Source organism: Corylus avellana, chromosome ca11 (genome assembly GCF_901000735.1).
Source record: "Corylus avellana chromosome ca11, CavTom2PMs-1.0".
In the NCBI taxonomy this organism is placed as follows: domain Eukaryota; kingdom Viridiplantae; phylum Streptophyta; class Magnoliopsida; order Fagales; family Betulaceae; genus Corylus; species Corylus avellana.
This window is the reverse complement of record NC_081551.1, coordinates 19,792,937-19,843,980: the sequence shown is the minus strand read 5'-3', so window position 1 is coordinate 19,843,980 and position 51,044 is coordinate 19,792,937. Positions and strand designations below refer to the sequence as shown.

At 33.8% G+C, this 51,044-nt stretch overlaps 3 protein-coding genes across 5 annotated transcripts; all 3 read right to left on the bottom strand.

The window, feature by feature from the left end:
- Positions 1-3,427: 3,427 nt before the first annotated feature.
- On the bottom strand, positions 3,428-18,260 carry LOC132165284 (probable RNA-dependent RNA polymerase 5). 2 transcript variants are annotated; one of them, XM_059575779.1, is made up of 19 exons: positions 17,909-18,260; positions 16,660-16,765; positions 16,440-16,575; positions 15,432-15,509; positions 14,517-14,700; positions 13,376-13,571; positions 13,204-13,291; positions 12,918-13,061; positions 12,577-12,654; positions 12,385-12,456; positions 11,139-11,245; positions 8,797-8,945; positions 8,216-8,438; positions 7,532-7,757; positions 6,162-6,322; positions 5,633-5,798; positions 4,343-4,481; positions 3,923-4,089; positions 3,428-3,800 (listed from the first exon to the last, which is right to left on the bottom strand). In XM_059575779.1, exons 1-19 carry the CDS (start codon positions 18,207-18,209, stop codon positions 3,534-3,536), a joined length of 2,988 nt encoding a protein of 995 aa, XP_059431762.1. In that variant the 5' UTR covers positions 18,210-18,260; the 3' UTR covers positions 3,428-3,533. The 2 variants fall into 2 exon arrangements, with proteins under 2 accessions (XP_059431762.1, XP_059431763.1); XM_059575780.1 differs by having other exon boundaries at positions 12,385-12,441.
- A 7,395-nt stretch (positions 18,261-25,655) lies between these two features.
- On the bottom strand, positions 25,656-36,881 carry LOC132165965 (golgin candidate 1). Of its 2 annotated transcripts, none has more exons than XM_059576682.1 (21): positions 36,610-36,881; positions 34,867-34,947; positions 34,320-34,366; positions 33,586-34,233; positions 33,405-33,467; positions 32,442-32,519; positions 32,122-32,325; positions 31,094-31,150; positions 30,881-30,955; positions 30,730-30,801; positions 30,407-30,469; positions 30,177-30,275; positions 29,474-29,551; positions 29,196-29,264; positions 28,138-28,185; positions 27,907-28,002; positions 27,701-27,777; positions 26,715-26,760; positions 26,537-26,635; positions 26,407-26,451; positions 25,656-26,116 (listed from the first exon to the last, which is right to left on the bottom strand). In XM_059576682.1, the coding sequence occupies exons 1-21, from the start codon at positions 36,635-36,637 to the stop codon at positions 26,045-26,047; spliced, it is 2,145 nt and encodes a 714-aa protein (XP_059432665.1). In that variant the 5' UTR covers positions 36,638-36,881; the 3' UTR covers positions 25,656-26,044. The 2 variants fall into 2 exon arrangements, with proteins under 2 accessions (XP_059432665.1, XP_059432666.1); XM_059576683.1 differs by having other exon boundaries at positions 29,474-29,545.
- A 6,305-nt stretch (positions 36,882-43,186) lies between these two features.
- On the bottom strand, positions 43,187-44,310 carry LOC132166157 (uncharacterized). Its single transcript, XM_059576931.1, has one exon. The coding sequence runs from the start codon at positions 44,210-44,212 to the stop codon at positions 43,595-43,597; it is 618 nt and encodes a 205-aa protein (XP_059432914.1). The 5' UTR covers positions 44,213-44,310; the 3' UTR covers positions 43,187-43,594.
- Positions 44,311-51,044: the final 6,734 nt, after the last annotated feature.

The window sequence follows — 51,044 nt, the reverse complement described above, 5'->3', positions numbered from 1 at the left end:
ATATGAACTAACAAAAATACCCATATCAATTTCAACAAATGGCAACCATACCCATCTCTTTCCAACCTCTTCGATTTGTCCTTCTCGTTGCCGCAGTTGGAGGCTACTCCAGAGCGAGGAAGATCCGGCAGAAATTGTTGATGCCGTTGCAGGTGAGAAAAACAAATCAAAATGAAAATAAGAAAATATAGATGAAGATCACAGTCCACACAGAGAGACGTGCAGAAAAGAGACTTAGAAAAAATAGAGAGAAAAATATGGACGAAGATCGCAGAGAAGAGACGAAAATATTAGAAAGAATACAGCGTGGGTGAAACCTTGGCCGAGTTTCCCCCACTTTGAGGGGGAAACCTTCCCCTAGTACGCGTACTGGGGAAAGGATCACTTTTGAACCCACTACAGAGCCGCTATAGGGAGAGAGACCCAAGCAGAAGTTGTTGATCCCGTCGCCGGTGAGTTTAGAGCTTCGTTTGATTTTGCTTCTTTCCATCTCTTTTTTTCCAATAAAACAAAAATATTGACATATCTTACTGAACACAAAAGTAAAGAAAAAATATAAGAGAGAGACCTACAAAGAAGAGAAGTAGAAGAAATAGAGAGAATAGAATGGAAGAAGATAAATAACAAAATAGAGAGAACTTGTGCGTGTGATAGCTGGTCTTGGGCAAAGAGATGGTCTTTGGGCAGAGAGAACGAGTGATAGCTGGTCTGCTGCTAGTCTTGTGTGTCTTGGGCAAAGAGAAAAAAAGAGTGATAGCTTGGGCGTCTTGGGCAGAGAGAATGAGTGTGCTGTAAATAACTGGTTTTTCTCGAGCATAACAAACTTCTCTGTATATCTTAAATGACTAGTGTTTTTTTTCACCTTATAAATTCTTCTTCTTTTATTTATTATTTGTTTTTGGTAAATTAAATTATCCTTCTTCAATCTCGTTGGAATTGGATTTTTTTTTCACCGTATAATTAGAAGTTAGGAACGATTTCCTCCAGGCTTCAATAGGGTGATGTGCCTCAGCTTTTGAAGTGTAGAGGAAAGATTTAAATTGTTATATATATATATATATATATATATAATAGATTAAAATTTATGGTTATTGGAATAAAATATTTAAAATTTGATTCTTTTAATGCTCTTCTTGTAACTTGTTGCAGCATCTCAAAGATTTCTTCCTTTTTGTACAAAATTTACAATCAAACGGCCACCAAGACAATGATGAATGGGAAAAATTTGCAAAGCTAAGCAAATTTTTTAGCTTAGCTTTCTTTTCTTGGTATTGGTATCATTTTTTTTTACAAAATAATTTTTTTTAAAAGTTAACATTAATCATTTTTATATAAAAAGGTTGCTATAAAATAGAAAAAAAAAAATTATATGTCCTTTATTGTCATTTTTACAACTAAAAGCACTTTTTTAGTTTTGTTACCAAACATCATTAAAAAATAAAAAAGCACTTAAAACATGCAGTTACCAAACATGTAACAACTTTCCAGTAGAAGTACTTTTGACAAAAGCTCATAGACAAAAGCTCTATATTGAAAAGCTCTATTTTTCACCGCAATCCCAAACAGGCTCTTAATAATTTATCAAATCACTTTCTAAGTTTAAAATGGATAAATGTTCCTTTTAAAAGTCGCATTATTTACACTTTTCCTGAAAATAAAAAAGAGCTCTAAAATGTTTTATATGGTTGGAACAATTCAGAGATATTCAATTAAAATGGGTATGCTTGATAAATTCAATGTTGATCCATTAATTAATTATTAAGGCCCATTATATTTTAGGTATTAATTCTTAATCAATGTTAAATATTTCAACCCCAATATATTTGATGAATTATTATTTTATTATTTTGAAGAAAGACGGAAGTTTTCTGAATAATGAAGGAAAGAAAAGCAAGAAGAAATATCACATGCTGCAAGGGCATTTTTGGAACAGTGAAAGAAGGCTGGAAAAGGCGCCGGTTTTGAAGTAAGCCTCTTGTTCACTAGACCATGCTCCTGCAGCCTTTTGGCAGATAATTTCAAAGTGACTGAACAGTATATGCCCAACGCCGCTGCCCAAAAACGTTTGTCAAAAAGAGCCTAATAAACGGAATACCAAGAATGCATTTCGAAAAAACCAGCCTCATGCACTGCCCCCACAGAGGAGAGGCAAGGAGAGAGTACAGAGCATCTTTAGTTGTCTCATGAAGGAATATATCACAAGGTGAAAAAAACTTAAATACATAGGAAATCTACTAATAAAAATGTGAAAAAGTAAGATCTTGGCAATATTTTAGAAATGGTCGAAGTGTGAGAGTCTTCTGCTGAAAAACTAGAGTATGCTCTACTTTAAGCTAGAATTACGGATACTTTTGACTGTAAAATTTTTGTTAGCATTATATAGCATAAAGGAAGCTTTAAAAAATGGAGTATCCGTACGTATGAAAATAAGAAAAATTATGGTCAAGAGATACCAAACACGATATTTTGCCCCCCACATTCATGCCATCCATAATCCATAAAAAGAGAGAAAGGTGATGGAAGAGGAAAAAATTCACTGAAATATAGTGCCATTAATTGAGCAGTACCCCTAGAGGGCCTAATCTTTTTAAACTGTTGAAGTTAAAAGTGAAGATTTTCCAATACAACAATAGATCATGTTCTATGTTGGCCTTTTCTTAAACAACATGTTCACAAGTTACAGAGTAATTGCCAAGAGAGCATTGATTATGAAGAAGAGTAATTAACACATAACATAAGAAAGAAAGTGGGGAAGAGAGATTGAAAGAAAGAAATGGAGAGATAGACAATAATAAAAAATAGTAAATAGACAGCAGAGTGCATATTCACTATTACACTATAAGAAAAAAAAATGTTAAAGTAGCTACTGGACATAAAAAAATAGCTCATAATAGAGCATTTCCAACAAAATAGACAAATGACTTATAATAACTTTATTTTTTGTAATTTATAATAACTAAAAATGTTAAAGTAGCTACAAAAAAAAAAAAAAACATGCATTCTTAGACAGTGAATAACGACCACAACCAAATTACCCTGCTATGACACTTTGTTAACTTCGTACAATATCTCCATCCCCGCTATACTACACATGCAGGCAACAGGATATTCATATCATACTTCTTCACTCCATACAATCCTCATGAAGCATCGATCCAGAACAAACAACAGGACAATCCTCATGAAGCATCGATCCAGAACAAACAACAGGATCTCCATATGAAAGATTTTATGAAATATTATTTCCTCGATCCGTACTAATATTCAGGGGCCTCACATGTATTTACTTATCTTTATACTAGCTTTATTGGACAGACACCGACTAGGGTATGAACACGATTCTTAATTTTATATATATAGATTAACCCTGAAATCATGAATTAATGCTTTCACAAAGAAAATGGCGACAGATCGATATACTTGACAAGCTAAATATATATACCATATTTTATACGATAATAATACATATTTACACTACAATACTTCATGTCCTTTATTTATAATTATGATACAATATACCAATATCCCGTTAATTAAGGATCTCCCGTAAAACATCTACAAAAAAAACAAAGGGTATCCCGTAAAACAGATGGGAGAAAGAGAATGGATCTTTCGCCTGGTTTCATGGCATGGTACTTGAGTAGGGCTGGACCTGCAACTCTCCATGCAAAGCCACACCATGTGGCGGATCTTCTGCTCTTAGCAAAATCATAAGTGATGTTATATATTGCAAGAGCCTCACTAAAGATTTCTTTCATCCCCCTTTTACTCTCTTCAAATTCCGCAGCGCCATACAATATCTGCCAAGAAAATAGTTAGCAAAGCAAGAAAAGGGAAAAAGGGGTTTCAACTTTCAAGGCACGATTTACTTTCCATAGGAGTGCAAATTTGAGAATTTAAGAAGAATAAACTAAAGCCTCACCTTCTTATACTTCTGTATGACTTCCTCAGCAACCTCATTTTTGCCCTCATGATCACCATTACGCAAGGCATTAGCCATCTCCTGCCTATATTGCTCGTAGTGTTCCTTCCATTTGTTCAAGCATGCTTTAGGGACTTTAACATCAAAACAGGGGAGTTTCCTAATTTCTGAAGAGCACGACGTATATATATTAGCATCATATGATGTTCAAGCCTTTTAATGAAATGATTTTATCATTTTCATCACCAAACAATAAAGAAATGAAGAATGCAGCAGAATATAATTTGCCTCTCCTCTATCCTTTAAACATTGGATTCGTGCTATTTTGGCTCGCTTATAGCATAGACAATCTTCGTTAAGCATACCACGGGGGGAAGAATAATTCAAAATAATTGCCTTCTTAATTTAGAAAACCCTCACCTTTCATTGACGGATCTTCGAATTGATATGACTCAACCTTATCATATATTAAACCCAAAATAGATGTTGAAGTGTAAGATTTCTCCCTCTCCATGTAGTGTGGAAACAATTCTGCCTTCAATTCTTTTGGAACTTCAATCTATTTAGAAAAGAAAAAAGAAAAAAGGAGTATTAGTAAATTCAAGGTAGAACCAGTCACTGCAAAGCAACTTGGGAGATCAAGGATCATGACAATAAAATAACTAATAAAGCAGCAAAGCCCTTCAGATTTTATTAATTATTGATTGCTCAAGCATACTTCATCGCATTAACCACCAAAACACCTACTGATAAGATTGTTGCCTTAGAATTTGCTTATAACAAATTCATTGATAACTGGAGGGCAACAACTTTTTCTTTCCATCCATTAGTGAACCCTCAAAATTAGAGACAACATATAGATCGGACAAGCAGGAGGCTGAACAAGAGGGCTTACACTCCAGACAGCGGGCATACTATAAGCATTAATCGATTCCTTGAATGCAACCAAGGAATTAGCTCCATCACCCAAAATATAGAAACAATTGCTGGGAGGTTATAATCAGAAACATCTTCTGTGAGGTATAATCACCATATTGAGTACAAGCAACCAGGGGTTAATACGCTAAATAGATATGAGCAGAATGGTCTCCCAGAAATTATTGAGTGCAAATAAGGGATTTTGAACAAATGCTGTAAGAAGTATCTTAAGTATTTCAGACCACCAAATGGAAGGGGTTTACCGTCTTTCTCTTTTGCCCCAAGCTCATTCCCCTGTCCTCCATCAATCCCTCTTGTCCAGAAATTATTATATTTTTTGATAAGTCCCTCGTGTCCAGAAAATGAATCCTATTCACATTTAATTTTATGTAAACACTTAAGCCTAATCCGACTTATGCAGCACTCAACTACTAAAAACCTAATACAACCCCCACCAAAACAACTTGTATGTGCAGAGCATGCTGGTTCACTGGTTCAAAGCCCTTTCTAGTCCTCTCTATTATCTAAATACTTCTCTCATTTTTGCAGGTTGCTGCATGACCCCCATGCAATCTACTGTTGGACCATGCTTTGAAGTTAAAAAAGCTCAAAAGTCAAGTGCCATGTGGTGGTGAGCCTTGAAACATTTCAGCCTGAGAAGGTACTTGATATAAATAGTTCACAAGTTAATCAGCCTAATTTCATACCTAACCATATTGGAACTGGTAGAAAGTCACAGTACAAAAGATCCTGATGATTCCTGAGTATCTAGAAAAAAGATACAGAACTAACCTTTTGTCCACCCTTTTTCGGTGCATCTAAAGCATCATAGTAAATATCAATCAACTGAAGTATCTTTGCCTTCACGTGATCTTTCTCTTCAATACAATTCTCTCCCAGACTCAGAAGCTGATCCATTAATGCCAACCAGCTATCAGCTGCCTCACTCATAGCATAGCTGTAAACAGCAGAAAACATCATGGTTTCATGATAGTAAAGGTTGATCTTCATACCAGCTTCCTGATGTAAACAATACCTAGGAAACCCTATGACTTGATTGTGGAATGAAAAACCATATTTATATGAATTCCGTCTGATTTAAGTTTGGCCTTACAAACTCACACTCCAGAGAATAAGGTTTTCGAGATCCAACAATTAGTTGAAACTTCAAAAAGGGGAGAAATTTTAAAGCTAAAATGATTTTCAGAGAAAATCTATTTTCCCTGGACCATTACCCTTAATTGTTCATTACACATCTGGTCAAAATCTATTTGCATTAATTTTATAATCCATAATTAACAGATATATGTTAAGTGCATACCTTGGCTGAAACCTAGTTGTCAGGAACAGTTTAAAAAGCTCTTCCTCAAGTTTCTCAGCTGAAAAATCACTTGGCTTTTTATTGAGTACATTATGATTGGGTACATTTTGCATTGAAGAAGTCGGTGTCCAAGGCTCGCTCCCTTTGTAATATTTCAATAGCTGAAGTAATTTCAATAATAAGTGCTCAATGTATAAAGAAATTAAATAGTACCCACACATGCACACAAGGGCGACATTTGAAATGCCAATTTAGTACATCATAATACTCAGGGAAACAAATGATCTTCAGTTAAGAAGGCTTCATAAGTTTACTTATCAAAAAAGAAGGCTTCATAAGTTTAAAGATCATGTTCTTACTGTATTTCTTGAATAAAGACTTGATAACTTCGACTTTAGTTTCCTCAAAAAACCTAGGTCGTGTTGACACCAATAGCCATCGCGATACAATAAATCATACCTCTAAACTAGCTAAAGAGCAATAGTGGAAGATGTTAACCAGGTCCATTTTTGGTGATATACAAGGGCCTGACTTTGGCCAATGGTAGGAAATACATTACTGATGGCCTACTTTGGAAATATTTTAGAAATGGTCGAAGTGTGCAAGTCTTCTGCTGAAAAACTAGAGTGCTCTACTTTAAGCTAGAATTATGGATACTTTGACTGTAAAATTTTCGTTAGCATTATATAGCATACAGGAAGCTTTAAAAAATGGAGTATCTGTAGGAAAATAAGAAAAATTATGGTCAAGAGATACCAAACATGATATTTTTTCCCCCACATTCATGCCATCCATAATCAATAAAGGGAGAAAGGAGATGGAAGAGAAAAAAATTCACTGAAATAGTGCCATTAATTGAGTAGCACTCCTAGAGGACCTAATCTTTTTAAACTGTTGAAGTTAGAAGTGAAGATTTTCCAATACAACAATAGACGTTGTTCTATGTTGGCCTTTTCGTAAACAACATGTTCACAAGTTACAGAGTAATTGCCAAGAGAGCAATGATTATGAAGAAGAGTAATTAACACATAACATAAGAAAGAATGCCTTATGAAAGCTAGAGTAGAACTATATTAAGGGAACCACTATTCCTAGAATGAGATCAATTGAGCTAAGACTTGTGTATTCAACCTTAAGTAGTTTAAATACTTTTTAGAGTATTATTTGAATTTGTTAGACCAAAATTTTGACTTGAATTAAGAGGTTCACAAAAAAGAGAAACCCTACGAACACATCGAAAGCAAAATACCAAAAGATAGGAAAAGCATTAAGATTGCAAGACACTCAGAAAATAAGATTATACCCACAAAAATGAAAAAATCGGAGAAATGAAGAAATCATCTGAAACTAAAATAAATGAAAACGCTTACCTGGGGGTCTCTTGAGACCCAATACATGTCACCATCATAATCACCACCTGCTATTTCGTCCGCCAAGGACCGTGGACCTTTACAAGAGAAGAATATAGCATACTTGGCGTTTCCAACAAAAGATTCTAAGGCTTTCACATAGGTGGCCTTCAAAACATGAATGTCGCCAAAGTGTAAACCAGGATTCCGGTAGACTAATACCTTTCCCGAAATTTGTCCATTGTCACTACATATAATGTGTAAAGCTAAGAAACAAAGATAAGAACACACACAGAGACACATGAAATAAGTTAAAAAAAAAAAAAAAACCTTATTAATTGCCACTGAAGTCGTTACAAATTTGACAAAAAAAAAATAATAATTAAGAAAATATAAACTGTATCTACTCGTGCAGTCTTTGCAAAAGAAGCTCGATTCGGACAACAAATTGTAATTCAATGCCACCATAATGGTAGAGCATGAACTAGACAGACAAATTCTCTTTGTATTAGTGCGGTTCAAAGATCAAAGTGAAGTATAACAGGGGAATCTCTCAAAATTTTCAATAAAACATACCTGTTGGAATATAAATTTCAAAATATTTGTTGTCCAATACTTGTATGGTTGCTTTCTCCCTTTTTTCTTAAAATGCTCCAATGGTTTCAACCATAAAGAAATGAAAAACATGTTAAACAGCATACATACAGAATAACACAAACTTCATCACTCTCAAGGATTCCAGTGGGATCAGCAGTCCCCATTAAATAGTAAGATTCCGGTACTGGAAGCTTTCCTTGTCCAAGACTTCTTTTTTCCATCTTTATCAGTATAGACAGCCAATGTTGCAAAAATGATTCATCAAGAGGTATCCCTGATAAAATCATTCTTGCTGCACTAAAATCATCCGTGTCATCATGGTGGATGGAAACTGCATAAAGCAAAAGAATTGAAGGAAATTCATCAAGGATTTGTACATTGAAAGAGAAGTAAATGAAACAGACAAGTATTATCACTCTTTTGGTGAGATTGCCGAAAGCCAATAAGAAGCAAATAAAAACATTCAACACGGAAAAAAAAAAAAAAGAAGCCTTAACGCCAAAATGGCCAATGAATGCATAGAAAGATAGCAAAACATAAGATTTTGCTCCCAATAATGCCATAAATAATAATGGTAACAGTAAAAGTAAACATAACAGTAATAGTAATCATAATAACAATAGTAACAAAGATAAGAGAAACATTATGGAAACCCATATCCTACAAACAAGCTTTATCAGAAAGACTACCTTTTAGTGCTGCACGCTTATCGGAGAAAACGCCATGACCATCCCTTAAAGCATTCTTAACTATTTCAATGAAATATTCCTTTGGGACCCCTCCATAGCTTAAAAGTGCAATCAAATACCTTGACAAAAATGCTCTCTTGGGCTTACGACTATCAGATTAGAACTTAAAAATTAGAATATCGCCTTAAACAATAGAAATAAACAGAAGTAGCACTTCAATATATCTGAATGTTCTTTTCATGATAAATAATATAATCAAAACTGACATCAATACAAGCAAACCATAGAATTGTAATATCATATGACTGCTATTGTTATGTCTCAAATCACGAACAAGCATCTGCGGAAAATGATTTCCTATGTAAACTATAATAGCACACTTTGTACTAATATAGTTGGTCAGTGGGTGAAATCTTTTAGAGTCAACCACATCAACCAAGAACTATTTTTTATCAATTAATTCAATAGTGAGTAAAATTTAAATTTCCATGTGTTAATTTTCCATAATTAGCATAGCAAACTCAATCTCAATTATCACTACTAGTTTCTTTGCACACCAACATACACCACATTTGCTAAATGAATGTGTTTCACATTTCATGAACCAGCTCCAGACCACTTTGGCAACAATGGGTATTAGCCCGTGATTTGTAGACGTAAAGAAGAGTCTCAAGTTTCAATGCACACTAGGTGTCAGCTCTGCAACTAGCAAATCAAGACATAAGGACATGTCCAGAAGGTGAACTTACTTAGCAGTCTCAAAGCAAGTGTCAGACATAGGAGATTCAGGTCTCATGTCCTCAAGTGTCCAACATGCCAATTTTCAAATATAAGTGCCTACAAATCATAGCAATTAATGGTGTCTCTGCCTTATGAACCCTATTTAATGGAAGTCTTCCATTGAAGACTAGACTTGAAATGTGGTAGGGAGGTGCGGGAGTTGTAAGGTTGCTGTCGCTAGTTAAAAGGTTCTCAGCAGGGTATTGCAGTTTTCAACAGAGTTTTGAAGTCATTGAGCATTTTCTTTCCTTGACAATGGACAGTATTATTAATCTGTCCGGCGTGGTTCCTTCTTTCACTGCCTCATGGTACAAGGCCAACAGAGTTTATTGTTAAAACGTTTCTCGACATGCAAAGATTTGTTGGATTTCAAGGGCAGTTCCATCTCACTACTACTGTGAAAATCGACACATGTTCGGTAGGATTTTGCTTATGGTCAAAATATGAGGGGTTTAAAACCTTTCTATGAACAAGAATCTCAAAAACTTTTAAATAATTAAAGATTATATGTGACATCTTATAAATAGAGTTGGTACTTCTTTCTAAAAGCTTAACGGTCCACTACATCAAACCTATCAACATCTGCCACATGTCCCATATGTCACACTAGTATTACTTAAAAAGAAATTTTAAAAAAAAAAATAGGGGATGGTCTATGACCAGCCTGGGGTAGCTGAAACCACCCACGGCCACCCCCTAAATTTTTCCTCCCATGTGCCACATTAGTATAATTTAAAAATAAACATGAATAAAAAAATTAAAAAAATAAAAATTAGGGGGTGGTCAATGGCCATCCAAGTAGTAGTCAAACCAACCACCCCTGGCCATTCGGGCCACCCCCATTTGGCCAAAGGGAGTGGTGGAGCCAGCCCCTAAATTTTTATTTTATTACTATTATTTTTTTTTAAATAGTACTAATATGGCATATCGGACATGTGACAATCACTGATAGGTTTGACGTGACAATCGTGAAGCTTTTGGATGAAAAATGCAGGAAAGTACCAACTGTGTTTATAAGATGTGTACATGTACCATTTATGATACTTTTGCAAATTGAGGTAGCTATTTGATAATGAGGCAAAGCATAGGTACTAAAAAAGGTATTTACCCCGTAAAACTTTAACGGTAGGGTAGATACTACAAATTAGCCTCATAGCTTAGGTGAGGAAATGCAATTTACCCTACTTTACATATTGATTCAATTGTTGTCAGGCAATGGTTGACTCTTCATCAACCCCAAGCTTTACCTACAATGCAAATAATTACATATTTCTAAGACACTATCCTAGGTAAACTTCCTGCACCAAAGCCATTCACATACAAATATCAGCATGAAGAACAAAAATTTAAATATCCTTTTTTTCTGAATAATTATAATTTTCCTTTTCTCCATTTTGAACCTTGAGTACATTTGATTGTTCCAAAAATAGGCCATTTTCAAAGTAAATTCAGATTAAATGATACTTTAGTAACAAGATTATAATGGAAATAACTACCATGTCAACTGAAGAGGACATATAAATTGCAAAATCAAGTAAAAGTAAGGGTGAAATGATGAATACCTTGTTCCTACTATCTCAAATGAATTCTCCGTTCTAATATTTGTAAGTTTTGGATCTGTCCAAACTTTAATCATTGAAGGTCGAACTTGAATTGTTCTAGGAGGAAGCTACAAAATTTGAATACAAAACACCAAAAAAGGTATGCAATATAAGAAGAAAAAGGAAACTAGAACAAGACAAAAAATAAAGAAGAACAGAGCTAAGAGCCTCAACAGCCAATTAGGAACCTTCAACAAACACAACATATTAGAAATCAAAACTAAAATTAGTACCATTAACCCTGAAGTGATGTGCATAATGTATTACACTAACTTCAGAGTGTAAGTGTCACGACCTACGAAAAATGCTAGCTACATACATAGTAAAGAACCAATGTGGAACTTGCCACTCATGTAGTAATATTTTCACAATCCACCCACCCAAGGTGAGACTAATTTTATGGGGCGTCACAATCTTTCCCACTCAAATCCCCAACGCATGCTTTAAGATCCACATACTATAATGCCCCAGCACCACATGGTGTTACTACTTTGCTCTGATACCATTTTTCAGAACTCAGAAAAAACGCTAACCACATCTATGCTATTATTCCAAAAGAACTAATTATAATACAATTGGAATTCCTAAATTCACTTCTAAAGACAAATTTCACTTGGTATATAACCAATGTGGGATTTGACACTCATGCAACACCGTCGTAGCCCACCCACTTAATGTGAAACTAATTTCCTAGAGTGTTACAATAAGTTTCTAAATTTACATAATTATTAGAAATAAACCTGTGACTAAGGTTGAATGATATTCAATTATGAGAAAAAAAAAAATTACGTTATTATTTAATAGAAATTGGAGGTGATTTCCAATTAATATTGGCCAAAAATGATATTTGATCCATGTTATTCAACATCATAATATATTGCAGTGAAAGAGGCATACAGTCAGGTGATATATGATTAAAAAATAGCATCAAGGTCATGTTGGCAGTGTTGTCTAATCTGTTCCACTAATGCCTCAATTTGATATGTTCCATACAAATTAAAACATTCTATTCCAATAAAATTCCAACTATAAGGCCATCCACCGGCACTAAATTGAATAAAAATTGCATTCTAGACTCATCATTACTTTGTTTGTGGTCATAGCAAGTATATTCATTTTCAGTTAAAGCTGGATCCTTTGGAAGTAACTTTTAGAGATGACAAACCAATACATTCTTTTCTCCAATAGAAACTGACAATAAAACTACCTTTTTATTGACCAAAACAGTTCCCTTGATAGCACAACCGTTGTTAAAGAGACGGAACTGGATCAGCAAAGGCTAGAAAACAGCCAAAAAGATGTGAGAAAGAATGAAAAGAATTCCAAGCCCAAAATAAATGAAACACATCAACAGAGACTCAAAAAGAGAAAATCATGCCCCAGTACTAGATCAACATACCAGTTCTCGGGTTTGAGATTTTGGTTGTTTCATCATTGCCAAAATTTTCCCCGCAAGTTCATCAAGTTCGGAACTTCTCTGCTAATATTAAAACAGACCATTAGTCGAAAGATTAGTTACGTAACAGAAGATTAGAGGACATACTAGTCTTAAAAAAAATACAGAAGACAAAAAGACAACATGGTATATAAAACATCCAGCCATGTGTACATAATTCAGATCAGTTAACATAAACTGGAATATGTTCCAAGAAATTAAAAAAATTTATATTCATCACTTCAAACTGCAACATATAGGCTGTCAAAGTGCATCTTATAAGGAAACAATCCAGTATCACAAACCTCAATATTTTCATCTCTGATTTGCTCTCCTTTGTAAATATCATGAGAGCAAAGCAATGCTAAATCCTCAGATATGAAACCAGTTCCATCTGTAAGTATACGAGGTTTATCATCTTTATCATAGACAATATTGCCATCTCTATCCTGCAATTCACCCAAAGAGGAAAAGGAAAAAAAGAAGAAGAAGAGTACAATGCATGTTGATGGAATTAGTAAAAAGAATTGAATATAACTACATTCACAGAATGCAGGAAATCTCACTGGAAAAATAATTCAAAGATCGTACCCTGCAAAGTACATCTTCAATTACTTCAATATTAACAGATGCTACATCAACTTCTAGCTTTACGGTCTTGGACAAGATAAGAGAAAACCTGAATAAGGATAATACACACAAAGACTTGAGAAAGTGCTCAGATATGGCTCTGAAAAAGGGATGCTTTGAATTGTTTACGTACCTAGCCATAAAGCTGGTCACACTAGACAATCCATGTGCATGCATAAATACCGCTCTTGCTTCATTAACTGTTTTCCTAGATAATATATATTCGCTCTGATCAATAGTAGCATTAGACTCCATCCGAATGAAAAAACATTTGACAGGTGAAGTAGTTGAGTTTTTCTTCCTTTCTTCTCTTCCGCCATCTTTAAACACTGACCAATAACCAAATCAAGAAAGTATCAATTATGCTAGGTCTTTTAACAAGCCAAATTGATAAGAAATCTTTTAGGTTTATCTATTTGCATGTTACTGGAACCTAAATTATGACTCGAATAAGATAACAAGCAAGGGAAAAATATAGGATCTGACCAGGTGCAAAACCACCCTTTGGCTAAAATTTTAAAAAGTCCTTTAAATTTTATGATACTTATGAGATGGACCCCAAAAAAAAAATTTTTACCCCCCAAAAGATCTTTTTGTTTTTAGTTTTGCCCCTCCACCCCCAAACTAAAATTCGGCTCTTGGATCTGACAAAGAACCATGCACCATTACTTGAACTCATACTTGGTCCTATTCAAAAGGAAATGACAAACTCAGATTTGTTATCTGTAATAAGAATAACAAAATACCCAAAAAAAAAAAAAAAAACAAAACAAAAAACGGATCCTTTAAAACCTTGGGACCATATACCCAAACAAGTTAGGTAGGGATGAACTTGCGTGGCCCGTGTGCAGTGTGCATGTGTGAAGGTGAATCGGTACATCCACAGTAAAAAATTCCAGATACCTACTTCTTGTTTTAATCATATATGAGAGAGAGCACAAGGCAAAACAATTATCAAGATTTTGCAACTCTCTCTTACTCGCTTTATACAAAGTTGGTCCTTTCAAAAAGGAAATCACACTCCAAACACAAGAAAGGGCAAAAATTTCAGTGATAAGAAAAATAAAGGAACAGTACTTCAGAAATGGGAAAAAGATCCAAAACTTGTTTTTGTATGTATAACATTAAAATCGAAAAGTATCAAGTGCACATCCTGAATTGAATTGCTTCTAAACAATAGTACAGTTCAAAGAACAAAGAGAAGTAAAAATAAGAAAACAAGAACTAACCAAAAATGTAAAGTTCATTAAAAAATACAATAAAGAATAGCTTACCAAAAAAACAATAACGACGGGAACCAACACGAATCCCTTCTCTTGCAATCTTCTGGTAAATAGAATAATAATCCCGGGAAAAGATTCTCCTGCCTGCCACCTCTTCAGCAAACTTCACTGCTAGAACGTTCTCATCACCTAAAACTCTTTGTAGGTGAGTTTTTGTTTCGTGTAAATACGGGCCCTGAATATGGTCAAATGAAACAACAATATATTTAGCACAAAATATCTTGAAGTGATAAATTAATAGTAGAACTCTCTTCATAATGAAGAACTGAAACATGAAGATGTCAATTTATAAGAACATAATACTTTGTAAAGAAGTTAAGAGCATAAATGCTTGAGATCCACAAAATATTGCTTATCGGTGACAATGTATTGATTAAAGTACTGTGTTTGAGCACTCTAAACGTGTGTTATTAAGGAAAAACATATACAGCTATTTTATGAAGCTACTTTCTTCATAAAAAAAATTAGGTGACAACAAGACAACACACATTACCGGTGCAACCTCAAGCCCTGAAGCAAACAGAACTGAGATGCAAACCTTTCATAATAGAAAGTGTCAAGTACCAATTCTTGATGTGCACTGGCATGAATTACTATAAATCACTGCCACCCAAGAAATCGAACCCAGAAGGCACAACCTTCCTCTATGATAATTGACAATAGTAGTGTGTCTCATGCATGTACTTGTATTACATTTCTATGAGGGAAGTTAAGTTTTGATGACCTAGAATACAGCTTCCCACAGAACCTTAATCAATTTTACACCAGCAATTGAGGTAAACTTCCATGAGTTAAGTAGATTTGAAAAAATCATCCTCAAAATAGAAGTCGGTTTATGTGATCACATACATGTATCTGCTTGTGTTTGGGCATGCTCTATGTATACAATGGAGGATACATACAAACCTTGAACCTGTATTTCCCATCCAGAGAAACATGACAATGATACAGATGTGTCGTCTTTTTCGCATCCCAATCAAGAGTCTGCAAGACCCCAAAAACAGAAAAGGGTTAAGCAAATATTGCAGTTGATACAAGGGAGGCTGATGACTAAAAAAGAGAAGTTAACACTGCTGGCCGGAGAGCATTTACCTCTCAAATACTCAATAATAAAATTGAACCCTTATTTGAAATTTATCCACCATCAGACAGAAGATAACATTCACATTTTCTAATTGAATTCCATTTATCCAATAACTAGATTAGCTCAATAAAGTTTAGAAAGCGGAGTCAATTTTGCACATAAAATGCTAATAGAAACAGGTAGGATGGTTCTAATTATAGTAATTGGAGAATAACTAATCAGATTTTGAATCGAAGCAACTTGTTACCACCAGCATTCAAGTAATGCCCTTTGATTTCACCGATTTCAGCACATTTCCCAGATTAAATCTTCTCTCTCTCTCTCTCTCTCTCTCTCTCTCTCCTTTTTTTTTCTTTTTTTTCTTTTTACTGTTTGCTGGGAACTCATGGATTCGCTCATCTAAAACATATCAACCACACAACAAAAGATTCCTAGCTCAAACAAATTTACGGATGTGAGGATATATTAAGAGGCCATTTATTCATCTCTTTAATGAATCACCTGGAATAAAAAAGAGCAAAGAGAACATAGAAGACATGGCTGTCTATTTTATGTACTCAGAAACCCTACTAATTGTTAAGATATCACTTCATAAAAATAGCATTTGTAGGTTCCTTCCGATTATTTGAATCAAGTCACAAGTATATACATTACTGTTTCAGATAAACAGTTCTTTTTTTAGAGGAAAAAAAAAAACTACTTTTTCATAATATGAAGAGGAAAGCAACTTCAATCTTTTATATATATTCAGTGGACTTCTCAGGCATTAAGAAATTAGTCAAGAAACGGTAAGCATCATAGGTCAACAACAATTAGAACATAATATTCACCATTAGCCGGTCTTCTTCGTCAATATATTTTTTTCCCAAGGTTTCCCAAACTCTTTCTTCAAAATCTAGCATCCCTAAATGTTTCAGACTCCTAATTTCATCGGCAGAAATATCATCAATATCCTCCAGCAGGTTTCTGTAGAAAAAATCAAAAAAGCAGCTTAGCATGAGCATAGTATGCAGTAACCGCAACTACCAGTCGAAAGCAAGGAAAACTTACTCCCCAATATAACTCAGTATTAGAAATGCCTTTCGAAACTCAAGTTCTCCCCAGGCCGCTAACTTCTCTGAACTCAAACTTGAAGAGGGTGAGCCTCTCAGATTCCCTTGAATTATTATTATTGGAGTGTGAGTAACAGCACCACTTACGGGCACAAAATGTACCCCAAAAAAAAAAATCATATAACACTATTTGGTTTATTGCATATGGAATAAAATCAAGCAAGGGCATAGTATAACACTGTCATACAAATTAAACTAACTTCCCCCAACAAAATGTAAACAAATTAAAGTTAGAAATTAGGAAGAAGCATATAAAGCCTGATACAATATGTTTTGGTGAACTCAAAGTGGGGTGCCTCTCAAATTCCCTGGAATTAGAGATCAAGTAAGGGCACCACCCATCTCATTTTTGGAAAATACATTCTAGGAACTATTATCTACCCGATAAAAAATTACAGAGGTTCTAAAGCAAATGCTGCATGAAGCTCAAGATTAAGCCCTCCTACAAAGAAAATACAAATCGTGACCAACAAAATTTTAAAAATCTAACACCATGTTGACTTCATAGGACCCCGAATTTGAAATTTCAATGATGAAGAAGAGTAATGCAGCTACTACTAATCCTATACTTCACACTACAATCACATTATGCTAACGTGACATGGACAAGTAGTCCTTGATTTTTTATTTTTAACAAAGACTATTAGCTCATGCCATATCAGCATAGCATGATTATGATGTGAAGAATAGCATTTCTTGTTGAAGAATAACCAACAAAGCCACTGGCGGAGTCAGCAATTTTCTATTGGGCGCCGGATTAATAAAACAATACTACTAGAATAAAGTTCAAACAGTATATGAAAGGAAAAGTTCTAAACCAAATATTAGAAAACCAGAGGACTAAATCCAGTAATCCACTAAATATTAGAAAACCAGAGGACTAGTATTTACAACATTCGGCCGCTTAAACTCCAACAGTGAAAAAGCAAGTATAAATAATAAACCCTCAATTTTTCACAGTAAAAAACGAGGGGAAGATAAAAATTAAAATAAATAACATTTCCTTGTAGCCAAACAGAGCCTGAAGAAAAAGAACGCTCTGAGAGTTAGAACAATGAGAATGCGAATTAGACCAAACGATTCGTTTAAAAGTAGCATCTCAACAAGTTATATCCAGTGATCATTGAAAAATTCCCGTAGAAATAAGCGTTGTCAACAAAATGAGATAGCAAAATTTGGGTGGGTACCTTGTGGCGGGCTGAACATGAGGCGGGAAGCAAAGGAGGGAGTGCAAAGAGGAAAGACGGGGGCAAGTCTCTGAGGGGAGGCTTTGTCGATCATGTAGAGGATGAATCCGCCGAGGCCTTTCCTGTTGAAAGAGGCCGATATTTTACGGAGGATCTCGAGAGCCGCTTCCTCACCTAGCGAGGCTAGCTTCTGCCGCACTTCGGCGCCTGGGGGCTCCTGCTTCTGCTCCCTGCAGATATTCTGGAGCAGTTGCTCCACCGCGTCAGGGAGCGCAACTTGTGCAGACCAAGGGTCCGCCATTAGAGTAAGAGGAACAGAGAGAGAGAGAGAGAGAGAGAGAGAGAGAGAGAGTGTGTGTGAGTTCTTCAACGGGAGCAAATGTGAGACATTTCCCGCTTCTTTAAGAAGAGAATATATAATAGGAAGGTGTACGTGGATTTAGACACAACAGTTATTATTTTAATAAATAATTTAAATTTTTAAATAAGAAATCAATCGTAAAATTGAATATAATTTATGAGTAAGAGTAATGCTATTTATACTGGTGTGGAACAATTGAAAATTAAGTTAAATTAATAAATATTTGTAAAAAAAATTAAGATTAATATTTACTTCATTTCAGTTGTGTAAAAATACTATAACAATTTATTAAATAGTATTTATCATAATTTATTAAATTCAATTGGCATATTTAAAATATATATTATTTTTATATACATTTTTTTTAATAAAATATGTACCTTAATATATATATATATATATATAAAATTCATTATTTAATTCATTATTTTTCAACCATCTTTAAATCATATAAATATATAATGTATATTGATTTAATAAATTAGTGAAGGTCCAAAATATGATATCAATTTATTTTTTTCTAAGCATAAATATGATATCATTGATATGATGGTGCATGTAGTGGATTTTTTTTTGTTTTTTTCCCAATTTGATGTGTACAGTAAGAAAGGCTCTTGGGTTAATTATCTTTTTAGTACTTAGATTTTCACGTTTATTTTTTTCCACCTAGATTTCAATCCGTATCACAAATAATACCTAACTTATGAGTAAATACCAATTTAATACATCCATCACCATTTCATCGGCCAAACTAACAGATTGCCATGGGGTTGGTTTCGGCCACTCCCTAAGACCAATCTGGGGGTGGCCAAACCACCCCCAATGGCCTTAGGAGTGGTACGGCCACCGTCATTGTAGTTGATTCGTTTGGCTCACAGAATTGTGATGGATGTACTAATCTAGTATTTACTCATAAGTCAGGTACCGTATATCATACGAATTGAAACCTAGGTGAGAAAGAATAAAAACGTGAAACCCTAAGTACTAAAAAGATAATTAACCTAAAGCTCTTCCCAAATAGGTTATTCACTATCCAAAAGCAATCTTCAGTGTCGCTTTCTAAAATTTCAAGGCTACGCAATGGTCATTCTCCTCAAAAGGAATTAAAACATGAAAGTGAAGGGAAAAAAAAAAAAGAAAAAAAAAAGTAAAATTAATCTATGATTTGCCTAAATTACAAATTGTACGTTCTATGTCATATAAAAATGAATTTAGAGGTCCTTTAAATAAGCCAAAAAACAATTTAGTCCCTAAAGTCAAATTCCGTTAAAACATTTGAGAATTCTGTTAGCTGCCACGTCAGGATTAATAAAATGGCAACATGTGTCACTCTTAATAAAAATACATAAATATATAAAACTAAAATATTAATTTTTAAAAAGAAAAAGAAAAAAACAAATAAATGGGTGGATACCCTTGAGAGGTGGCCAAGGTGGCCTGCGAGCCACCACCATTTAGTTTTTTTAGTTTGATATGTTTATATTTTTTATTAAGAGAGACACATGTCGTTATTTTATTGGTACTAACGTGATACCCAACAAAAAACATCAATTGTTTTAACATAATTTGAGTCTATGGACTAAATTGTTTTTTTGACATAATCCAAGGACCTCTGAATTCATTTTAATATGACAATGAGTGATTTGTAATTTAGGTCAACCATATATATTCATTTTGCATTTATAATTTTTTTTTTTTTTTTTTAAAAAAAAAAACAAAACAAAAACAAAGGGAATGATATACTTTTCGGCCCCTATGGGGGGTAGTTATGGATTAAAAAGGTTTTGCATTGAGCTCTTCCAAATTTTTCTATATTTAACTCTTAAAAATTTAAAAAAGTAGCGATTTTAAAAATATTATTTTTAAAATCGCACTTATTGAAACCGCAATTCCAAACGGACCATTACAAATTAACCATTAGATTTACAAAGCCAACTACCATGAAACTAACTTTAACGCGTAGCTAGTATGACATGTACACAAATAAGATTAAAAAAATATAACTTTTACCTATTGGGCTCTTTGCATTTGGAGATGATGTATGACAAGAGTTATATCTAGAACTGGCTAAAGAGTTTGTTAAATTGTTTATTTTATTCAAATTTTTTTAAAAAAGCTAAATATAGAGAGTTCAATGTGAATGCTCTAAGTTTTGTTAAGAAAGAAGGTGCGTGTACTGCTATAAAGTGAATCCAAACGAAGAAAAGCAAAGGTTTTTTTTGCAATTCATCGGTAAAGGGATTAGTACCATTTTCACAAGAAAAAAATGCTAAATAGTGTTATTCTATTTAATAATTATTCAGGAAGGTTGACATAGTACTTTCAACTAATTTTTGTATTAATAATTGTTAAATAATAATAGAAAAAATATTTAATGGTTGATTTTGAGCTACGTCAATATTGTTGAATATTGTAGAATGAAAATATATTACATATTATTACTCTCCCTACTAATAGATGCAACTTCCTTGATAAGTTTAGCATCTAAGACTTTTCAAGAAGAAAGGTGCATGTACTGAGATTCCCAACTTAAGTGAATCCAAAGCAAAAGGTTCATTTGCGATTCATCATTCATCATCGGTGGAGGACCATAAGCAGCAATGAGTCTTCAAAGCCCGACAACCTAAAAAGATGTAAATTGACTAAGTCCACATCAATGGGGAGTAGGATTCTTGTCATTTCAAAAGAAATTGAGAGTATTTATTTAGTGTAAAACAAAAGATAATATTGTATTAACATTAAAGTTGATGAACGATAAAATTTACAATATTACTCATCATTTTACGCTAAATAAATACTCTTTATTTCAAATAGAAGATCCTATTGATGGGAATGCATTACCACTCTCACGGGATCCATCTCACTCTAGCCTATGGTTTTAAGCATTCCCTATATATTTCTCACATACTCTTTCTCCCTTTTTACTAATTTACTTTCCTTCTCAATTGGGCTTTATTATTTTGAGTGTTGGAGTGCCTCTTGGTCTCCAAATCGGTGGCCTTTTGACCACCTCCTCCCTTATTTTGCAAGTTCAGGCAGAACTCTTCCATGAAAGACAACCTAAAGTCATTATGGATGTTCTTTGCATGAATAATTGGTATAGAAAACATTTAAGTAGGAATCAATACCTTTCTTGCAAAAAATAAAAAAAAAGCTAACATTTATCTAATAAGATTGATGTATTAACTCTCAAATAACTTTTGAAATCAGTGCTTCTCCTTCAACAACATCCTCTCGGTGGTTGTTGTAGATTTCAAGCGGGTTAGCTTCTTAACCTGCTTCAAACACCAATTTGTGGTGCATTGCTTAGTCTTTCGACTAAGATCCAGCGGACCAGATCATTTTTTGGTCAATTTCCTAAGATTTATTTATTTATTTTTATTATTATTATTGTATTTTCATTTTGAGTTTGTTGTTGGAGAGCTCACACTTTCTTCTTTTTTTTTGATTTTTTAATTATTTATAGCTCTTTCCCTATTTGCTCAAAAAAAAAAAAACCTAACCCTTGAATTAATTATTGTTAAGTACTAATAATAATAAAATGATCTACCGATTGATTTGGAGTGACACATAAACATTATTGGATAATTATAGGATAAAAATAGGAATGAATGTAAAATCAGTTATTGTGGTTGACCTAAATTATAAAAATAGATAAATGAATAAATAATTGACTGATGTGATATAAATATGAAAGAAGTTATGATTTTTTTGTAAGGAAATTATCTGTTTACCTAAAGGAACGAGTTTGACTATTTTTTTTTTTTTTGGAAGAAAAAGAAAAGAAATGGTTGGCGAGCATTATGTAGCATTGATCTTTACTAATAGATGCTTGGTATTTTTTTATTTTTAATTTTTCCTGAGCAACTTCCTTGGTAAGTTTTAGCATCTGTCAAGAAGAAAGGTATGCACTGAGATTTCGAGCTAAAGTGAATCCAAACAAAGCGCCAAAAAGTTCTTCTGCGATTCATCAATCATCGGTACCTTTTGACTAAATAGATGCTTTGGTGTTTCACTTTTCTTTTAGAAACTTGCTTGATAAGTTCAGTAAACTTGAAAAAGTGTCTACATTGATATTTCTACGCCTGAATATACGTTTTTTTTTTTTTTTAAATGGAAATATGCCCCCTTTCTCCCTCCTTTTTCCCGCCTTCACTGTAGATCAATTAGGGCGCGTGTGTCAATGGTCCTCAAGGTGTATTCTAGTGGTGCGTGGAACACTAGAATGCGTGAAGGTGTGTTGGGTTTTTGTTGTTGTATTTTCATTGTTTTTAAATAAAAATGTATTCTCATTAAATTTGCTTTTAATAGCGATCTATGAGGTGAAATTTTATTCATTTTCTTAAGTTTTATTTTTACGAATCCTTAAGAATAACAGAATTTGTTTATGGTCGGTCTTTTTGTTTTCTTATGGTTCCTTTTCTGGGAGCAAACTATACACCAATGACGGAAGAGTTATCAAGCATATAGAAAAATTGTCACTATAGTAGAGGCAGGGAAGGAGATTGCAATTGGTGAAACACTAATAGTAGAGATAAAAAAGCTAGGGAATCAATACCCGGTAGCAAATAGAGACGTGATTCGTCAAAATTTGCTGTAGATCTTAAATTGATTAGGACGGTGACTTTTCGTAAATATTGTTTTACAATAGCCCGAGAGACTATTATATATGTCATAGATGATGTTTGAATTGTAAAGATTCTAAATTGTATCTTTGACATTGTACAAAACATTTTGCCTCATTTGATTGTTATATCAATAAAGAGATAATTCGTTCAACAAAAAAAAAAAGATTAAGAGCATAAAGCTCTGAAAAATATAGTCAAATGCTATAAGATTACAAAGTTATAGATATAATCAAAAAATTCTTAAAATCAAGTGCATATTTATAACTTCAAGCTTTCGCTAACTATGTACAACTACAGTTATGGAACATATCTGCTCCTAACAAACTAGATCTAGGACATAGGTAGCCCATATATAAGAAAACAAAAGTAAAAAAAAAAAAAAGTAACTTCACTTTAGACCCCTGAATTACCATGCGATTTGAGAAAGTCCCTTAAACTTCAAAATCTCTCAATTTGGACCCCTAAACTTTTAATTGATGTCCATTTGAACCCCTTCGTCAGATTTAACTGTTAATTTCCTTGATTTATCCCTAAAATGACCAAAACATCCTTGATTTTTTTTTAAAAAAAAATTTAATTAATTTTTTTTAATTTGGAATTAAGGATAAATTTGAAATTTTATAAAAAAGTCAAGGGTGTAAACATCATTGTCTCACTTTTAATGTTTAAAATTTGACAGAGGGGTTCAAATTGATTGTAATTGAAAGTTTAGAGGTCCAAATTGAGAGGTTTTGAAGTTTCCAAATTGAAAGGTTTTAAAGTTTGGGAGGGGTTTCTCAAATCGCGTGATAATTCTAGGGTCTAAAATGAAGTCACAAAAAAAAAAAAAAAAAAAAAAAAAAACTAAAAATTCGGCCGTGAGAGATAAAATCCCCACACTGTTCTACTCCTCCTCAGCCCAAAGGTGAGGAGACAATTCATGTCCTCAACCCAAATGCCAGAACAAAAAGAATAAAAAAAAAAATCAAAGTAAAAAGACTAAAAAACAAAAAGAAAATTTTTTTATAAGCAGCAACGAAGGAGCACGACATCATAGACATTCCCAAGAAGACATGTCTTGGCTGATGAAGACAATTAGATCTATATCAATAAACTAGATCTAAAACAAACCCGCCAAAAATGGAAACCCGAAGACACTGAGCACTGCTACCAGAGAAGGGAGGAGGTTAGAAATCGTTATTCACTCGTATGTGATTTCTTCTTCTTTGGTTTTGCCTAGAGGAAGGGAGAAAGAAAACTTATAAAGAGAAGGTAGAGCCCCTCTCTCTCTCTAGAAGTCGAACGCTTTATACGCTTTTTTTTTTTATTAGGATTTGACGTAACTCATTTCTTTTTCTTTTTTTTGTTAAAGTTTTTCTCAAAAAAAAAAAAAAAGTTGATTGTAGTAATATAATTTTTAGTACAATTTTTTTACAAATTGATATCATTTCGTGTAGCATTTACCATATTAGCTACTAAAATATGGATTGTCACGTAGCAATTCACATAATATACTCATATCTATAAAATGTGGCCTGCCATGTAAATTTGTAAGTGAATTATAGTAAAAGTTATTGTAGCTCCAATCTTTTTTTCTCTTTTTTTTTTTGTTAATTTGTTGTTTTTTTTTTTTTTTATAATTTGAAATTTGAAATTTGAAATTTTATTTATTTATTTATTTTTTTATGAAAAATGGTGGAACAGGTAAGCAAGAAATAACAAAGAAACAAAGAACCATGGGGTTCTTATCATTATTGTCGATGAAGATGGAAAGGCGGAGTTGGGCCTAGGGGAGATGGGAATGTATCCAAAGAAAATATCTAGAGGCAGCCCATTTTGCCATAAGGTAGGTACAAAAGTTTGTATTTCCGTCAACTTTCCTTAGTTTTCAAATTGAAGAAAGCCAAAAGGGCTACGAGTAAATCGGTAGTGATGGGGAGATCCGCTGACCCATGAATAGTTTAGAGTAAGGATTCTGCCGGCTTAAGGAGGCTACCATTTGAGGTACCAGAAGAGTAGCCAAAGCTTCTCTTGTGTTTGGATCACATGGTGTTTTGAGCCAGGATTTCGCCTGGATAATGTGTTCTTGGGAGTCCCGGCAGACGGCTGCTTGCATGGAAATTCGCTTCTTGACTTGGTTGGCCAGTGAGAGAGCTTGGTCCTAGACTCCCAGTTGAGGGAGAACTCTCTTCTTGAGCGGTTCCCATCAAACTAAACTACCCGTCACTTGCCCATCCGCCATTTTCAGTTCTAGTGCGGTAAAACTTGTATTTGCTTTAAAGCCTATATCTTCTTTCTATTAGTTTAAGCTGGAGTTAGGCATGTTTGAAGGTCTCCTTTTCCATTGCATGAGGAACAATAGATCCCATCCCAACCTTGCCCCACCCAATCTTATATTATTTTATAATTGTGGTTAATTTCTTATATTGAACGAAATAAGTATATAACAAAAAAAAAAAAAATTGTACACAACCCATGTAAGAGAAAAATGAAAGAAACCATAAGGTTGTATTTATATACAAGTGTTATTTTTGGGCACTTCAAAGATATATTAATCATATTTAATAATAAAATTAAGGGTTGGACTTCAACAATAACTGCATTTTTCTTAAAAATACAACTCGCTTAAGTGCACGGATGAAAGGCTGTGGCAAAGTTAATTTAAAACAAAAAATCCAATATGAGAACTACGACTAGCAATCACATTAAAAATTAAGGAAATAAAAAATAATAAAATAAAAAAACAGAAGGAAAAATTCATATTCAAGGAGCAAAAATCTGGATCTAAATGGTGACGACTTCACTTCGAATATAATTTGAGTGTTTGTGAGGCTTACAAATCAATCATAGAAACATATAAATTGTGACATATCAACATTTGCATGCCAATTGAAGACGATGGAGAGAGATGCAGCCTACTGTCTAGTGTCTACCTTCACCTGAATGCAGTCTCCTAATCCCAACTGGCAGCAGTTTCTCCAGGATCAACTAATTCCTCGAATTGTTGTATAAAAGAAAGAATAGACTGACAATTTCAACTTCTTTTTATATTTCATATCCTGTTGCATCATTCTCAAGCAATTCCATGCTTTTCCAGAATTGGAAGATGTACCCTTTTAAAAAATAAAACGGGTTATGCTACCTTTCTACCTGCTGCAGCTAAAACAATCACGGCAAGGTAGGGGTCGTAAGTCCCATAGATTCTGCAACTTCTCTTGCGGTAAAATTGTCTGCTTGTGCCTAAACATTGTAAAGAACATGCATATCCACAGTTAGATCTAGTACATTTCATTTCTAAACCATTATCCTATAATACAAAGTAGATTCCTGGTATAATCACTATTATTAGGGAGAAAGTATCCCAACTATCATAAAATGCAACAAATGAGATTCATTAGTCATGCTTAAGAAAACAAATAATTTATTAACATGATATATATATAATGTACACATTGCAAAGATTTCAAATATCTATCATGGCTGAAAGCATACTTCCAATAACACTAGTGCAAATGGCCAAATATCTGTACCTGAAGACGATGCATCAGATACATCAAGAAGAAATGTACAAATACCTGAAGAAAAATTTCTCATAGTTAATATACAACTCAAATCGTTCCATATAATCTTTGTAATTAACACAACATGAACTCTTCTTACCAGATAAAAAAGCAAGATAACACGAGCTGTTGGGTAGCGCCAAAGAAATCTTGTGGCCCTGACAGCCCCTGAATCTAATAGTTTTGCCGCCTTTTGCAACTGTACAAGGTAAGTTGAACAAACAGTAAAATAAAGAAAGGGAGGGCAAGAATGGTGTGAGATATGAGAGCAGGGATACCTGTAGTCTTGCCCCAACCATATGGCGGTGATACAAGGGGAGAGGCCTGCAATTATTATTTCATAAGAAAAATTTGCGAGTTTGATCGATAAAAACTGTAAATTGAGACAAAATTGCTGCACGCACGTTCACATAGAGATACCCAATCAAGACAACACAAGAAAATTAAAGGAAAAACACATTCACCAAAAGTTAGATGTAGCATAAGAGGAGTCGGAACAAACTGAAAGTAAACGCTGTGCAAACACACTTTTTAATGAAACTTTAGCCTTAGCTGGTCACATAGTCAACCAGTAAGGAGGAGTAAATTTAACTACAGGAATGATGAAAAAAAAAAAAAAAGAGGAGAGAGAGAGGAAGAAGAAGAAACAGGGGTCGGGCAGTTATAGAAATAAGAAGGCTGTATGATTTAATAGATAATACGAGTACTGATAGAATTGATAGGAGAAAAGTACATGTGAAGTGGTAGGAATTCAAGCTTTGGAAAGCTGAATCACATTGCAGCCCAGTGCATGCATGCTTCCTAGAAAGATCTTCATTTTCCTTTGTTCATTCATGGAATAATAATAAATTCTATAAATAAGGGATTTGAAACCACCATGACTTTCAACCTAACAAGTGAAAACCAACTATGCATCCACAGATATCTGCCTAACCAATAACTCATCGGGGTATACAATGAATCACTAACACCAACTCACACCCTTAAAATGCTTCCAAGAGACTCCTATGAAAAGAAATCACAACATTCAGATTTCTGCAAATTTTCATCTCCTCAATATGTCTACAATAATCAATAGCTACAACACTTAAGAGCTCCGTGTAACTCTTAGATAATCATATATCAATCACAATCAGAGAACGTTTTAAGAAAGCTAATGTGACAACTTTAACAGTCAACAATCTATGCGCTCGGCTCATAACAAGCCAAAATCATCAGCGGAAGCTTATATAAATGCCAAATATAATTAAAAAAATCAACATACTCAAGTTCTTTCATTTCAGTGTCTTCTTCCCAAGTTGTTGATGCCCGACGGGACACTCTACTTCTTTCAGCCTCTACCTGTTCAATATAACAGCGAAATTGCAAGCAAAACCAAAAAAATAAAATATGAAATAACCAGATATACAAAGATTAAACTCCAGAATATAAATGACTACAAATCAAGAAGCAAAGTAGCAAGCGTCAGACCTGCACTTCTTGAATACGCCTTATCTCCTTCTCCAATTGAAACTCTGCTGCAGCTTTTTCACTAGCCATGGCCTCTAACTGTGTTTGCTTGTAGTACTGAATAATAAATAAACTTTTTTTGATCAGTAATGCTGAATAATAGATAAACCTTAGAGATACAAGAACTCATCATAATATTGGATATCATATAACAAACAAATTGGGGACCATGCACTTTTGAGTTCAAGTTACCAGTAGATCAGTTAGCTCACGGTAGCGTTTCTCTAGCTCCATGTGCTCCTGTTCAATGACAGCTATTATCAATAAGTGATTCTCAAAAAATATATAATATTTTGGAACTAATCATATCATGAAGAAACACACCCAAAAAATTAGAAAAATAATAGAACAACTCAAACCCCACTTGCTTGACTAATGTCCTAAAAGTCGCAACAACAAAAAAGAACAGCACAATGACATAAACAAAAGTTCCCATGTTCCAGGATAGCATAAATTATTTTAGGCACCAAGTTGGTACAAATATAACTCAAAATCAAAACAAAACATTTCTTTCTATAAAAATGTATTACCCACATGATGCCAAAAATCTCATTTACACTCTGGGAAGTTTTGAGATAGGAAGTTTTGTTACAATTTTTCTTCTTGGTTGCACTTTAACATTCAATTATAAAACCCCTTTCATGCTTTAGAATTTATTTATTACTCATTCCTGTCCCCTGCCAATCATGATATTGCCCCTGTAATATACAGATATGGATAGAGACAATTTAGGTGCCTTGTCTTCAGCTCATATGTGTCATAGAAATCATAAAACCCTGGAAGTAGTTGAAGGCGATACTTTGCATCATTGAGTTCCATTTGATATAAATTGATAAGAGGATGGGAAGTTAGGAAAATAATACAACTTTGAGTTACATTTACATCACAATCCTAGTGTTCTGATATGATTTACTATACACAACAAGAACCGAAAATTGCATCAAGAACTTGGTCAAAGCAGCAAGAAAAGACTATCTGGCTTATGACATGACAGTCAATATGGCTACAACAAAAGCAAGATTGGCGATGAAGGGTACATGTAGCCACCACTACCAGTTCACAAGGCCATTTTAAGTACATATGCCCTTAGAGCATTTGGACACATCTATGTCCAAAACAGATCCACAGATTTCCTGGCCTCCCTTCATTTATTTTGACATGCATGAAAAACCAAGGTTGACACTCCTTATCTAGAAAAAAAAATAGAGCACATGAGAAAGAGGCAAAAAGCGGGATAAATCAGAGGTAACCTGACGTGAATAATGCTCAGCATCTCTTTTCATTGCAGCCATTTCTACTCTCATTTTTTGCACTTCAGCCTGAAATCAAATATCCAAAAAAGTCATAGCAAACAAAGCCTTCACCAAATGCCAAATTACAGGATTTATCTAAGTATGTCATCAGGCAAAAAGGATCCATGGAGCTAATCCCAATCTCGAACCTCCTCCCTTTATGAAAGGAAATGTATCACTAGGCAAAAAGTTGAGTGGAATTAAGAATTTTTAGGCAAAACGAAAAAGATACTTGCCTCCAAAGAAGAAAGTTTGCTCTCAGCATCTCTCTGTCCTTGGCGTGCACGCTCGACCTCTTCCTGCCAAGCCTGCATCTTAAGATAGAAACATATGTAAATATACAGATAGCAAATGACCATAAATAACTACTACTGTTACACCAGCACTGCTTCCAAAGGACTAAATTATTGGTTTAATTGTATGTAAATGGCAGGATAGTTTCATAATTTAAACTATTGGACTGGAGGAGGTGTGTTCCTACAGTAGTAGAACCATGTTCACAGCTCAAATAGTATCAAAAATTGAAAATAATACCAAAAAAAAGAAGAAGGGAAAGATAGCATTCAAAGCACACCTTCAACTTTTCTAAAACAAAAGAATTTCCTCAAATTTGTGCTCCAAATTTATAAAAAGCCTACTGTGAAACATGATGCACATGCACAGGCGCATGCACTTCCAACTATAAAACCCATTGAAACACCAAACTTCGAAAATCCTGTAGTTAAATCGAATCTGACTTCAAGATAACATTTATTCTTTGAAAATAAGGAATGATTTTTCAATTATCAAACTATACTAATTGTAACGTAGAAACCGATAGCTCCCTGAAATTATCCCATATCAGGAATAAGTTGTCAATTAAAAGAGATCTGCCACAGTACATTCAGTGTGGCTGAAATTTTTGGATTGAAGGGTTAGCCGTAGTCTTAAAATGCATACCTGAATCGCTTGATTTGCCTCTTCTGGCAACTTCTTTTGTCCACGGCGAGCACGAGCTTCCATATCTTGCAGTTCTTGATTTAGAGATGCACATTCAACCTAATGGCATATAGCAGTAAGAAATTTCAAATCGCATACAATGAATGGAGAGCAAATCTTCGTAATTGGGAAAAAAAATTGAAGAAGAAGAGAGAGAGAAAAGAAAAACCAGTTATAATGTATTTAGCTACCTCAAGCAGTGCCACCTTGTGCTCAAGCTCTGCTGCCTTTGCTGTCCTGTCATCTGCTATTCTCTAGATAAAGAAGCAATTGCAGTAATTCAATCAATATGATGGATATAATGATCAAATGACAGGTATATACTCCTAAGTTGCGATTAGAAAAGAAAGAAAATGCGCTAGCTATCTCAAATGTAAATTATTGAGGAACTCCAAACTCAAGAGTCAAGACCAGTAGTGATAATCAGAATGCATTTAATCTCTGTAATGATTATGTAGTCCAACATGTGCCATTTTAAGTAATCAGCTGCAAACATGATGAGTGCTTACATTACCTGGGTCCTTGCAAGGGCTGTGGATGATTCAACTGCTCTATGTTCCAATTCTACCTCTCTTTCCATAGCAGCCTGTGTCATGAATACAGATAATCACAATCAAGAAAACAACATAAACATAATAACTAAATTAATGATTCTAGACGCAAACCATTTTGGTAGCATTGTGCGCAGCACGCTCTTCTTCTGCTCTCCGTTCTGCAGATGCTAACTCCTCCCGTAGAGCCTGGAAAAGAATTTTATTCTTAAGAATCTGGGTAATTTTTTTTCTAATAATCAAATTCTAATGATAAAAACAGTGTAATTATGTCCAAGAATCCAAAAATAAGATATCTCACATGTAAGGAAAAACCAACCAACTTACTTGCATCATCCTTGTCTCTGTTAATTCCCTATTTCTCATAATGGACTCCATGTTTGCCTGATGAAAGTAATCTAAGAATTAGAAGAGCCTTATATAACCATAAATCCAAGCAAGGAGCACAGATAGATTGAACATAGAATAAAGAAAAATTTAGGATGAAATGTAATAGGCAGATCAAGGAGTTAAATGATGAAATATGGGTGGAAACTGAAGAAGGGTACATCACATGGTTACTCTTCTCCAAATAAAAAATCTTGGCTATGAACTTATTCCTATCCCCCACTTGACCTAGGGCAGCAGCAAATGGACACACAGACAGCAGCTAAAAAGTTCTTTTCTAGGGTTGAATGGTGGGAAAGGTTCTGAATTTATTAGGAAAACAGAAATATCTAATACGATAAGCTTTTTCTTTTTGGATATGTAAACGCAAAGTTAATTAAAAAAACAAAGTTGTAACCCAAGTACACAAGGAGTACACAAGAGAGAACCCTATTAGAAGCGGATGAAAGATCTAAGACAACATGAAAATTTGAAAAACTAGAATATGAGACAGCGGCCCAAAGAAAGAGAGTTTTAAAGAATAAAGGCTTTAATTCTACTAAGGTGCTCTCACGATCATTTTTTCCCACCATATACACCACAAAGGCAATGCGGAATTATACTCCAAACCGCATCAAGTTGAGACCTGCCCCCCCGCGCTCTCCAACAGGCAACAAGGTTTACCACCCCTCTAGGCATAACCCAAGTCAGCCCTACACTGATGAAGAAAGATCCAATATGATAAGCTTAGAGCGAAAGGGAGCAATCTAGGGTTGAAGGGTCGGAAAGGTTTTATGTGTCCATGTTTTTCCATTAATTTCAAAAATTTGAGCTAAAGCTTTACACTTGACATCAACACAGAAAATGTAAAAAGGAAATGTGAAGACAGTTATTTTCAGTAAAGAATAATATAAAAGAAAAGAATGACTTATAAAGAAAAAAAGTATAAAAGAAAAAGAATGATCATGCATATGGTGACTGTGATGAACCTGCAATGAGGCTAAATTTCCTTCAGCCAAAGCAGCTTGTTTTTTAAGTGCATCCATAGAACTGACAAGTGCCTCAATTTCAGAGTTCTTTGCTGCCAAGGCCTCAACCATATTTGACTCTATTCTTGACACTTCACTTTTGGATGCAGACAGATCTAGCTGCAGGTGCTTTATGCGAGCCTCATATGATTTACTCAGCTCTCTCTATAAAGATACAACTCTAGCTAGTGAGCAGAACTCCTTCAGTAGCATAGTATGAAGATCATAAAAGAAAAAAACCAGAAATTTAATCCCTAAAATGGACAGGGATGGAGTTTCACCTCCGCTATGAGAAGTTCCTCTAGCTGTGCATTCTCAGATTTGTATTCTTGAAGACGGGATGAAAGTCCAGCACAAACCTGAATACTTGTGACAAAAAGGATTAAAAAACAGCAGATTCCGACCAGCAAGTAACTCTTCCACAGGAGATCACATATTCAGCATGCTTATCCTATCTACAGTAACATTTTCTGAAGAATGATTGCTTTACAGAACTAACTGCTTGCTGAAAGGCATGTGGTTCAAAATTGGTAGAGCAGTTTGCATTTGCTAGATGATACAAAAAAGAAAAATTGATTGGTTTATACTGTAGAAGAAAAGAGAGAACACACATGTATAAGGAAAAAAATCATATCTAATTTGTTTTTGTTCGTTCTTGGCCCATTAGAGGGCTGGATGCAGGTGGAACTCACGTTGATTTGCACTAGGCAAGCTATAAGCAAACAAATGGCTGTAGTTTAATTTGTATCTAACACACTAAAGAGGCCTAAACTGAATAATCACAAATTTCATAGAGTTTTATTTTTCTTAGTACACAACTTATTCTCATTATTCTTCTGTTTTCGTTTCTTAGAAGAAGAAAAAACACATACATTCATATACAAGATGCCTTCGACCAGTTAATAATGGCTTGAAACCATGTTTTGGATGAACTAATACCCAAAAGAAGTGATTGCTGCCAGCATTTTTCCTGTATCCTAATAAAAGGGCAAAGAACATGCTATTGGTAAAGATGTATGCTCCATTAGTTCCATTGATGGTTTGATCCAAAGACAATGCTTAGTTTTAGCCACCAGTACCATGCATCAAATTTTAGAAGTAGACAATTCAATTTTTCTATTAGCTTAATATAATTCAAATAATTTTTTTTTAAAAAAAAAGGTAGTAAAGAGAACCCAATGTCAATTAATCTGACTATAGTCTATATCTGCAGGTACGGAAAAAAGGATATTTTTAGAGCTTACCCGAGCTAGCCTTGCCTCTTTAGACTGACCAGTGGAAACTGTAGTTTTAAGCAGTCCCTGAGCCTGCACATGAACTAAAGGATCTAGTCAACAAAAAATCTAAAGGGAAGGCATGTAAAACAATATAGCACTTGAACAAATAAAGTGAAGTAGATAGTCTCCCCTCTAGTAATTACTTTACCTCATCAAGTTGGTCCTGTACTTTCAAGGGAGAACCATCGGCTTTATCCTCCAGTTGCCTTTTTTTCTCAGTTTTATCCTCTTGTTGCCCCTTTTGAATGACAAGAGGTTCAACTTCAATATCACCATCTTCCAATTGAATTTCACCATTACTGGGCAAATCAGTAGACACAGATTGAGATCTCTCTTGGTCAATCTTCGAAGTAACATCTGCATCTCCAGATTTGATACTTTGGCCAGCATCAATTGGACGATCTTCATTAACAATCTCAACTGTTTTGGCAGGCAATGACAAAGGAGGGTGTTCTTTATGAACATCTAAAGCATTCTCATTGACAATCTCACCATTTGAAGGTGTGATAGCTTCCACATCAGTAACAGTTGATGGGACTTCTATATGATCAGCATCACGTTCAACCGCGTCATTTGCTAGTTTCTCTGTTAAAGGAATGACTACCATGGGGGAATCTTTTCCAATAGTGTGCTGCTGGCCATTGTCTGTTTGGGCCACAGACGTATCAGGAGTTCCGTCATTCTCAACTAACTGAGCCGCCCTATTACTTTCGGGTGTCACATCTTCTTGTGAAATCAATGTACTACTTTGCTCCTTTGAAGTATCAGATTCATTCCTGGGGACTCTCTTTTGAGCCTGTGAAAAACAAAATGTGAGAAAAGAGTTCTTTGAAAAGAATCTAAAAAATAATTACCTATGGCTACAGGTATGCTGGCAAGTACCTTAGTCTTTGACTTCCTCTTGGGTTGAGATCCTTGCCTATTAGCACCTTAACCGTTAAGAAAAGGAAAACAAAAACAGCAATAAGCACCAGATTTTTCATTCAAGAAGTCAAGAACACTTTATAGCCAGGTACAATCACAATACCACCTTAGTTTTAGGAAAGTCAATTAGGGTTTATTAGTCACTATGAATTCAAGCTAGGAAGTCTAAATTCCCTAGAATCAGTGGAATGTTGTTCATTTCTTCATTTTAAAATTCCAGAAACATGGATGCCCACAGGCACCGCAATTCCTATGGAAGCAGGAGAGTTTTGACCCTCACCACGTCAGGAAGGAAACACCAACATCCACTTCAACTTAAAAATAGTACTTTTATATCAAAGATCCAGATTTTTTGAATTCACACCACCCCCACCCCGCCCGGGCAAAAAAATACTAAAGAAAGAAAAAGGGCCAATGTCTAAGTTAGTACCTATACATCAGACTATCAGATTATATATTTGGCAGAGATAAATGTAAGATATATGAAGAGAATTAAGATCTATACCTGTAGGTTGAGAATCAGATTGTTCATCAGCCAATTCATTGACAACCAGCTTTGCTCTTCGATCTACAACTTCAAACAAATCTGACGAAAACAGTTAAAGATTTTTAGATTCTTAAATAAGAGGTTAATGTAGAACACGGCTATGTATGTAACTGTGTGTGCTACTTAATCCTGCAACAGGTACTTTCACAAATCAAGTGCAAATACTAGAAAAAAGAATCCCAACGCAAATATTCTATATAGACAAAATAAATGAAAAGGAAAAATCTTAGCAGTAGTAGCAAAATCGTTTACCGACTATATTTGAATTAAGGCTTTTTCAACTGGTGATGATCAGCTCAAGAATAAATAGACCTCTTCCGTTTATGACACAAAATCATCTGGCAGAATGCTATGGAATACTAACAACAATTATTCATTCTACTAAATATATTAAAATAGGTATGATTCTTAGAAAGAAGCAGTTTGTGATATTATCATATCAATGTAGGATTACATTGATATGATAAAGAGGCTTTAGTGTCAGATTACATGGAATATTCCAGCACTTATGTCCGTTGGAACCCTAACTTTTTTAGGGCAGTCCAGGATTGGGAGCTTGAGTCCTTTCTTGCATTCCTCAATATTTAGTACTCATCGAAAACCTTTTTGAGAGAGACAAATATAATGTTGAGGTCCCCAGCTTGTGATCATAAATTTGAAGTGCAGAGCTATTACAATATATTACAGTATGGCAAGTCTTACCCTTTTCTTTGAAGAGCATTTGGAAGGTGAAGACTCCACCTCGTATTGCTTTCTTCGCTTAGACGGTAGCTTTGGGTAAAATACTTATGATTGAAAACCTTAGGAACTGGGGTCTTAACCTTGTTAATTGGTGTTGTCTTTTCAAGAAGAGCGAGAAGACCATAAACCACCTCTTCATCCATTGTGAGTTTACTAGCAAGATATGGCATTTGGTTCTCACCCTATTTGGAGTCTAGTGGGTCATGCTTAGCAATGTTGCTGAGCTACTTCAATGTTGGAAGACACAAGGATGGAGACAACCCAAAGAGGCCATATGGAAAGTCATCCCTACTTTACTAATGTGGAGCATTTGGAGAGAGAAAACTTTTTCGAGGATTGTGAATCTAATGTGCTTCAGCTAAAATTCTCTTTCTTGAGTGCCCTCTTAGGTTGAGTTGTAGCTTTTGTTCCTAATTTCTCTTCATCTAATCTTGTAGATCTTGTTAAATTTTTAGGTTTTCGACCCCAATAGGGTGGTTGCCTCTCTTGTATACTTTTCATGTACGTGAGATTTTCTCCTAATAAATTATTATTCATAAAAAAAAAAAAAAAAAATGATCATATCAATGTGATCGATTACTTTCATCTGTGCAATTCATAGCTAATCCCTAATCATACCCTTAAAGTAACATAACCCATTCATACAAAGTGAGGTATCAACAAATCCATAGTACTGATTGAAACCAGAGAATGCCAACAAGGATAGGTTTGCCAAATAAAGCAGTGCATATTTTCCATTTAATTAAACCATAGCTGACCAAAGAGTTCCTTTTAGGATAATTAAGCTTAAGCATTTCCATTTCAGTCCTGCTATATTCCAATGCGTATTACATATTCTAATGCACAACAAAAGGTTTGTTTATCTACAAAATCAATCACGCTGAAGCATCGGATCAGACACAAAACACAGTTAAGCCCCAAAATGGAGACGAAAATCGAAGAAGAAAGACTGGTGCACACCTTCTGCGGCTTTGAGCCACGAAGCCATTGAATGAACGTAACTCGGATCTGAAACAACCAAACGGCGTCGTTGCAATCCCGAACAGCTTCGAATTGGAAAGCTTGGGCTTCGAAGGAAATGGAATGGGTGTTGGGAGAAGAGTTTGATCGAAATTAAAGAAATCAAACGGTTTTGGCGACAGTCTCAGCCTGCGTTTAACTCACCGGAATCTGTGTATTCCTGTGCTTTTGTCCGGGCTGTTGTTAGTTAAGATGTGCGTTTAGGAGTAAAATCGAAGAAACTGGCAATTGATCGGGTGCTGACGTGACTACTGTATTTTTCATGTTTAACTAATCTATAACATCCACGTGGCGAACAAGAGAAAAAAAAAAAACAACTGCGAAGAAAATCAATGGGCTCGGCATTGGGCCTTTTTCCAGTAGGCCCATTATTTTCGTAGGTCCAACTGTTAAGCATTTGGTTTCAATGGAATGTACATTCAAACCAAAAGGGACAATCCGAGGATGAACAGGAAGCCATTGAAGAAGAATAGACATTAGTCTTCAAAAAGCTCTGATACCATATACGATTTCGATGTTTGATTGTAATTTAAAAAAAAACAAAAATCTAGAAGAGAAAAGAATAAAGTAATGAGAAATGATATTTAGTAGACTTTTCTTATACGATTATCATACAACTATGATGATGTGACAGTAAATATCAGCCATTGATTTTTATTTTACAAGTCCTTAATAGTTCAAATATTAATTTTCATTGCCACATCATCATAATTACATAACAATTATATAAGAGTCTACTAAATAACATTACTCCTAAAAATTTATCAGCGCGCAATCGACGAATACCTCATGAACAACGAAGAACTTTCTTCAAGGTTGGTTGGTTGGTGTTTCTTCAATATCAACACAGGGTTGTAACATATTTTGTTCTGTTCTCGATCTGAAACTGTTCTTGGGTCGATTTCTTAGAATTTATGGTTTGTATACTTGATGTTTATGATGACTATTATGATATTGAATTTTAATTCTTTTGAAATTGAGGAGCATTTGCTAGTTTGTCCTTTATTTTTAGGTGGAATAGAATTATTCCATTATCCTTTAATTTATTTTGACTCTTACAATTTTTTTTTAAGCTGTAAATATTTGGTGTGCTTTCTTTTCGTTCTCTCGGCAAATTTAGATTCCGACCTTTAAAGATATGTGGTAGGAAATATGAGGCGGGCTAAATCTAACAAAATTTGTCTGGACATTTGAGGGCCGAAATTTTGTAGTTGGCTTTTGGCCCGACACTATTGGCCCAATAGAGGCCCAATAGATAATGTGTGAGCCACGAAGCCATTGAATGAACGAACGAACGTATCTCGGATCTGAAACAACCAGACGGCGTCGTTGCAATCCCGAAGAGCTCCGAATTGGAAAAGATTGGGCTTCGAAGGAAGTGGTTTGCTTTGGTTTAGGCCAGTTTCAGTGTGCGTTTAACGCACCGGATCCTTGCGCTTTTGTCCGGACTATTGTTGGTAAAGATGTGCGTTTAGGAGTAAAATCGAAAAAAGGCTAAAAAGCCACAATTGTTCGGGTGCTGCCGGGACTATTTTATTTTTCATGTTTAACTAATCTATAACATCCACGTTGTTTTTGTAGGCCCAACTGTTTCTTTTCCCAAAAACATAAATTATAATAGCAATTGTGTTTGCAAGAAGTTATGATTATCCCTACTCCTCCAAGGACTCTCTCAATTCCGTTTAGAAAAACATTCAATGAAATTAATGAATTGTTTTTGTTAAAAGATATGGAAAATATTATATATTTTTCATATATTACATAATTATGTTGATATCAAATATTCTCTATTTATGGGCTGATTGTAATTAAATATTGTGATTGTAATAAAAATAAAAAAAATAAAAAAATGAACTCACTTGGGTGGTTATCAGATCGGCGCATCGAACTTGACCGGCATGTGGCACACGTGATGTGGTCGTTTTAGGCTAATTCCAGCTAATCTGGAACGAGCGGCAAAAGTTATGGTAGATGGGATGATAACCAGAGTGATTGATGGAATGTTGTGGCGTGTGGTAGAACCGGTAAAAGCTTTGGGCGGAGCATGGTGGCTAGAGGCGACGCGTGATTATTGAAGGCCACAAGAACACAAAGAACTTTACGGGTGATTCATTGTTAGACATTTATGTCCACCGTTCGGAATACCCCTAAGGATTACATTGTACTCATTAACATTTTTTTGTTTACAATACAAATGTCCATATTTATAGAGCAATGTCTAAATATAAGTATAGTAATCAAATCTCCTTGATTTGATTACAATCCTAATATTTAATTACAATCAGCTCATAAATAAAAAATATTTGATATTAACATAATTATAAAATATATGAAAAATATTATATATTTTTCATATATTTAAACAGTTTTAATTACTTATTGTCAAGTAGGTACCATTTTCTATTATTTTAAACATTATATGTTAGTTTATTTTGATTTTAGCATGTCAATATATTATACAAACTTGAATTATGATTTATAGGCTCTAATTTTAATTGGGCTGGCGCCGTGACCACCCGCTCTAGTAAATCACGGAGTCGCACGGTATAGATTTTTCTGAATTACTCATGTAACGTCGTCTTCCTTGAAGTTGCATGTTGTTGTAGACTTCAAAGTCTCCCAGGTACAATTAAGTCTGAGCTAAAGTAAAAGGGCATCATGAATTTTTTTTTTTTTCACCATTGACTCGGAAAATGGAATAATTTTTTAACTCTCTCTCTCTCTCAATATATATATATATATATATGATGCAATTGAATGTATGAATGCGTGTGCCAGGGGGGAGAAACTTTTTCCTATTTCGGAATTCCTTATAGAATTGCAAAATTCTATTATTGTTTTTGTCCATTTTTGTTCTGTGAAAGGAGACTTCTTACTTGAGGAAGAGAGTCAACAAGAGACTTACCCAAATTCCTACCCTACTTGAATAAGAAGCTTCTCTGTTACCCATGTTTTTCTTTGATTGAGATTATCTGCAATTTTTCTTGCCCAACACAGGAGGTAGAGAAAAATTGCAAAAGAATATTGCAAGAGAGGAAGCAAAAGAGTAATGCTCTACATCCACTTTTTTTTTTTCACACTCATTTTTTAACACTCATATATATATATATATATATATATATATAAAGATTTATCACAAACTCAATTGTAACTTTAAAAACCAATTAAAATTGTAAAAAATTAAATATGAAAAAGTGAAAGTGTGTAGTACTATTCCAAGCAAAAAGCCTAAACAATGGGCACTTTGCTCAGGCAATAAGAAAGCCGATCGAGTCCTCACTAACACCGTTCCTTTACTCAATAAAAATTTGTCGAGATCCCCAATTGCAGGATATTTTCCTTAGCCTTTGCATAGAAAATAACAGGAGCACCGTGGTTGAATCAAACGTGACAGGAGGCAAAGTTTCAAATCAAATCATTCAATACCAGACAGCTAGCCATGCTGCAGGGCACGAGTGTTCGAGTTGGTTCTAAATTTTTTTTTTTTAAAAAAAAAAAATTCCAGAAGAAAAAGGAATAAAGCAATAGCCACAAAAAAAAAAAAAAAAAAAAAAAAAAAGAGATTAGAAATCTGGCCTATTGTAGTGATCTATACGTAGCATCGAAGATAAGCATCCAATCAAGCTTTATTTACGTTGAGGAAGAAAAAGAGATCCCTCTTTAGTGCTTGAGAAGGACTCCCGTCAATCATACAGCACCACAATCAATAATCCCTTACCTACTTTCCACTTCGGTCCTTTTCACCACTTCCAAAACCTTTACGATTTTTTTTTTTTTTTTTTAATAAAAAATAGAAAATCTTCCTAGTTCTTGGAAGATCCGAAGGTAGAAATATCATGTATTGATCAGTTCTACAATCTCTAAATATATATATATATATATATATAAAGAAAAAGGAAAAGGAAAAAGAAAGGAAGCATGTGATGCACGAGAAATATGTTGTGATCTCCCATCTTGGTAGTAATTGACAAATACATACGATTTCATATAGCATACATGATACATGCACGATACTAAGTTTTATATTACACGCATACACGTTGAAAGAGATTTTTCATATAAACAAATCTTACTCCTTCCATCTCAAATTAAGTGGAATGATTACAGATTGACCACACTTATTTAATAAAATAAAATTAATAGAAATGATAGAATTTACTATTTTTTTTTTTTACTTATTTTTATAGTGAATGAATAAATTTATCATTGAATTTGTGAGTGCATATGAGTTCACAAATAATAAAAGAGTAATTTTACTATCTACATTTATTTATTACACTTATTTCAAACTGACTGACATTGGTATTTAAAGTAACTTTTTTTTACCCTCCACATCTATTTATTATACTTATTTTAAACTGATTGACGTGGCGTATTTAAAGTAAATTTTGTTTTTTGTTTTTTTTTTTTTTTTTTTAAGTAGCTAACCTGAAAGCCACTTAAAAGACACCACATTAGTTGATTTGAAATGTATATTACAAGCGAGTGTGAAAAGTAACGTAGTGAAACTAGCCTACATGCATTAATAAATAAGCATGTAGATACACAAAGTTTCTCAATTTATGCACGACAACCGTTTTTTCATTATCATTTCTATGGTAAAATTCATAGCAATTTCTTTCTCAATCCATTGCTCCTTTTGCAGTGTGAAGAACAATTTGGTAAAAAAACATCATAGTGTTATTACATTTTTTTAAAAAAAAAGTCAAATTTATTGATATTTTGCTTCCGAACCGGTTCGAGAAAATACAAATATCGGCATTCGGCAACATAGTACCGACAATAAAGCAAACAAAAACCATAAAGCAAAATTATCCCATCTACAATACCTAATTGCGCGCCAACAATAAAACAACCATGCCTGGCTGACACAATTGTCAGCAGAGAAATGCCCACTACTATCTTACTATAGGAATTTTGGTGAATTCTTAAATTTCTAGTTCTACTCCCACACGTGATATATGTGAGAAAATTCCATGGAAACCTCGTAATCAAAGCATTGAAAAATATCCATTTCAATTTGGAACCCAATTGAACTCATAATTAACATCAACTACTTTAAAGTATTTGTTTGGTTTAACTGTTTTAAAACGTGTGACTAAAAAAAATTGATAACGTAGCTAATGAAATTGTATTTTTTTAAAAAAAGTTTTGTTAAGTGTTTAATAAAATTATAATTCAACCATAAAAATTATATTTTTGAAAGCGTTAAAATTATCAGTTATTCTAAAAGCTGAAGCTAATAACAAGAGATAAATTTAATCACTTAATCATTACTTTAATATTTCTCTTCACGTGTGGGCTCAAACTCCCTTTTAATAGGTGAGACCCAACACGTGAAATATTTAATTTAAATATAGGTGATTTGACGGAGTCAAGGTTCGATCCAAAGATCTTTGACTATGATACAATATTAAATTATCAGTTATCTCAAAAGCTTAAGCTGATAAGAATAAATAAATGTAATCACTTAATCATTACTTTAATAAAAAGTATACTCATTCCCTAGAATTTGAAAACGTGAAAGAATCTTCTTGCTTGTTTTGTTTTATATTCATTTTTTCTCTTTCAAGTATTAGGGGTTTTCTTTTCTTTCTTATTATTTTTTTTTATTTTTTTTTAAAAAAAAGACAGGACGACTTGCTAGTAATTACAAATTAAATCTCAAAGTTTGTTTATATGCTAACAATTGGGGAAAAAAAAATAAAAAAGAGGTCTAAGAATATCAAAATGAAGGAATACTATGTACTATATATATTCTGAATTAAAATAAAGGCATACACAAAGAAAAAAAAAAAAAAAAAAGGATAATTTTTTATTTACAATGATTGGAATGACCGTTTGGAAGACAGTCGAATCAGGACGACCAAGATTCTTGTACAAACTATAAATAACATAGTCGTATCCCACTAAACATAGCAAGAAGACGAAGTAAACGATCAAAACATTGTCGGCTTTATCTGTCTCATAATTAATATGTCAGGATAATATTACTGTTAAAACGTTAATTAAATTTTTAGAATCATCTGAGTTTTAACATTATATCGAAAATAAAAACCTTAAATTGAAACCATATTTCAACAATTTGTCTCTTGAATTAAATATTTTACGAGAACAACCTGTCTGAATTGAATTAAGACGTACAATCGGTGATTTATTTAATAATCACACCCACCAAAATGAATCTGAACCGCTGAAATAACCATGATGTTTTGGAAGGAGAGGTGTAGCTACTACAGAGACAAATCCTTATAAAGCTAATAAATCCAAAGCTCCAACTCAACAACCTTGAAAAGCAATACATTAAAATTCCAAGCTGGGCATTGACAAACATAACGCTCTTTATTTAAATCTTCTTTATCATGCAAAGTTGCAGTAGGTGGGAACTTTATAAAAAGAAGAGAAATTCATATAAAAGATCGAGGAGGTGAGAGAAAATTAAATCCCTGAATTTTTTTTTTTTTTTTTTCTTTTATTATCAACATGAACATACAACAAGTAGATCCGAGGAGAAGGTTAAAACCACAAAAAACAAAAAAAAAAAACTGTGAACCAAAATCAAAGTGCATGATTGTCCCAAAGAGTTCTTGCTTGATCAATACAAATTAAAGGTAGCACCGACCAATACAAAGTAAACCAATCCGGATTTGGCTTAGGTGTTTTTTTAACGGTTCAAAATTATCTTTTTCTCGTGTAAAACTTACAATTAAATTTGAACCGTTAAAAAAATTACGACACTGAAGCTAAATCCGACAAATAAAATGCTATATCACATATGATATAACAAAAATTTGACGAGGTTTACTTCAAGAGGAGGTGCAGCAACTTTGTCGATCACGTACATAAGCATCAGCTGTGGGATGACGTGGAACTCTAGAGAGAATCGATGATCACAGAAGGCTTGCAATTAAGATGAATTCCATTTTCATCGATTCCACAGGTAACGGTAAGGTGATTCGATGGCAGCCGTTCTTTTTTGCGACTTGAGGTCCTTGTAAAACTTATTAATAAACTCTTCGGCCGCTTTATCCACCTGGCTATCTCCGTCGTCCTTCAACGGAAATGGCGAGTCTGTAACTCTAAGCTGCCTCACCATCGGACTTTTTCCGAACCCCGGTAATGTCACCAGCGGCGACGCCTCCACCATGTCGTTGTTCAACATCTCAAGCACCTTCTGAACCGCATTGGCGGTGGTGACGTCGTCGCAACGGTAAGACTTGGTGAGCAAGTTGTGGTGGTGCTTCCGCTTGTTGAAGTGGAAGGGGTGGTGGTAGGCGGGGCTGTTGCTGCAGCTGAATTCGTATTCTCGCGGGGAAATGAAGGAAAGCGCGTCGTTGGAGCGGCAGCTCATGGCGGAGAGGTGGTTGTGGAGTGTGAGGTTGTCAGCTATGGCTTTCCCGGCGAGCTTGCCGCGCTTGAGCATCAAATGGAGGTCGAGCATTATTTTGCTCTTGCATATGCCTTTTCTTAGCATGAAAAACACTACTCGTATCATGTTCCACAGCTTCTTGGCCACCGCCGGCGGACTTTGTTCCATTTCCATTTCTTTGTTTGAGTCGGAGAGAGTTTTTTCCAGTTTGCTTTGCAGAGAGAGAGAGAGAGGGAGAGAGAGAGAGAGACAGAGAAAGGTTTTTGGTTTTTTGGTTTGCCATGGGGGGGAGAGGAGGAAGGTATTTAAAGGGCTGGAAAATAATTATATTATTCGATTAAGAGTAAGACAAGTTTACGAAGAAAAGGCATAATATACCACTCTCCACAACAGCGCGTTTGTTACAATTTGGGACAAATACTTTATAAATTGCCCATTAAAGCTTAATAATGCAATGGAGAGGCTTCTTCACGCGCTTAAACTTAGCAAGGATTTAGTATTTTGATCTGTCTTCCTCTATTTGTTTTTTATTTGTAAATTGTCCAGGAAATTACAAGAAGGGCCGTCTGATGGGAACCAAATTACTTAAGTAAGTCCTCGGCCTCAATGATTATAGATATTTCGTGCTTTCTAAATGTCAGAAATGGCCTTTGTCGTGGACGCCAGGTAATGTGAGATGCAAGTATGCAACCAAAGCCCAATAAACGGTTAGTTGATTGCCACCATTCATACTGTGTACCCAAGAAGCTTGTCTTATAGCTTCGTGTACTTGTATCCCGACAATTTGTTTTATTGGAGGAAAAATGTTTAAGAGTATTGAATTTTTTATCGGGATAGCAAAAGTCACTGATTCGAATCTTAATAAATAAACTCTACATTATTTTGATACCTATCTCGTAGTAAAAAATTTAGTACTCATAACGTTATTCTTTTTGGATTGATAGTAAGAGGATTTTGATATGATTTACTTGTTTGAACAAATTTTGAACCGTCTGTTCCCAACTTATTTAGACAGATAAAACTTATAATTAAAATTGTTAAAAATCTCTATATGATGGACCCTACCAATGTTCGTGCAGTACAGCAAATAAATTAGCAATTGACCATAGAGCAACAAAAGAACCTAACAGGTCATTATCCCTCGAGTCTTGCCGTGGGTTTCATAGGCCGGTGCTTCATTCAACTTGCTTAGGCTTTGTCGGGTTTGTGTTCAATGCAATTTGCTTCAAGTTTAAACCATTTTTTATTTGTAAACCAAAATTCTTAGTGAGGCATTTTTAAATTTAGTTGTATTAATACTAAAGAAAGAAAGATATTTGAATACTATAGATTTTGCAAATGTCACTGTCACGTGAATTACAATTAAATTTAATTAGTGCAATGTCATACACAATCAATTTTAATTGTTTAGCGACTGGTATTAAAAATTGACACATTGATGTGACATATTATAATTGGTGTAATAAGTTACAATGCTATAACTTTTATTATAAAAGTATTTACAAATTGATGTGACATATCATGATTAGTAAAAAAATTAAGTAAAAAATCTAACTTATCAATTTTTCTTAACTATTTTACTCATTATGGATTGATATGTCAATTTATAAATGATTTCTTGGTATTCCGACCATTTTCCAACCTGTTAAATGCCACCTAAATTATTATGTCTGGTCGTTGAAATTAAGAAAGATGGATAGGAGCAAGCGATACTTTGACTCCATATTGAAGCACATTCAACAAGGTATTCTCATGTAGTAAGCTTTGTTAAGCAAAGAATATACCAAATAATAAACATAAAGTTCTTTCAAATGAGTTTGGCTACTCATACAGTCATACTAACCTTGCACATAAAGAAATGTAGCACACGATACAGTAACGTGTGGCACATCACATTATATAATAACTTAGATAACATGTATTTCTAGAATGAAAACGATTCAAATTGGATTGTTTTTAAAGGATTTGGCTCAAGTTCAGTTTCAATTAGGCTTAAAATTAGACTCGTTGAAATTGGGACATTTGTCCTGTGATGGGATGATATTTGAGTATACAGTTAATATATTTTATATTTAACCAAGAATTACTTATATTTGTAAATTAAATAATTATACAAACACATATGCTTTGATAAAGTCTATATTTAGAAAAAAAGAACTTTTTTTTATAAATCGATATAGTTTTATAGATTATATTAAATGCAAATATATACGTATATGTTGCATACACTGATACACAGCAAGACACTTAATCTATCAAATATTTATTTATTTTTTCAAACGTAACAAATAAAAAAAAAAAATTTAAAAAAAAGGATTTTATTATCATTCATTCTTAACATACTTTATACCGAAAAAAGAAAATAATAATTAAATAATATTACATTAAGGGAAAAGTCTACATATCCTCCACAAACTACCATCCAATTGATAATGTCTCACCCAAACTTTAAATTGCGATAATGTACCCTCCAAACTATCAAAACATTGTCAATGTCCCCCTCATTGACGAAACTACCCTTAGTAAAATTATAAAAAAAAAATAATAATAAAAAACTAAAATTTCTGGAAAAACCTAAAATTTAAAAAAAAAATCTTTTTATTAGAAAAAAAAATTAAAAAATTTCGATTTTTTTTTATAGAAAAATTGAAATTTTTTCGTTTGTTTTTTCCTTTTTTTTTTTTTTTAAAGAATGTTTTCTTTTATAGTTTTTAAATAAAAATTTCCGTTTAAAAAAAATTAAAATATTTTCGTTTGAAAAAAAAAAAATTTCTTTTTTAAAAACATATTTTTTAAAAAAAATCTAAAAAAAAATTGATTTTTTTTTTAAAATAAAAATTTTGGTTTTAAAAAAATCATTTAAAAATTAAAATAATTTTTTTTGAAAAAATTAAAATCTTCGTTTTAATTTTTTTTTTTTTTAATTTTATGGGTATTTGTGTCATATTAATAAATATATAGGAGTATTTTGATCTTTTTGCTAGTTTGGGAGGATATTGACAATGTTTTAATAATTTGGGGAGAACATTATCAATTGGTTAATAATTTGAAATGAATATATGGACTTTACCCTTAAGTTCATTTGGAATTTGATCAATTGGTTGAACTATATCGATGACCTAACCCATTGACCCAATCAATGTTGGGACCGGGTTGCAATAACTATGCTCATTCTCATAGGCGGCTAAGACCTGAGGCTTCGAAGCCTTGATGCCCCATGCCCGCGCTGCTTGACTCTGAGTTGCTTGCTCTTCACGGTGTCTAAGGCGCGTGGACGGTGAGTCGGTTTTCCTACAGCTTTCAGGGAGAGAGATTGGCTGCCCCAGCCAGCCTAACAAGGTTGTCAGGAATGAATAGCAGCACCTACTCTAGACACGTGGCCTTCCAGTTGAGGTGCTAATGGATCCAACGCCGTACACGAATATGCGTTCCTTTCTGTACGGCTTGATTCCTTCGTGTGGCGTTCTTTTTTTTTTTTCCTAAGGGATTTAGCTATATAAAGTCTTTAAATCTGCAAAAAAAAAAAAAAAAAAAAAGAAGTATAAAAAAATAGAATTCATTTAAATAAAATAAAGTTACAATAAGTTTGAAAGAGAGAAAACTATATTTAAAGAAAAATATTTGATGTATTAAAGTTTTTATTCCAAATCTTTACAAATTCACGTACATGTCATTAACCAACCACCAACTAATCATTGACAAAAATGACTAATAACAGTTCGAATAACTCTATCATTTGCAACTAAACCCGAATTACCATGTCAATTTTAAGGAATTTGTAATAAAAAAAAAAATAGTACTATTCTATAGTGTATTCAATTTAAAATATATATATATATGGACTCTACCATATTTATTTCCTTTAGGCCTAATGCAATAAAACCCACAAAATACTTGGATGTTTAGAGAGCGGTCAATTTCCTCTTTTATTAGGTTAGAGGGGACAAATATTTACGGTGAAACTAGAAAAAAAAAAAGAGAGAAAACAAAAGAAGAAGAAGTTTGAAGTCGCTTCGTTTGTTTTTTATCTTTTTAAAATAAAAATATTAATAAATAATTTAAACACAAAATACTCTTAAAAATATAAAAATAATTTTTGTGTTTAACAAACAAAAAATTTGTCTCTAAAAGGTAGCTCAATCGATTAGGATCACGTCTAATGAAGTAGAGACCACTAATTCAAATCCCTCTCTTCCTCTTATACAAACATGTAAAAAAAACAAACAAACAAAAAATTTACCTTTTAAATAGTTTGCGTCACTTCTAATTAAAAGGAACTTTAGGCATGTGTTTGGCCCATGCTAGGGACTGGAAATTAAAGGAATTAGAGCAAACATATACATCATAATTATTTGTTGTGAAAATGATGGGGCAAGCTGACTTGTTCGCCAATTTGTAGAGATATATATTCACAGCTAATAAGGAAATTAAAAAAAGAAAAAAAAAAAAAAGAAAAAAAGAAAGGAATTTTGAATTGGTTCTAGAAGTTGCATTATAAAAGAGCTAAATTAATGTGGAGGTAGATGATCCGCCATTTCCTAAGCACTTTCTTTTTCCCTCCCTTCATCTTTCGTTTTCCCACTCTCTTTCTTCTTCCTCATGCTCTGAAAGCTACTTTCTAGCTGGGACATCACCCAAAAAGCTTAACATACATTTAAATCTGTGGGGATCCAATGCCATGTGGACCTAGTGCCACCTGTCAACTTAGCCTCCAAATTGGAGGGGTTCTCATAGCCATTACTTTTTTAAAAAATAAAAATAAAAAATATTATTATTATTATTATTATTATTATAGATGAGTAAAAGAACTACAACAATAAAACAATTAAAAAAAATAATACAAAATACAAAAACCAAATCAAAGACCCAACAAAATAACAATATGCAACAATTCATTCCACATCTTTGGAGAGGACTCTCAAGATAGAAGGAGGATGCAGAAATGTTGCTAGCAGAGTTAGCTTGTAGCGGCACATGGTGAAAATTTGCTAGTGTTATGAATGATAACCAAAAGGTTCTCAGCTTCAGATCAATTACAGAATGAGCTGTGAAGACTAAGCGATGTATTTACAAGTAAATAATGAGTAGTCTTTTTCTTTGATACGTGAACAGATGACAACAAAGTCAATGTATCCTAAGGCCTAGTTCTAGATTTAGAGTCTTCTTTACAGCAAAATACTCAACCAAAAAGAGATGAAGGAGCATAGATAAATATCTATTAGATCTAATCAAAGAAACAAAGGAGGGCAATAGCGCGTTTGCACAGTGCGCATGGGCTACACGCACTGTAAAGTTTTTATTTTTCATAGTGCGTCTTTCCTAAACGATTGGGTCTCTAGCTATGAATTGTCTCCCTCATAGGCATTACTTGACGAAGCTTTCTTTTCTTGTTATGATATGACTCAATCATACAAGTCGCCAATGCTTAATGGTTGAAAGCTACGCTGCTTCACATTACTTACGCTAATGGCGTTTAGTTCTATTCTTTGCCACTTTCATTTGTTAATAATGCAAGTACATGTAGGGACCCTTTTAAATGATATACTGATTATTCAATGACTTTTCCCCGTTAGTTTAACAGTTTTGAAAACGCAATTTTAAGTACGTAGTTAAACTCTAAATACAATTTGGTTTTTATTACATTTTTAAATTGTTATTATTTAATGCACTTGTTATATAATGTTAATTGTGCAGTATGTGCTTAGTGTTAATTAACTTGGTTGGTATCGGTCGGCAGGATTCTAAATGGGGATTTTTGTGTGGGACATTTCCATCTTGATTTCTAAAGTTCATTCTCTCTTAAAGGGAGAGAGAGAAAAAAAAAAAAAAAAAAACAGCAAATTAGAGAGAGAGAGAGAGAGAGAGGAGAGAGAGTTTGATTGGAATTAAAAAAACGTGATCTTAATTTTTTTAAAAATGATATACATGTGCTGTTCTACTCCTAACTCTCTTTTTATTTAATAATTAATTAAGAGTTAAGTAATGTTCTAAAAATAATTAAGAGTTAAGTATGTTATTACAACATAAGAAAGGCAAGTCCAATCAACATCAGAGTCTGCTTTCTTCTCAAGTCCAAATGTTATTACATTTGGCTTTAATAAAATTATATTAACTCTTTCTTTTTTTTTTTTCTGGATTTTGTTTTTGTTTTTGCCTATTTTCTTTTTTTCTTTCTATAATTTTCCTTTTTCTGAATTTTTAAAATTTGTTATTTTGGAAAATATCCATTAATATACATATCCTCTCTCTCTTAAGATTTAATACAAAATTTTAACGGAAAAGGAGACACTACAACTCCAATAGTAGATCAATAGAGTACATTAAACAAATTAAAATTAAAAAAAAAAAAAAGGCACGGAGTTATACAACTTTACATTCTTAAAGTTGCTTTAGAATGTAAATATAATAAATAAATAAAACAAAACAAACACGTTAAAAATAAATCTAAATTTGAGCCGTATCCCTTTAAAAAATTAAAAGTATACACTCCTCCACTGCATAAAAGAAAAGCAAGCGCACCTCAGTAGACAGTAGGCCACTATACATGTCAACTTCTTTTAATAAATCACGTTGGGGCTCCCCTTTTGGTCCTCGCTTTAAGGACAAGTGTGGAACAAAGTGAGAGTTTTCCTTCACACGTAACCCTTTGTGATGGCCCTACTATCAACCACTTTTTAGGTTTGGGGGATACCATATTATGTGCCAAAGCTTTTGATCTATGTTTCATGGAAGACAATTCAAGATTCCCCTCCAACCTTATATGTGCCTACTAGGGTTTGTTTCGGGTTTTCAATTTCAAAACGTGCGTTTGGTAAAATTACGATTTTACTTTTAAAATTACAATTTAGCCTGTAAAACTGTATTTGTAGCTTGCGAAAAACGGACTCTTATAAGATCTACCAATGCTTCAAAGTTCAAAAATAACACTGACGGCAGCTCTTTTAAGTGTTCAACCTTTTAACTCTCCAATTCCTTGATTAACTTTGACACCACATAGATATCTTGC

Bases quoted from the DNA above. Each gene is read 5' to 3' on its own strand.
- LOC132165284 (XM_059575779.1), bottom strand. From the start codon at position 18,209: ATGGCGGACCCTTGGTCTGCACAAGTTGCGCTCCCTGACGCGGTGGAG. The intron at 13,292-13,375 runs GTACGTAAACAA...ATCCTTATTCAG, and splicing joins GTGACCAGCTTTATGGCTAG to GTTTTCTCTTATCTTGTCCA. The intron at 8,946-11,138 runs GTATTCATCATT...CTAATCTGATAG, and splicing joins TTTGAGATAGTAGGAACAAG to TCGTAAGCCCAAGAGAGCAT.
- LOC132165965 (XM_059576682.1), bottom strand. From the start codon at position 36,637: ATGGCTTCGTGGCTCAAAGCCGCAGAAG. The intron at 30,470-30,729 runs GTAATGTAAGCA...TTCTTTATCTAG, and splicing joins CAGCCCTTGCAAGGACCCAG to AGAATAGCAGATGACAGGAC. The intron at 29,265-29,473 runs GCAAGTATCTTT...ATTTGATTTCAG, and splicing joins GCAAACTTTCTTCTTTGGAG to GCTGAAGTGCAAAAAATGAG.
- LOC132166157 (XM_059576931.1), bottom strand. From the start codon at position 44,212: ATGGAAATGGAACAAAGTCCGCCGGCGGTGGCCAAGAAGCTGTGGAAC.